The 71,284-nt window shown below is 47.3% G+C and overlaps 2 protein-coding genes across 2 annotated transcripts; both read left to right on the top strand.

Annotated features, from left to right (window-relative positions):
• The first annotated feature begins 32,159 nt into the window (after nt 1-32,159).
• On the top strand, nt 32,160-55,783 carry SCRT2 (scratch family transcriptional repressor 2). The gene is made up of 3 exons (XM_033153999.1): nt 32,160-32,328; nt 33,316-33,399; nt 55,080-55,783. The coding sequence occupies exons 1-3, from the start codon at nt 32,187-32,189 to the stop codon at nt 55,781-55,783; spliced, it is 930 nt and encodes a 309-aa protein (XP_033009890.1). The 5' UTR covers nt 32,160-32,186.
• Nucleotides 55,784-65,270: 9,487 nt separating this feature from the next.
• On the top strand, nt 65,271-69,804 carry SRXN1 (sulfiredoxin 1). The gene is made up of 2 exons (XM_033151042.1): nt 65,271-65,553; nt 69,570-69,804. Exons 1-2 carry the CDS (start codon nt 65,317-65,319, stop codon nt 69,771-69,773), a joined length of 441 nt encoding a protein of 146 aa, XP_033006933.1. The 5' UTR covers nt 65,271-65,316; the 3' UTR covers nt 69,774-69,804.
• The last annotated feature ends 1,480 nt before the right edge of the window (nt 69,805-71,284 follow it).

Below are 71,284 nucleotides of genomic sequence, written 5' to 3'. Positions count from 1 at the left end.
TATGGCAGACCAACACGGCTACCCACCTGTAAAAGGCTTGACATATCTCGCTTTGCATGTCATGAGTCCATCTCATATATTAAACTCCAGTAGCTAATGAAAACAATTGCTTACATAAATTGACTTTTCCACGATATTCTAATTTTTCGAGTTTCATCTGTATATTCCTGTTATCCCTCCCTTTTTCTGTCCACCAACAGCATCTCCCTCCCCACCCCCTTTGACAATGGGCCCGAGGGGGGTTCCCTCTATCTGTGCCCATTGCCCAGCTGCTTGCAATTTCCTCCTCCGCAAAAACTGTTCTTTAAGGAGACTCGCATGAGATACGCACATATGTGTACACACACACACACACACACACACACACTGCAATGCCTCGCCCCCCCCCAACATTTGCCTGCCCTGCACTTAATCACAATTAGGCAGAGGGTGTCAGCTCCATTGTCCAGATCATCAATCAGGACAGGCACAGCCGGCAGGGGCGGCCAGAGGAGAGTCTGGGTGACCCACTTGCCATCCGGCCAGCTTGTCAGGCCAGTGAGTGGATGGCATGCTTGATGCCCCAGGAAGGCTAAGGCAGCTCCTTCGCCTGTCAGAGAGAGAGAGGGGGGGGCCACTGGGCTCCCCCCTGCCCCGGCAGCAAGCGATCCTATTAAGAGCAGGATGGGAATCTTTGCATCTGAGCACAAGTTTGGAGTAAGGATAGGGGAGAGATGCATCTCAGTCTGCATTTAAAGATGATTTCACGCGTTGCAAAATGCAAGGTGAATTTTGCAATGCAGTTTCCCCAGCCGAGGAATGTGCACGGTAATTCCTATAAAGTCCTGTTCATAAAATTGCATATATTACCAAAGGTAACAAGTAAAAGAGAGAGAGAGAGAGAGAGAGAGAGAGAGAGAGAGAGAGAGAGAGAGAGAGAGAAAGAGAAGGTGCGTTAGATCAAGGAAAATTGGTTTGGAGAGCTATGTACTTTGGGTGAAATTGCCTACAAACGTGTATACTGTATTAGGAGAAATTTGCACTGGAATGCCGTTGAATTTTCATGAGGCCTTTAAAAAAAAGAGAGAGAGAACCCTGCATAGTGAGGTGGAAATGTGGAGAACTGAATTTAAGAAAAATTAGAAACGGAGAGAAATCGAAATTTATGGATTCACCCGCCCCATGTGAATGTTTAACATGTTTATACGTGAGTAAACAAACGCCTGAGATTGCTCAATTGGTAGAGCATGAGGTTCTTAATCTCAGGGTCGTGGGTTCAAGACCCACATTGGGCAGAAAGATTCCTACATTGCAGGGGGTTGGACTAGATGATCCTCGTGGTCCCTTCCGACTATGATTCTATGAAATATGTAAATCTCACTCTTTCTTTCTGTCAGGAATGCTTTGATGGTGTTTCCTGCTTGGCAGGGGGTTGGACTGGATGGCCCTTGTGGTCTCTTCCAACTCTATGATTCTATGATTCTATGCACTTATGAAAAGGCTTTCCGCTGCTAAAGTATTTCTCTATAATGCTCTGCCATTTCACTTGCAGGAGAGATCTTTTTAATAATAATAATAATAATAATAATAATAATAATGTGGGAATGTTTAGGAATGTGGATGAGTATATATTATTTATATATCTCAATCCCAGCTTGTGTGAGCAAGCTCCAAACTTAGCAGAGTTTACATTCCCTTTTAAAACACAGCAGAAAAACGTTTGCATAGGCTTGCTTAAGCCAGCTATATTCCTGGTATATTTCCCCTTGTTCCCTCTTAAAAGCAAAAAGACACAATACTGATTATAAGATATGAAAGGAGTTTACTTACAGACATCCATGAGTCACAGTACAGGCAAAAAGAGGCAGACGAACTTAGATAAATGTATTTACATGTGGTGAAGCTGATTCCATGAGGAAAGAAGCTTCACTTCTGCTTCTCTCAGCTGCAGGCTGAGAGAGCATCCTGCTTCTTCAAGAGATGAGGCAAAATGGACAGTGATCTTTGGGATGTTGTTCCCAGGTAAGACCACACCTACTTCTGGTTCCTGTAACTCAGTCCAGGTAAACAGGAAGTTAAGCCTGGAGGACTGAGTTACCTTCATGTCCTCTCTAGGAGTGTTGTGTTTGGCTGCTCTGTGTTTACATCCCACAAACCCCTTCTCAGACGAACACAACATACAAAAATATACAACTTTATTCAACCACCCAGAGTCCCAGCTTGACACGTAGATTCTGGAAACTCTCTCTTGGGAGGGGCTTCGTCAGGATGTCCGCAGCCATCTCATTGGTGCAGCAGTACGACAGTTCCACAAGTCCATCCTGGACTGCCTGACGTATATAATGGTACCTCACACCTATGTGTTTTGTCCTGGCAAGGAACTTTTCACTCTGTGTCAGTTTTATGCAACTCTGATTGTCCTCCAGCAAACTGACAGGTTCCTTTCTCACCAAACCAAAGTCCTTGATGAGTTCATCCAGCCAGGCAATCTCTCGGCACGATTCCGATGCAGAAATATATTCAGCTTCTGTGGAAGATAATGCTACACAGTTCTGTTTATAACTGCCCCACACAACAGGTCCATCCCCAAACATAAAAACATGACCACTTGTGGATTTATAGTCAGCATTATCCCCAGCCCAATCTGCATCAGTGTACCCCACCAACTTAGGGTCACTGACAGCTGGCAACCTTAATTTACAGTTCACTGTACCCTTCAGATAACGCACCACCCTCTTCACGCCAGCCCAATCATGCTCAGTGGGAGAACTCACTTTCCTGCTAAGAATCCCCACTGCATTGGCTATGTCAGGTCTACATGTGGTAACTAAATACAAAAGTTTACCAATTACCGACCTATATTCACTGTTATCTGGCAACAGCTTCGAATCCTGCTGATTCTTCAGGAAGTCTGTGGCCATGGGCGTTGCAACTGGGTTTGCGTCTTGCATCTGCATGCATTCAATCAGTTCATTTATTTTCTGTCGCTGGCTGAGAAGAAACGATCCGTCTTCTTCTCTTTCCACTTGGATTCCTAGGTAGTACTTGATATCTCCTAGTTCTTTGACTCCCACCTCTTTGCTGAGGTGTTTCACAATTTGCACATAGTCTCTGTTATTAGATGTTGCGATAATCAAGTCATCAACGAAAGCCAATATATAAGAAAATTGTCCATTACTTGACTTACTGTACAAGCACTTGTCAGCGTTTCCTTGCTTGTATCCAAGTTGCACCAGCATACTGTGCAATTTCTGATTCCAAGCTCTAGCAGCCTGCCTTAATCCATAAAGTCCTTTTTCTAATTTGCAGACTAGATGAGCCTCATTCGGTTTTATAAAACCCTTAGGCTGTTTCATATAAATCTGTTCTGTAATCTCGCCATGCAAAAACGCAGTCGAAATATCGATGTGACGCACGTCCATTTGCTTAGAGGCTGCTATGCTCAAAAGCATTCTTACGCTACTGTATCTTACAGTTGGTGCAAACGTTTCATCATAATCTTCACCATATTTCTGCGAAAAGCCTTGTGCTACTAGCCTTGCTTTGTAGCGTTGCACTTCCCCTTCTGACCCCTTCTTAACCTTGAAAACCCACTTGCAGCCAATGGCTTTCTTACCCGGAGGTAGTTCTGTGAGGGTCCAAGTCTTATTTTGATGCAGTGCATCCATCTCCTCCTGCGCGGCCTTCTTCCAGAGACTGGCTTCTGCAGTTGGCATCCGCTGAATCTCTTCCCATGTGGAAGGTTCCTGTGGTGACGCCGACCCTGCAAGGTAGGACAACCTTACCGGTGGAACACCTCTGTTGGTTCTGGATGAGCGTCTGACCTCTGGTTCTGGTTCCTGAACCGCATCAGCTTCTTCATCATCCTCCAACGCTGGCATGTCCCCTTCTGGATCCTCTTCGTCTCTGGAGCCGCCAGGATTCTGGTCCTCTGCGTCTTCTGGTGCATCACCTGTAGGGGGCGCTATGACACTAGAAGGCAGATTAGTACTTTGTGGGGTTACAGAAGGAAAGTGTATAAGTTCTTGAGTCCATTCTGACTCCTTGGAACAGTCAATGACAGTCTTCCTTGTGTCAACCTTTGCATGCTCATCAAAATAGATTGCATGTTGTGCGCTGACCTTACCAGTTCGTAAGTCCATCACTCTGTATCCTTTTCCTCCAGAGGCGTACCCAACCAGGATACCTGCCTGTGCTCTGGAGTCTAGCTTGTGTCTGTGTTCCTTGGGCACGTGATAGTAACACAGACTACCAAACACACGTATGTGTGACAAATTAGGCGTTCTTCCATGCCAAAGTTCAAATGGTGTGCGCTCTGCCCCCTTGGTGGGCAATCTATTCTGGAGATAAACGGCTGTATGGGCTGCATTTCCCCATAGTCTTTGGGGCAAGGATGCTTCCTTTAGCATGCATCTTGTCATTTCCATAATGGATCTGAATTTCCTTTCGGCTATCGAATTCTGTTGTGGGGTATATGCGACTGTGGTTACATGTATGATACCTTCCTTGGACATGAGATCTTGCATTTCACGTGAGCAGTACTCACCTCCATTGTCACTCATCAACACACCTGGAGCTCTCTGGAACTTGTTCTTGACCATGGCAATGTAGTCTCTGAACATTTCTACTGTCTCACATTTCTCTCTGATGAAATATGCAACACAATATCTCGAAAAATCATCAAGAAATATCAATATATATTTGTTGTTTCCAAGTGATGGAACATTGATTGGTCCACATAGATCTGAATGCACAATGTCCAAAACTTTAGTACTTCTTTGCTCTGCACAACGTGGAAAAGAAGGTTTTACAGCCTTTTCAGTTATACAACTTATGCATTTTGTTGGAGCCTGGTTGTTGCTCCCTTTTACCTGCAAACCTCTTACAAGATCCTTCTTTTGTAGATCCAGAATGACGTTTCTGTCTCTGTGTCCCAATCTTCGGTGCCACAGCGTTAAATCTGCTTCATCCTTCTGGCTGGAATGGGCGACTTTTGCAGACTGCTTTTCTGAAACATTAAGCTCATAAACCCCATTTGTTAGTCTGGCTTCAGCATACACTTCACCATCTTTGGTTACACTACATTGTCCATTCTCAAATGTGATCTTGAAGCCTTTCTTGTCCAAAGCGGACACACTGAGTAAATTGCAGTTCAATTCTGGCACATACTGAACATCAGACACTCTGGTTCTAAAAGACTCATTATCTACATTGAATTCCAAATGCACAGAACCTGCACCTTCCGACTTCAAAATGCGGCCATCAGCTATTTCGATCTCAGATTCTTGATCATTTAATTCATTAAAATATTCTTTTAAAAAACAGTAATGGGAGCTCGCTCCAGAATCTAAAATCCACGTATTATGCACATTTTCATAATTCTGGACAGCTAAACTCCTCTCTTGTAACAGCATGGAGCACTTAAATCTTTCCTTCCTTTCTGCCTTTTGCTGAAAGGTCTGGGAATTCTTTGCTTTAGAAGCATAATTACAGTCACTTCTCCTAGAGTTGCGTTCTTGAGAATCCAAGCTTTCTCTGCATTCCTCTCTTAAGTGGCTGATTAATTCATTAAAAGTCAGATCTTTTGTGTGATCCATTAGGCTTCTAAATGAAGAAAATGCTGGTCCTAGCGATGCTAGCAAGAAAGTCACCTTAGTCACTTCATTAAGAGCTTCAGGAGTGAGAGCAATTCTTTGCACAATCTCTGAAAAACTCTTAACATGCTCTGTGAACTGCTCTCTGGAGTTCATCTTTAACTTGAGCAATTTATCTAGCAAATGCCTGTAGGAGTTCTGTGTAGATGCTCCATAAATCCGCTCAATGTCTTTTAAAATCTGGGATGCATCATCCTCAATGTTTATTAAGGATAGATGCTCATCGCGAAGTGCACTTAAAATTATGTGCTTGGCTTCGCTATTCTTCCTTTCCCAGGCTTCAATTTTGGCTAAATCTTCTTCTTTATCTCCTGTAGGCTTTTCATCTTTTATAGCCTGCAGAACGTTCCTTGCACTCAGATATACCATTAAGCGTTGCTTCCAGTGCACAAAATTATGGTCGTTCAGCAGCATATAGTTTGGCCTTGCTTCACTAACAAAAGCTACACTAGCCATCTTAAAATTCAAAAAGTTGAAAAAATTTCAAAAATCCAAAAATTTGTCAAAAATTCCAAAAATCAAAACCTCAAAAATGCTCAAAAATACAAAAACCTCAAATAAATCTTCACTGCCTCTGAGTACTGTAAACTCTGAGGGAGGGGAGGGGGTTAATCCCTTTTCAGCACAAAGAACAAAGACAAAGAAACATGTGCTCACCAGGAAGTACTTTTAAAAAAAATCTAACTCAACTCAAAAACACAATCCAATGCAATCCTTCAAAAATACACAAAAATATGCAATACTGGGCCCAATAACCCTTTGTGGGAATGTTTAGGAATGTGGATGAGTATATATTATTTATATATCTCAATCCCAGCTTGTGTGAGCAAGCTCCAAACTTAGCAGAGTTTACATTCCCTTTTAAAACACAGCAGAAAAACGTTTGCATAGGCTTGCTTAAGCCAGCTATATTCCTGGTATATTTCCCCTTGTTCCCTCTTAAAAGCAAAAAGACACAATACTGATTATAAGATATGAAAGGAGTTTACTTACAGACATCCATGAGTCACAGTACAGGCAAAAAGAGGCAGACGAACTTAGATAAATGTATTTACATGTGGTGAAGCTGATTCCATGAGGAAAGAAGCTTCACTTCTGCTTCTCTCAGCTGCAGGCTGAGAGAGCATCCTGCTTCTTCAAGAGATGAGGCAAAATGGACAGTGATCTTTGGGATGTTGTTCCCAGGTAAGACCACACCTACTTCTGGTTCCTGTAACTCAGTCCAGGTAAACAGGAAGTTAAGCCTGGAGGACTGAGTTACCTTCATGTCCTCTCTAGGAGTGTTGTGTTTGGCTGCTCTGTGTTTACATCCCACAAATAATAATAATAATAATAGATGAACATTCTGAAGGACATCCGTCACCTGCACCCAGAATAGGTCCACTCCATTTCCCCAAGGCAGGAGTCCACATTCTGCTGCCCGTGTGGATGAGTCCCCAGCAAAATCCCTTGGCAAATGCATGTGACCAAACCCTCTTATTAGTTCATTTCATGGAAAGGCCAAACATATTGTCTTTTTCTGCTGATTCTAGGGATGCAATGAGCAGGAGGTTGGATTAGGTGGCCTCAAAGGTAGTTTTGAACTCTGTGATTCTACACAGAGGTTTGCAACAAAACACCACAGCTTCGAGAGCTCCTGGTTCAAGATTCCAGCCTCTCCACCGGCAATCACACACAGAAATTGGAAGAGAAGTGGCTGAATTGCAACTAATCACCAAACTTAAAACCATGGCCGTTAAGAGTCGTTAACAGGTTTTCCACACCTATCAGCCGATCCCCCATTCCCACCACCCTTCTGAGTAATACCCCTCCCCACTCCCTCACTATATTTAAGGATCTGGTGACTTCTGTTTCAGTGTATCTGAAGAAGTGTGCATGCACACGAAAGCTCATACCAAGAACAAACTTAGTTGGTCTCTAAGGTGCTACTGGAAAGAATTTTTTATTTTATTTTGTTTTGACAGAAATTGGAAGTCAGTTTGGGGGAGTAAAGTTTGCTTCTACGAACCTCAGTCCATCCTCACACGTGCTGATGCTTCCCCTGCACATGTGCAAAGTGCTATTCTGACACTCTATAAACAGAGGGGATGTACAGTGGTACCTTGGTTCCCAAACTTAATCCATTCTGGAAGTCTGTTCTTAACCCAAAGTGTTCTAAAACCAAGGTGCGCTTTCCCATAGAAAGTAATGCAAAATGGATTACAGTGGTACCTCGGGTTACAGACGCTTCAGGTTACAGAGGCTTCAGGTTACAGACTCCGCTAACCCAGAAAATAGTACCTCGGGTTAAGAACTTTGCTTCAGGATGAGAACAGAAATCACGCGGCGGCAGCAGGAGGCCCCATTAGCTAAAGTGGTACCTCAAGTTAAGAACAGTTTCAGGTTAAAAATGGACCTCCGGAACGAATTAAGTTCTTAACCCGAGGTACCATTGTAATCCGTTCCAGACTTTTAAAAACAACCCCTAAAACAGAAATTAAACATGAATTTTATGTCCTCTATTATTTTTCTGTTAATGGTTCTCTTGGCTTTGCAGCTTTTATCCATTTCCGCAGTCACACAGAAATGGGAGTGCCTGATCACCTCATCCATCTCCTGAGAAATCTGTATGTGGGACAAGAAGCTACAGTTAGAACTGGATGTGGAATAACTGATTGGTTCAAAATTGGGAAAGGAGTACGACAAGGCTGTATATTGTCCCCCTGCTTATTTAACTTATATGCAGAATTCATCATGCGAAAGGCTGGGCTGGATGAATCCCAAACCGGAATTAAGATTGCCGGAAAAAATATCAACAACCTCAGATATGCTGATGATACAACCTTGATGGCAGAAAGTGAGGAGGAATTGAAGAACCTTTTAATGAGGGTGAAAGAGGAAAGCGCAAAATATGGTCTGAAGCTCAACATCAAAAAAACTAATATCATGGCCACTGGTCCCATCACCTCCTGGCAAATAGAAGGGGAAGAAATGGAGGCAGTGAGAGATTTCACTTTCTTGGGTTCCATGATCACTGCAGATGGTGACAGCAGTCACGAAATTAGAAGACGCCTGCTTCTTGGGAGAAAAGCAATGACAAACCTAGACAGCATCTTAAAAAGCAAAGACATCACCTTGCCGACAAAGGTCCGTATAGTTAAAGCTATGGTTTTTCCAGTAGTAATGTACGGAAGTGAGAGCTGGACCATCAAGAAGGCTGATCGCCGAAGAATTGATGCTTTTGAATTATGGTGCTGGAGGAGACTCTTGAGAGTCCCATGGACTGCAAGAAGATCAAACCTATCCATTCTCAAGGAAATCGGCCCTGAGTGCTCACTAGAAGGACAGATCCTGAAGTTGAGGCTCCAGTACTTTGGCCACCTCATGAGAAGAGAAGACTCCTTAGAAAAGACCCTGATGTTGGGAAAGATTGAGGGCACAAGGAGAAGGGGACGACAGAGGATGAGATGGTTGGACAGTATTCTCGAAGCTACTAACATGAGTTTGGCCAAACTGCGGGAGGCAGTGAAGGATAGGCGTGCCTGGCGTGCTCTGGTCCATGGGGTCACGAAGAGTCGGACACGACTGAACGACTGAACAACAACAAGCAGTCACACAATCAATCAATCAATCAGTAGCTGAACTGGCTTCTACACAGTCACAAAAACAAATTACTGGTAACCAAAATTGCCACACAAACAAAAATTGAATTTTTTAAAGCAAAAACAGAAGCGCTAAATATAAGCTCCAAATATCTAATTGGAAGCGGGGTACTCAAATCGCAGACGGAAAACTCAAACAGGAAGAGGAACACTCTAATCAGAAGCGGAGGGCTATAAACGGAGCCCGTTCAGCTTCCCCCCCCCAAAAAAAAATGTTCGCAAAGTGGAACAGTCACTTCCGGGTTTGAAGCGTTCGGGTTCTAAGTTGTTCGAGAACTAAGCTGTTCGAAAACCAAGGCACCACTGTGAAACGTACACCCTTCCCCAAAAATTGAACAGAGCCCCTGAGATACGGATGGGTGCTGTTTCGTACTAAAATGGCATGAAACCTGCAAGCAGGGAGGCAAATTCTGAACGCAGGGGTTGTCTGTGTGTCCCTGACGCCAAGTTCCATCTGTCTGGAATCCCCCATAAAGTTGGCAGAAGGTGAAGAATGATTCCAACCCCCCCTCTCCCTCCCCCCCCCCCGCTCCAGCCTTGGCCAATTTTCCAGGCATAAATTTGGTTGCAATTTTGCCTCCAGCCTGCAGGAGTCATCCTCAAGAGACCTCTCTCTCTCTCTCTCTCTCTCTGTGTGTGTGTGTGTGTGTATGTGTGTGTGTGTGTGTGTGTGTGTGTGTGTGTTGATGTGATGGGGAGGGGTATAATTAACTCCGAGCTAATAAAATGCCGATTTGGGGGTTCTTTTGTGCTGGCTGCAGAAGGCATCATTGAGATGCAAAGTACATCATGTCACCGCCTGGTTGCCGGCATCCTTCCTTGGCTGCAGCTGGCCAGGAATGGCCAGCTGTACATGCCAGATTTGTCTGAGGGTGCAGATCTGGAGGCAGGAGAGAAAGCCCCCCCCCTCACCCCATTTCTCCTGCAAGTGGCTGACTCCATCCACTCACAGGTGGGTAGCCGTGTTGGTCTGCCATAGTCGAAACAAAATAGAAAATTCTTTCCTGTAGCACCTTAGAGACCAACTGAGTTTGTTCTTGGTATGAGCTTTCGTGTGCATGCTGATCTGAAGAAGTGTGCATGCACACGAAAGCTCATACCAAGAACAAACTCAGTTGGTCTCTAAGTTGCTACTGGAAAGAATTTTCTATTTTGTTTCGTCCATCCACTCAGACCTCTTGCCTCTAAAGTCTCTCTCTTTGCACACAGGAGGTCAGTACAATTGGACACGGTTAGGTACAGTCAGGATAAAGAAAGGTAAAGGGTGTTGTGATATCAGTACAACCCTGACCATTAGGTCCAGTCGTGTCCGACTCTGGGGTTGCGGCGCTCATCTCGCATTAATGGTCGAGGGAGCCGGCATACAATTTCCGGGTCATGTGGCCATGTCAAAGCCGCTTCTGGCGAACCAGAGCAGTGCATGGAAATGCCGTTTACCTTCCCGCCGGAGCGGTACCTATTTATCTACTTGCACTTTGACGTGCTTTCAAACTGCTAGGTGGGCAGGAGCTGGAACTGAGCAATGGGAGCTCACCCCGTTGCGGGGATTTGAACCGCCAACCTTCTGATCAGCAAGCCAAGCAGTTTGTTGTTGTTGTTATTACCCAGCCCATCTGGGCGGCTTCCAACAGATTATTTAAAACACGGTAAAACATCAAACATTAAAAACCTCGCTAAACAGGGCTGCCTTCAGATGTCTTCTAAAAATCAGATAGTTGTTCATTTCCTTGACATCTGACGGGAGGGTGTTCCACAGGGCAGGTGCCACTACGGAGAAGGCCCTCTGCCTGGTTCCCTGTAACCTCGCTTCTCGCAGGGAGGGAACCGCCAGAAGGCCCACGGAGCTGGAGCTCAGTGTCCGGGCAGAATGATGGGGGTGGTGACGCTCCTTCGGGTATACTGAACTGAGGCTGTTTAGGGCTTTCAAGGTCAGCACCAACACTTTGAATTGTGCTCAGAAACATCCTGGGGGCCCAATGTAAGTCTTTCATGGAGAGCCAGTGTGGTGTAGTGGTTAAGAGCGGTAGTCTCGTAATCTGGGGAACCGGGTTCGCTTCCCCCCTCCTCCACATGCAGCTGCTGGGTGACCTTGGGCTAGTCACACTTCTCTGAAGTCTCTCAGCCCCACTCACCTCACAGAGTGTTTGTTGTGGGGGAGGAAGGGAAAGGAGAATGTTAGCCGCTTTGAGACTCCTTCGGGTAGTGATAAAGCGGGATATCAAATCCAAACTCTTCTTCTTCTTCTTCTTTCAGGACAGGTGTTATAGGGTCTCGGCGGCCACTCCCAGTCACTAGTCTAGCTGCCACATTCTGGATTAATTGGAGTTTCCAGGTAACCTTCGAAGGTAGAGTGCATTGCAGATAGATCTATATAGCATCAGCAGCTGTAGGAACTTCACCAGATCAGAAAAATCACCCTGAGATCATCAGAGGTCACTTCCTGGGTGCTGAGGATGGACAAAGGAGGCCAGAGATTAAAGGGAGACCTGGTTTATCTCACCTCAAGAATGGGTCTCCTTGTCTGCCAGCTTACCCCGGGGGCAGGGAAACATTTTTTGTCACAAGGGCCACATGCACTTCTGGGAAACTTTTAGGGGGCCACATGCCAATTGTGTGTGGGGCAAGAAGCAAAAGTGGACAGGGGAATCAAATGGTTGTTGACTTCATCCAGACATGCAGGAAGCAAAACGAAAACATCACGTTTCGAAAGTTTGAATCTTTTAGAGGGTTATTTCATTTCATAAAATGAACCCTTAAAGCAGTTTACAAAAAGATAAAGTAATAAAATTGAGGAAATTTTACAACTTTCTGGAAGTCTTAAATTATTGTCTTCAAAATCCACGTCACTTTTGGTAAAGGCTGTTCTCCAACTGGAGCGCTCACAGGCCAGTATTTCCCAGTTGTCGATGTTTATACTACATTTTTTAAAGATTTGCCTTGAGAGAGTCTTTAAACCTCTTTTGTTGACCACCAGCATTACGCCTTCCTTTTTAAAGTACAGAATAGAGTAGTTGCTTTGGAAGATGATAATCAGGCATCCGCACAACATGACCAGTACAACCAAGTTGATGTTGAAGAATCTTTGCTTCTTCCAGTACACTAAAAAAGTTGGAGTTCTTGATAGAAGCGATGCAGGAAATAGTAGAAAAACAAGAACTCAGGCCACAATGATGATTCAATTGATTCAAGTCTAAGCAACCAGTACATGTCGACCTTAAGACTCTATTAGCTGAAGAAGAATCACTGAAACAGGGCTTTGTCCTGGCCCACTAATTTCACCTGGTATATAAACTTTAAGAAATAAATCTATTCATAAGAGACTTGAAAAACTTGAATCAATTGAATCATCATTGTGGCCTGAGTTCTTGTTCTTCCAGTACACTGGCATTAGTTCACCTGTCTTCCCTAGTGATGTGTAGAAATTTTCAGAGACACCATTGATGGAATCTTTTGAGGAGTTGGAGATGGCGTTTATAAGGGGTCCATGTTTCAAAAGCATACAGATCATGGGTAGGAGTCAACGATAGCCATCTTCTCCACGAATTGGCCTCATCGTCTTTCAAAGCTAGCCAAGTTGGTGGCCATCACTGCTTCCTGGAGGAACGAGTCCCAAAGTACAGATCTGACCACCCCATAAGATCAATTTCTTGCAAGTGCAGAATGAATATTACTTGGCCCTTACAGCAGTGCCAGTTCGGTAGTTTTCTGGTGTGGCATAGAATGCACACGCAAACCCATAAGCAGTAAGGGGGCGGCTGTCACCTCCACTCAACCCACACCCATGTCTTGAGGGCAGATCTGGAGCTGCCAGAACCCCCCCCCCCCAAAAAAACAACAACTCAGTGTTGTTTGCAAGAGAACGGGGGTGGGGGTGGGGGACGACAATGGAGCTTCCCTTCCTTTCCAAGAGTCAGAAATGCAGATGCTCCAATTTGTTTGCTGTCTTGGGTTTCCCAACAAATGGAGCAAGCAGCACGGGGTGTCACAAACAGCTCGATCCAATCAAGGTGCTAAGCGAGGGCCCTCCAGTGTGTGGAGCACAGCTATAAGGAAAACCACATCAATTTCTGCAGAGAGAGAGAGAGAGAGAGGTTTCTGCAAGGAGTCTGATAATTGCATTCCACCTGCATCCTCAGTTTAGGATGCTGAACTATTGATCCGAGACCCCACTGAGAGATGGGCTGGGGGACTATGCAGAGAGGGGGGGGCAAGCAAAATGGATTTCAGAGAAAGCCTTATGGCAGACAGCTCCATCCACAACTATTAGGTATGATTGCCTCCATGCAGTGAATGCAAACAACAAAGACATCCTTGTTGCCTGTACAGTGGTGCCCCACTAGACGAATGCCTCACTAGATGAAAAACTCGCTAGATGAAGGCATTCGTCTAGCGGAAGGCTGCCCCGCAAGACGAAAAAGTCTATGGGGCTGCCTCGCAAGACAATTTTTTTTATTTTTTTTTGGCGCGAAAACCTCCGCGCTCCATTGCCGCTTCGCTAGACGAAAAATTCGCTCTACGAAAAAACTCGTAGAACGAATTATTTTCGTCTAGCGGGGCACCACTGTATTTTTATTTACTCATGTTTTATGATTATTAATTAAATTTGTATACCACCCTTCATCCACAGATCTCAGGGTAGTTTACAACATAAAAAATACAAAACGAAAACACAAAATACAAACACACACACACTGACCAGTAACCTCCTTGCCCCACCCCCTCCCACAAACACATTTAAAAGGGGCGTCAGGTGTCACTCAGCCCAAGGCCTGGTTGAGGAGGAACGTTTTCACCTGGCACCTAAAGATGCACAGTGAAGGCGCCAGGCGAGCCTCCCTGGGGAGAGCATTCCACAAATGGGGAGCCACTGCAGAAAAGGCCCTGCTCTCATGCTGCCGCCCTCTGGATTTCACGTGGAGGAGGCACATGGCAAAGGGCCTCCGATGGTGATCGCAGGGTCTGGGTTGGTTCATATGAAGAGAAGCAGTCCTTGAGGTATTGCAATCCTGAGCAGTTTAAAGCTTTGTAGGTCAAACCACAGAGCCTAGAGCTTGCTGATCAGAAGGTCGGTGGTTCAAATCCTCATGATGGGGTGAGCTCCCATTGCTCAGTCCCTACTCCTGCCCACCTAGCAGTTCGAAAGCACGTCAAAGTGCAAGTAGATAAATAGGTACCACTCCAGCGGGAAGGTAAACGGCGTTTCCGTGCGCCGCTCTGGTTCACCAGAAACGGCTAAGTTGTGCTGGCCACATGATCTGGAAGCTGTACGCCGGCTCCCTCAGCCAGTAATGCAAGATGAGCACAGCAACCCCAGAGTTGGACACGACTGGACCTAATGGTCAGGGGTCCCTTTACCTTTACCTAGGTCAAAACCAGCACTTTGAACTGAGCGCAGAAACGATTTGGCATCCAGTGCAGTTGGGCCAGGATCAGTATAATATGCTCAAACTTTCTTGCCCCAGTGAGCAACCTGGCCACTGAATTCTGCACATCTTACAATAATCTAGCCCCACCTTTCTTCCATCATGAAACCCAACGGGGCACACCTGTGATTCCTGCATTGAAAGGGTTTGGACTAGGGGACCCCTCGTTTCCCTTCCGATTCTATGATTCTGTGTGGGTCCCAGGTGGTCTCCCATCCAGGCACTGACCACCCCGAGACCTGCTTAGCTTCAGCAAGGTGGCTGCCTCATGAATTTTCAGATCAGGCCCGGACTGCACGTTGTGGGAGTTTCCCTTTTGTAAAAACTGAGCTGCCTCATAGAGACCATTGGTCTATCTAGCTTTGCTCCCGTTGCTCTGTCCCAGCTCCTGCCAACCCAGCAGTTCAAAAGCATGCCAGTGCAAGTAGATAAATAGGTACTGTTGTGGCAGGAAGGTAAGCAGCATTTCCATTCGCTCTGGCACTTGTTACAGTGTCCTGTTGAGCCGGAAGCGGTTTAGTCCTGCTGGCCACATGACCCGGAAAGCTGTCTGTGGACAAACGGTGGCTTCCTTGGCCTGAAAGCAAGATGAGCGCTGCAACCCCATAGTCGCATTTGACTGGACTTAACTGCCCGGGGGTCCTTTACCTTTTTTTTACCTTTATGCACACAATGGCTCCTTGATACAATCCCTTGCATCTTCAGATTGGGTTTGCAGAAACCCGGAGCTGAATCTCTGGAGAGCTACTGCCAGTCAGTGTAGACGACAACTAGATGAAGCGACTCAGTATAATTTTCTTCCAAAAGTGGAGAGACGTGCATGGCAGGGGGTTGGACTAGATGATATGGATGTCATCCAAAATGGACGTGTTATTCAATGTGAAAATTAAGCACCACACTTTCTACATGTTTCCAAAAAAACCACCAATGCAAGTGTTGCAGATGGCAAGGAAAACCACAACGAGAGGCATTGAGAGGGGTTGTTTTTCGTGGCTCCGCTGTGAAGTCCTGGCTCGCTTTTCCCTCCCGGAGAGACCAGGTTCCATCCTCGGCCCGCCATCCCTTCATCCCCCCCAGCAGAACCCCACTTGCCCCCAAAAGGAGACCCTTTTTTATCGCTGGCCCTTTTGACGAGCGGCACGTCCAAGATCAAATTAACTTTTGCGCACTTCATTATTCCTCCTTCTCCTCTCCTAGCCCCACAATGAGAGACACACACGCACAAGGCAGCCAGATCTCACACTCCAGTCCTTTGGGCAATTAATCTTCGCACCTCAACCAGCCAACTGGCTATTGTGCGGCCATGAATGGGATGGGGGTGCAGGCAGGAGCCATGGGGCTCAGGGCCTGTTCGTGGTGATAAGGAAGGAGATGTGCTGCCAAGGCCGCTTCCCCCTTTGTGAGGGGCTCAGGGAGAAATGTATGTGCCCCCCCCACTGGCACACTCCTCCTTGGCTGTCTCGCTCCCCTCCTCCTTCCCCCTTTGCCTTCCATCCATCTGTTTGCACAGGACTATTCCCCCAGGGTGCTGGGAAAGGGGGGGGGGAGAGAGAGAGAGGGAGGGAGAGAGAGAGAGCGCTGATCTATGGCTTTTGTGTGTCCTCGTTACTGCATGAAAGTATAATTATTTGGGGAAGGGATGGGGTGGGGGTGGGAGGTTGCAAAATAATTATTCTGGAGCTGAACTTGGCATCCTTATCATGAAGTCACCAGGGGCCATCAGGAAGAGGACCTTGGTCTCTAAGGTGCTACTGGAAAGAATTTCCTATTTTGTTTTGACTATGGCAGACCAACACGGCTACCCACCTGTAACAGGAAGAGGACCGTTATTTCCTCCCCATGCCCCCCTCAGCGATGGAGATCAGGAAGTTCAAATCCAGGTGTACTCCTGCAAAGAGAAAAAAGACCACCTTCAACTAGGTTAGCTCCTGCCCCAGTTCAAATAAACAGGAGCTGTGCAACATGATGTTGGAATCCTGGCTCCCTCCCATTTTGGGGCAAATGCAGGCAATAATATAAATTCAGCAACGGCATCCAGTTTATTATGCAGGACAAAGGATTCCATTTTCCCAGGAACAGAATTTGGGCTGCCTGGGGGCCTCGTTATGTTTCAGCTTTATATCATCGGCATACAAGGAGACACAACTCTGTCTGCGTGGGCCTCTTGCTGCTGGGTCCTGTCACACATGAAAATAGGCAAGAGCAATCTAACAAATGGGTTGGTGGTAGCAGGCAGGCAGGTTTCCCAGCACCACAAAAAAAAGCATTTGTTTGCTGGTTTGCTTCCATGCAAAGCGCTCTGAGGAGAGCAAACCTGAGTAGGGGGAAGCCACAGCCAAGAACTTGATTGATCACAATAATAATCCAGTTAATTAAAATTGGAATCTGGGAAGGAGGCATCGTCCAAGGCTCTGGGGAAGGCTTCGATACATTCTGTTATAAGCTCTTTTTTTGTGGGAGGGGGGGACTGCAATCATTGGCACTCTGCTAGATGGGCCTCTCTGGTGTCCACGCCACTCCTGGTTCAATTTCCCCTTGCTATGTTAGAATCAGAGAATTGTAGAGTTGGAAGGGATCCCCAAGGGTCATCTAGTCCAACCCGCCCCACAATGCAGGAATTTGTTTATGCCCAAACTCACGTCAGAGCCAAGGGCGAACTTGTGCAAATTGCAAAACAACTCGGCCACTGCTGGGGGCAGGAATAGATGACCCTCAGGGGTCCCTTCCAAATCTACCGTTCTATTGGTTCTGCGATTCCCTGCGCAAACACTGCACTCTCTCCCCTACGGAGAGGCCCTTCGCACGTATCATGTTTGAAGTGGCTCGGACCTCTGGTGCTCCAGCTGCTTAATTGATACGCAGATCGATCCTTTTGATTGGCCGCTGCCGGAAACCTTCTCCTGCGACCTTTCGGCATGGAGGGTCAAGCTGGGTGGGCTCCATTTGCCCACCCTGTGGTTAGGAACAGAGATCACCGAGCGGCGGTGGGTCTAATTGATACGTGGTTGAGAGGGCCTGAGTGGAGCCAGTTGCAAAAGCGAAATCCACAGGGCCCTTTCCTCAAGCAGTGGGCAGCCAGAGGATTAAAGGTTTACGAGAGAAAGAGACCAGAAAAAAAACCCTTCTCATTGTTGGCCGCCGTGTAACTCATCCTGCCGAGCGATGAGAAGCCCTACGGCAGATCAACTGCTCTTTCGAAGATTGAGGTTCTTGAAATAAATATGTATTTACATAGTATAGCAAAGATTTGGAAGAAGCCATGCCCGGTTATCGTATCTGATTTAGACGGTCAAATTCTGAATCTTTAGAATGGGAAGTTCTATTGAAATGCTTGTGCCCATAATTCACTTACTTGCCTTCACTCACCAAACTGAAAAACATAGAATTGTAGAGTTGGAAGGGACCCCCAAGGGTCATCTAGTCCAACCCCCTGCAATGCAGGAATCTCAACTCAAGCATCCAGGACAGATGGCCATCCAACTTCTGCTTTAAAACCTCCAAGGCAGAAGAGTCCACAACCTCCCAAGAAAGACCGTTCCAATGTTGAACACTTCTTACTGTCGGAAAATTATTCCTGATGTTTAGTTGGAATCTCCTTTCTTGTAACTTGAAGCCATTGGTTCGAGTCCTACAGAGCAGGAGAAAACAAATTTGCTACCTCTTCCATTTGACAGCTCTTTAGATATTTGAAGATGGCTCTCATATCTCCTCTCAGTCTCCTCTCTTCCAGGCTAAAGATACCCAGCTCCTTCAAGCACTCCTCGTAAGGCTTGGCCTCTAGACTCTTGATCATCTTGGTTGTTCTCCACTGCACACATTCCACCTTGTCAACATCCTTCTTAAATTGTGGTGCCCAGAACTGGACACAGTATTCCAGGTGTGGCCTGACCAAGGCAGAATAGAGTGATCCTATGACTTCCCTTGATCTGGACACTACTATTGATGCAGCCTAGAATAGCTGGACCATAAAGAAGGCTGATCGCCGAAGAATTGATGCTTTTGAATTATGGTGCTGGAGGAGACTCTTGAGAGTCCCATGGACTGCAAAAAGTTCAAACTTATCCATCCTTAAAGAAATCAGCCCTGAGTGCTCATTGGAAGGGCAGATCCTGAATAATAATAATAATAATAATTTATTATTTATACCCCGCCCATCTGGCCGGGTCTCCCCAGCCACTCTGGGCGGCCTCCAACAAATATCAAAATACAATACAGAGTCACAAATTAAAAACTTCCCTAAACAGGGCTGCCTTTAGGTGTTTTCTGAATGTCAGGTAGTTGTTTATTCCCTTGACTTCTGACGGGAGGGCGTTCCACAGGGCGGGCGCCACTACCGAGAAGGCCCTCTGCCTGGTTCCCTGTAGTTTTGCTTCTCGCAGTGAGGGAACCGCCAGAAGGCCCTCGGCGCTGGATCTCAGTGTCCGGGCAGAATGATGGGGGTGGAGACGCTCCTTCAGGTATACGGGACCGAGGTATACGGGATTGAGGCTCCAATACTTTGGCCACCTCATGAGAAGAGAAGACTCCCTGGAAAAGACCATGATGTTGGGAAAGAAGGAGGGCACAAGGAGAAGGGGACGACAGAGGATGAGATGGTTGGACAGTATTCTCGAAGCGACTAGCATGAGTTTGGCCAAACTGCAGGAGGCAGTGAAAGATAGGCATGCCTGGCGTGCTCTGGTCCATGGGGTCACAAAGAGTTGGACACGACTGAACGACTGAACAACAACAAGAATAGCATTAGGGTTTTTTGCTGCTACATCACACTGTTGACTCATGTTCAGCTTGTGGTCCACCAAGACCCCTAGATACTTTCCACATGTACTAATAGTAAGCCAGTTGTCCCCAGTCTTATATTTGTGCAGCTGGTCCTAGAATCATAGAATCATAGAGTTGGAAGAGACCACAAGGGCCATCCAGTCCAACCCCCTGCCTTCCTTCCTAAGGGCAGAACATTACATTTGTCCCTATTGAAATTCATGTTATTAATTTGGGTCCAGTTCTCCAATCTGTTAAGGTCGTTTTGAATCACTTACCTGCTCTTATGCTCTATATGTTTCCTATGCTCACTTTGCATGCTTCCCACAGGCATCTGGTTGGCTACTGTGAGAATAGGACGATGGATCCAGAATGGGGCAGCTAGACTGGTGACTGGGAGTGGCCACCAGGACTACATAAAACCGGTCCTGAGATATCTGCATTGGCTCCCAGTACGTTTCCGAGCACAGTTCAAAGTGTTGGTGCTGACCTTTAAAGCCCTAAACGGCCTCGGTCCAGTATACCTGAAGGAGCGTCTCCACCTCCATTGTTCAGCCCGGACACTGAGGTCCAGCGCTGAGGGCCTTCTGGGGGTTCCCTCACTGCAAGAAGCAAAGCTACAGGGAACCAGGCAGAGGGCCTTCTTGGTGGTGGCACCCGCCCTGTGGAACGCCCTCCCACCAGATGTCAAAGAGAACAACAACTACCAGACTTTTAGAAGACATCTGAAGGCAGCCTTGTGTAGGGAAGTTTTTAATCTGTGATATTTTAATGTATTTTAATATTTGTTGGAAGCTGCCCAGAGTGGCTGGGGAGACCCAGCCAAATGGGTGGGGTACAAATAAATATTATTATTATTATTATTATTATTATTATTATTATGGCCCTGGCCTGATCCTGCATGGCTCTTTTTGTATTCTTATATTCTCATCATCAGGCAAAGACGGTCCTGTTCTTCCAGGCATTTGATATCTGGTTCCTGTTCCTTTATTTGTTGCCGATGTATCGAGCGGCTGACAATATTGTTTACGGTTCCTTGGCTGGCGTTGGCTCAGTAATGTTACATTGCTAACTATTTGTGGTTCTTGTTCTAAATGGTTGTGTGTTTTTAAATCATGTTGGAAGTTGCCTACAGACCATTTGGAATTACACAACTAGAGCATGAAAATATAAACGACAACAGCAGCAACAACAACAACAGCCTACTCATGAAGACATTTGATCTACAAAGTAGCTGGCTGACGAGATGATGAGTGATCCATTGCACATTTTAACCACACAAAGCATGCTGCACTCTTAATTTTAGCAAGGAGGGGTGCCGTTTCCAACCTGTACATCCTGCAGGGCTGAGCCTCATGAATGACACAAGGTGAGACAAGGTGAGTTCAAGAAGGATACTGACAAGCTGGAACGTGTCCAGAAGAGGGCAACCAAAATGGTCAAAGGCCTGGAAACGATGCCTTATGAGGAACGGCTTAGAGAGCTGGGTATGTTTAGCCTGGAGAAGAGAAGGTTAAGGGGTGATATGATAGCCATGTTCAAATATATAAAAGGATGTCATATAGAGGAGGGAGAAAGGTTGTTTTCTGCTGCTCCAGAGAAGCAGACACGGAGCAGTGGATTCAAACTACAAGAAAGAAGATTCCACCTAAACATTAGGAAGAACTTCCTGACAGTAAGAGCTGTTCGACAGTAAAATTTGCTACCAAGGAGTTTGGTGGAGTCTCCTTCTTTGGAGGTCTTTAAGCAGAGGCTTGACAGCCATCTGTCAGGAATGCTTTGATGGTGTTTCCTGCTTGGCAGAGGGTTGGACTGGATGGCCCTTGGGGTCTCTTCCAACTCTAGGATTCTATGATTCTATGAGACCTTCCGCAAATGATTTTACACAAGCAGATTCCTGCGCAATGAACACTGATGTTTGCAGTCGCAGCTATTGTCTGTTTAGCCCACAGGCCGTTGGTGGTGGTTTCACTAGCAAAAAAGGACATTCCACTTCCCTCACAGAAGTTGCGTTATTGTCTGTCAAGAACTTCTTACTGGAAAATTTAACTTCAGCCATTTGAATATACACACAGAGGTGGTTTTAGGGGAGCGCGATCTGTTTGGTTGCACTGGGCGCCACGCCTCAGGGGCGCTCCAGGGGATGCCGCAACTATGATTTAGAAAAGGGAGGGGGGATTTTGGAACTGCACAAGGCACTGCTGGAATCTGAGACCCCAAGGTCCACCACCACTAATACCCAGACCCTCTAGGAGATCACAGCAGTGGTAGCTATAAGTGAGACCCAGGGGGCTCCTCTGCATTGCTGACCCAAATCAGCTTGAATCTGGAGAGCAAAGAAAGTCAAGGCATTAACCTCGTCTCTAGTTATTTGAGGTTTGCAAAACTGCAAGGGTGGCAAGAGATCCAGGATGAGAGGGGCAACCCTAACACAGCAGGTTCAGTCAGAAGTTAGTCCCACTGAACTCCATGGGATTTACTCCTTTGTTAAGTGTTTTCGAGATTATGTTAATCTTTCATTCGCCATGTTGGCCAGTTGGTGCAAATTTAAATGAAATTTACATGTGCTACTTTTTGTGGCGCCATGGTCTAAACCACAGAACCTAGGGCTTGCTGATCAGAAGGTCGGCGGTTCGAATCCCCGCGACGGGGTGAGCTCCCGTTGCTCGGTCCCTGCTCCTGCCAACCTAGCAGTTCAAAAGCACATCAAAGTGCAAGTAGATAAATAGGTAACACTCCGGAAGGAAGGTAAATGGTGTTTCCATGCACTGGTCTGGTTCGCCAGAAGTGGCTTAGTCATGCTGGCCACATGACCCGGAAGCTGTACGCCGGCTCCCTCGAACAATAAAGCGAGGTGAGCGCCACAACCCCAGAGTCGTCCGCAACTGGACCTAACAGTCAGGGATCCCTTTACCTTTACCTTTACTTTATGTGTACAGGTATAAATTGCAACTGATTTTCAGAGGGGAAGTTACCTAAGGGTTTTTTGAAGAAGAAGAAGAAGAAGAAGAAGAAGAAGAAGAAGAAGAAGAAGAAGAAGAAGAAGAAGAAGAAGAAGAAGAAGAAGAAGAAAGACCCAGGAGAGAAAAATACTCAGCTACAGGCTCAGTGTTGAATAGACAAAAGGGAGCCAGAAACTCTGGAGGTGTGATCAAACTCTCCAACCATCACAAGTTATGCAGCCTTAAGGAAATGCAAAAGCAAAATTCCTTCAGAAGAGAGGCTGTGCCACCCATTTGAGCAGCTGGCACTGTCAGCATGCAAAACACTCTGACCCCACTCTGAAAACTCCCAACAATTCCCTTCTGAAACTGGGGCACAATTCCCAGGCCACCATCCTCAGCTGCCCTCCTCATCCCAGCAAGGAAGAACAGCCAAAACACCCCGTTTCCTCCCTCCCCTTTAAAAGGGTCTAAGATGCCCCTTTCTCCCCCCCTTTCTTTTCTTTGGGGTGCTTCTATCTCTCTCTGTGCCACTCCACTCCAGCTGGGGGTTTTATGGGACTGCTGAGATGCTAACCTGTCTTAAATCAAGGCAGCCGGGCCGGCAGGATGAAAGATGCCACAGGGAGCCAGGTGTGCCCAGCAAAAAAGATGGAGGTCTGAGGTTGTGAATGTGCCACCTGTGAGCTCTCTGCCCCCTCCCCTCCCCCCCCCCCGCCGCCTGCCCCCCAGCTCACCAGGCTACCAAGGAGGGGGCCAGTTTCATGATTCATGAGTGAGCAGGCCAGAGCATGTCAGGCAGGTGGTGTCAGGGAAATACCCAGAGCCCAGTCATTCACAATTCCAACTCTTAGGTTTAACACAGAAGCACTCAGATTATGATTCCCAGAACCGACGCTTAATCCAACATTTAAAAAACACACATCCCTATTTATACTTAGACTTGTGGAGTTGTAAGGGAAGAAGAAGAAGAAGAAGAAGAAGAAGAAGAAGAAGAAGAAGAAGAAGAAGAAGAAGAAGAAGAAGAAGAAGAAGTTTGGATTTGATATCCCGCTTTATCACTACCCTAAGGAGTCTCAAAGCGGCTAACATTCTCTTTTCCCTGCCTCCCCTGCGGGAATGTTTAAGGATGCAGGAGAGGATATAACTTGTGTTAACAAGTCCCAGAACTTAGCAGAGTTTTCATTCCCCTTTTTAAACACACACAGCAGATAGCTTGCTCAGGTTCGCTAGAATATAATACTACTGTCCTGGGATTTCCCCCTTCTAATTCCCTCCTAAAATAAGATACGACACAGTCTTCTATAAAAGTATAAAGAGTTTACTTACAAGTATCATGTGTTCACAATCGGATCCCAGAAGGCAGACTTTTAGCTTAGAAAATATAATGTACATTTGGAGACTATTCCTTAAGGGCGATAGCTCCTTCTCCTCTCTTGGCTGGAGGCCAAGAGAGCATCTTGCCTAAGCACATGTTGCTCCGTTGAAAGCGAGTTGAAAAGAGAGAGAAATGGCAGCTAGCCTGTGCTTTTGTTTTACCTGCACAGGTGATGCCACACCCACCTCCTGTCACATGCAGAGGAAGTCTTTCCCAGCTCAGGAGAAACAGACATCCCCTTTCTATGTCCACTCTAGGGATGTTGTACTTGACTGCTCCTGTGTTTCACATCCCACATCCCCCACAACTAACACTCTGTGAGGTGAGTGGGGCTGAGAGACTTCAGAGAAGTGTGACTAGCACAAGGTCACCCAGCAGCTGCATGTGGAGGAGCGGGGACGCGAACTCAGTTCACCAGATTCAGGAGGGCTGCCTGCTGAGGGCCTGAAGGGCCCTGCCCTTGCCTCTCTCCACCTGGCTTGGGGCGGGGCCTGACAGGCTTCACAAGGACTGCGGCTGCTGCTCAACAAAGAGGGCTCCTTTTTCAAAATTGTTTTTAATTTCGATCTGTGTTGTTTTAAATGAGACCATCTTGGCTGCAGGTAGGTAGCCAGGTCTGGTAAACTTAAAACCATGGAGAGACCTGGTCTGAATAGAGACATTGGATTCTTATCTCATTATACATGATAGCCATCTCACCCCTTGCTTTTTCCTGTAAGACCAATTGCAGTCGTTAACAGTCATCAACAGGTTTTCCACACCCATCAGCCAATCCCCCATTCCCACCACCCTTCTGAGTAATACCCCTCCCCACCCTCTCACTATATATAAGGGTCTGGTGACTTCTATTTCATTGTATCTGAAAAAGTGTGCATGCACACGAAAGCTCATACCAAGAACAAACTTAGTTGGTCTCTAAAATGCTACTGGAAGGGTTTTTTGTTTGTTTGTTTGTTTCGACCATCTTGGCTGTGAGCCCTGGAAGACCAGCTGGCCCTTTCCCATCTGGCCTGGGAGAGTGGTGTGCGGACTGACTCCAGCTACAAAAACTGAGGCTGTTGAACAGATTCTTGGGCTGGAGTATTGTTTACGGGAGATTGAGAGAGCTGTCACTGTTATTGATAATTATTGTTGCATGTTTAGTTTTATATCTTATGATTTACGTGGAAATTGTTTCCATTTGGTTGTGTACTTTTTGATATGTTTTATTTATCGTTTACGACTTCCGCTGTGTTTGTACTGTAATTGTGTAAATCTTGTAATTTTGTAAGCTGCCTTAAGCATAGTTTCAACTATGGAAAGGCGGAGTACAAATAAAATGATGAAGGTGATGGTAACCGAAGGTGGCTCTCAAATCGAAGCCCAGTCTTCTCTCCTCCAACTTGTTTGCTCAAACCACATCTCATATTTGCTCTCATGGCATAGCCTCCAACATTTCTCTGATAAAAATAGGGACTTCATAAGGAAAAGCGGGACATTCCCGGATCAAATTTTAAAAACTGGGATGGCGGCTGTAAATCTAGGATTGTCCCTGGAAAATCGGGACACTTGGAAGGTCTGCATTCATGCTTTCCGCCTCCAAATCATACACCCTCCTGAAACAACACATGGCCCACGAGAACAATCTGGGGTTCTTTATGACATCATAGCCCATCTGTCTCCCCGGCAAGGAGCCGTGACATCACACGCCTCGCAAGTTCAAGGTTAGCGGTCCCGCTGGAGCAAACAGAGGCCACCTCTCCAGACAACTTGCCTTCCAGGTCTGCAAAGGGCAGCTCTTATTTAAATGCCGCTGCTTAGCAATGCTTCATCCTGAGCCCATTGCTCCTTTACTGCATGCTTCGGAGATTCCCTTTTCCAAGGCCTTGGGCGGTGGTGGGGGGGGGAGAGAGAAGAGCCCAGTTTTCCCTGCACCTTATCTATTAATATGGGAAACTCTTCCCCCTTTCCTTCCTCGAAGGCACAGCAAGCGAATTGGCGATTACTCATGCCCTATTTGTGCCAAGCACACTTGCCCGCCTGCCCTGTGATATTTCTGCACCCCTCCCCACCCCGTTGTAGTGTAATAAGTGAGGTAATTAAGTGTAAAAGACAAGGTAGGGGTGCGGATTGGGGAGGGGGGAGCGAGGGGGAGGGCTGAGGAGGGGAGAAAGAGAACAGCCCCCCCTCTCTCTTTTCAGGAGCAAGGGACTGAGATAATATATGCTAATAACCGGCAATCAGAGCTGCCGAGTGGCATTAATACTGCTGGCTGCAATAAGCCTCTGTGTGCAGCCCCCCTCCCCAAATGCACACAAAGAACCCCCCTTCTCATTGCACAAAAAAGGACAGAGGGGAGACACACAAGGAAGAATGGAAACCTTTTCTTCCACGCCAGGAAGAAAGAACCCCCCACCCTCCAGCAACCCACAATGATCTTAAAATTCGTAGCTTTCTGGGCAGCTGTATGGAAATAATTTTCCTCAGCTGAATGTGATAGCCCCCCATGTGAGGTTGGTGAGGGTTTTTTTTTTAAGTGGGGGTGGTGAAGGAGTTGGTAAGAGTACGGGGCTGAATTGAGGAAGGGGGAACAGATACAGAAAGCCAGTGGGATGCAATGGTTAAGAGTGTCGGACTTGGGCAGGCGAGGGCAGGGTTCGAATCCTCCCTTGGCCATGAAGCTCTCTGGCTGACCTCGTGCCAGTCGCTCCTTCTCAGCCTAACCGACCTCACAGGGTTGTTTTGGGGATTAAATGAGAAGCAGGGAGAACTACGTACGCCTCCTTGAGCTCCGGGGTGGGGAGAAGGGAGGATATGAATACAATAATATCAATAGACATAGAGGCCAAGCCATCTGAAAAAGAAGGAGAAGTTGCGATTGCAAGCTTCTTTTGGATGGAGTGGTCAAAAACTCTGGTTGTGTTTCCAGATGTGGTGGCCACATTGGCTTTGTCTGGTCTCCTCTCCACCTTCCTGTTTTCTAGGGTGTGACACCTGCACTGACATCAAAAGCAACAACATACAGGGCCATCGGCTTGCTTCAGGGGTCTTTTTCAGCCTGTGGGGCCACATCCAGGGGCCCTATGCTCCTGGTGAGTGGGGTCAAATACTAAAGTCTTCTTCTTCTTTGGCAACCACTCGTAGCCAAGTAAGATTGTCTTCCATAAACACGGTTCTAACATTGAGTCCATAAGTGACGGTCGAGGCCAATTCTGGATCTACACATCCTTCCACAGTGGGGACATAGGTTTCCGAGTGGGAGTCAATCACAGGGAGGGTTTGCCAAACATGCCTTCCTCTTAGCACGTTTCTCCCTTGCGTCCTGAGTTCGAGTGTCTTCAAAGCACATGACACCTTTGGCAAAGGCTGTTCTCCAACTGGGGCACTCGCAGGCCAGTGTTTCATAGTTGTCGGTGTTTATACTACATTTTTTTAGATTTGCCTTGAGAGAGTATTTCAACCTTTTTTGTTGACCACCAGCATTACGCTTCCCATTTGTTAGTTTGGAATAGAGTAGTTGCTTTGGAAGACAATAATTAGGCATCCAAACAACATGACCAGTCCAACGAAGCCGATGTTGAAAAATCATCCCTGCAGGAGCAACACACAAAATGAATCAGACAGGAAGCAGTGATGCAATCACTTACCTGGCTTGTGGTCCAGGGTGGAGGGGTGTGGGCTATTGTTTACTTCTTATTTATTGTTATATTTAATTTCCATTCTGAGTTTATATACAATATGTACCGGTATATCATTGAAAGACCAATTTCAAAATAAATTTCATTTCAAATTTTTTAAAAACCATTTAAAAAGAAAAACTGCACAGGGAAGGTTGTTGGACTCCAAATCCCATCAGCCCCCAGTAGGGATGAGGGGAGAAATTTGGCACAATTCACATTTTAATGCGAGCCTACATGATGCACAGTTCCTGAAACACTGGAGGGATGAAACAAGGCTCATTTGCACCCGGGTCACAGAAATGTTGCTGTGTACAAACACAGGCTGGGAGCCTCAATGGTGCCCCTCTGGAGGCTTCACCCAGAGCAAAAAAAAAATGTGGCTAGCCCCCACTCCCACCCCAATAGCTACAGCTCTGAACAATGCATGAAATAAAACACAGGTATCCAAAAGTCACACTTCTCCAAATTTTGCAGCTAAGCTTTCCAACCAAATAATGTGTAGAAAAATGCATATGCCGCAAAAAGCGGGCATTAAAATGCAAATAAAAGTAATAGCGTACTACTACTACTACTACTACTACTAGTATTAGTTTGCAAAATGTGTATAGCTGGTAAACATGCATATACTGTATTAGGAGAAATTTGCACAAAAATGCTGACAGATTTTCATAGGGACTCTTTGCAGTTACATAAATGTGGAGAACTGAACTATTTCCAAAAGGAGAAACTTTTGTTTTTGTTTGTTCAGTTGTTCCATCGTGTCGACTCTTCGTGACCCCATGGACCAGAGCACGTCAGGCACGCATATCTTTCTTTCTTTTTTAAAATATGAACTTTATTTAGATTTAACAATTTCACAACAAATTTAAAAACCTTTCGTAGGTACAAATACAAAGGAATAACAACAACCACAAAAGATAAAAAACAAACAAACAAACAAACAAAAAACAAAACAACAAAAATAGAAACCACAAAAAGTTGAAAAGGAGAAAGGAAAAAAAATAAAGAAAAAAGAGAAGGAAAAAAAGGGTAAGACTAAGTGTATAGAAGTAGCTTCTACCAATGCAAGAGAGACACAAGCAGAGGAAACAAAAAACAATAGTTAATTCCGCAGTTCGGCCAAACTCATTCCAGTCCGCTTTGAGAACACTGTCCAACCATCTCATCCTCTATCGTCCCCTTCTCCTTGTGCCCTCCATCTTTCCCAACATCAGGGTCTTTTCCAGGGAGTCTTCTCCTCTCATGAGGTGGCCAAAGTACTGGAGCCTCAACTTCAGAATCTGCCCTTCCAGTGAGCACTCAGGCTGATTTCTTTAAGAATGGATAGGTTTGATCTTCTTGCAGTCCATGGGACTCTCAAGAGTCTCCTCCAGCACCATAATTCAAAAGCATCAATTCTTCGGCGATCAGCCTTCCTGATGGTCCATCTCTCACTTCTGTACATTACTACTGGGAAAACCATAGCTTTAACTATATGTACCTTTGTCGGCAAGGTGATGTCTCTGCTTTTTAAGATGCTGTCTAGGTTTGTCATTGCTTTCCTCCCAAGAAGCAGGCGTCTTTTAATTTCGTGACTGCTGTCACCATCTGCAGTGATCATGGAGCCCAAGAAAGTAAAATCTCTCACTGCCTCCACTTCTTCCCCTTCTATTTGCCAGGACGTGATGGGACCAGTGGCCATGATCTTAGTTTTATTGATGTTGAGCTTCAGACCATATTTTGCGCTCTTCCTCTTTCACTCTCATTAAAAGGTTTTTAATTCCTCCTCACTTTCTGCCATCAAGGTGTGTCATCAGCATATCTGAGGTTGTTGATATTTCTTCCGGCAATCTTAATTCCGGTTTGGGATTCATCCAGTCCAGCCTTTCGCATGATGAATTCTGCATATAAGTTAAATAAGCAGGGAGACAATATACAGCCTTGTCATACTCCTTTCCCAATTTTGAACCAATCAGTTGTTCCATATCCGTTCTAACTGTAGTTTCTTGTCCCACATAGAGATTTCTCAGGAGACAAATGAGGTGATCCGGCACTCCCCTTTCTTTAAGAACTTGCCATAGTTTGCTGTGATCAACACAGTCAAATGATTTTGCGTAGTCAATGAAGCAGAAGTAGATGTTTTTCTGGAACTCTCTAGCTTTCTCCATAATCCAGCGCAATGTTTGCAATCTTGGTCTCTGTTCCTCTGCCTCTTCGAAATCCAGCTTGCACTTCTGGGAGTTCTCGGTCCACATGCTGTGGAGGAACTTAAGAACACAAATTGGAAAGATTTGTCCATCCCTGAGCCCCAGTCAGAATGGGCAATAGTCTGGGATAATGTGAACATCTGGGATATGGCAACATCTGTAATGTCACAGGTCCGCCACAGCTGCTTCCTAGATTAAGGACGGCTCCTTCGTTTTCTGCTCTGAAAGCTGCAGGGAACTTTGCAATCTGTAGCCTTCCTGGTACAGTAGTTAGGCCACAGGCTAAACAAACAATGGTTGCGGATAAAATGAATTATCCAAGGAACGGAGGACAGGATTCATTTCATCCCCAGGCTGGCAAAGCTTTGTGGATTTGAGAGGGAGCCATTTCAACAGGCTGCTTGGCCCAAGCTGACAGGCATTGGCAACAGGCAAAGAAACACCATCCATCAAACGCCTGGTGGACTTTATAGTGGCTGTCCTGGCCTGATGGCACAGTGTAAGGAACAGGCCCTGATTTATACCCCGAAGGAACTGGAAATGGTTCAAAGTCAAGAAGAGTCTGTGGAGAGCACACACACACAGAGGTTTGCAATGCACCTTGAACAAGCTGGGGTCTGTGCCGTCCTCCCATTACCAATGCCCTTTTCTGGGGTCAAATGAAGACACAGGCAGCCTTCACCACCAGGCAAGGGGCCGCTGGATGATTAGGGGTGTGATCAAGGGCTATGGAACAGAAGACCAAGTTGGAGGTCTGGACCCTCGGGGGTCTCAGATTTCAGCGGCGCCCTGTGTGATGCCAGAATTCGGCCTACACACACCCTGCTTGCCGTGCGACCGAACCCAGTTGCACTGCCCTAAATCCGGCTCTGTCCGGGGTTGCAATCCGCTGCAAATGTCTCCCCTTGAAAAGGAAGCGGGAGCTGTGCACTGGGCTTGTGGAGGAGGGAGAATTGGGTTGTGTGCCTCGCGTTATTTTGGAGGGTGGTGGTGCTTGGCACCATTGGGGGGTCTTGTTTTCTCCTTCTCGTCTCAAGCAGCGAAATAACTTCAGCTGGCTCTAGATAAAAAGGAATAAACTGACTCTTCTCCTTCCTCGTTCTCGCTTTCCAAAGGTCAAAGTACTCCACCTTTTGTTGAACTGGGAAAATCAGAGGCAGAGGGTCTCTCTCCCCGCCCTTGAATCCAGGCTCAATAACTATAATAATTTGCTGGGTCTTAAACCACCCTGGGTTTGTATCAAGACAAAGAAACCGGGGATGGTGGTGAAGAGAGGGGGGGAGAGGAGGGGAGGAAGAGAGAGAAATCTTCCCCCCCTCCCCTCCTCTTCTTCCTCAGACACGTGTCCCTATTGTTCTGCCTTTGGCTGGACACGAGGAAGGGGAGGGGAGGCAAGAGTTAATCAACCCTCCGGGTGGAGAGAAACGACTGTCGAAGAAGCAGTTTTGCTCGAGGGGAGGGGGTCGATTTGGAGGAGGAAGGGGAGGGGAAACGTCATGGGGGGCGGAGGATTCCCTGCATGGCGAGGAATTTGGGTAGCTGTATTAGGAAACGTTGCCGGGGGGGGGAAGGGTTTCCAAAAGGAGCTGAAAATGCCAGCCTGTTCTGAGATTTGTCAGTGGGGAGAGAAAGGGACGGATGCAGCTTGCTGGGTGGAACTGAAGGAGAGATAGGGATCGATAGGTACCTAGTTTTTGCCTTCATCCCTCTGGTAACCAGCATTCCATTTTATTTTCTAGGGTGCAGAAGGGGGAGGAAAGTTATCTTGCACTGATTTTAGAACAGATTTCAGAGCTCCGGCCTCTCTCCTCATCCTGGGTACAGACTTTGCCTGCGTATTCTCCCGGAGCTGAAATTGGCCCGTCGCCGCGTGGTTAGACAATGCTGGCGCGGGAGTGGGAGAGCCGAATAATGTGGAAAAGGTGTTTACAGGCTCAAACCTTGGCCTCTAGACGTGTGTGTGTGTGTGTCCCAGTGTTAACCAGATGGGCAATGGAATATGTGCTCCCTCCCTCCTTCTCTCCTCTCTCTCTTTCTTTCTCTCTCCCCCCACCGCACTGCCAACCCGGTCCCCTTGTCTGCTTCACCCTCCTCTCACTTTCTCCCTCCCCCCCTCCCCTCCTCCCACCCTCTCCCTCTCTTGGCCTCTCGCAATATTCCCCCAACCCCCCCCCCAACACACAACGCCCCATCCTTTAGCCCTGCCTGTTCTTTGCTCACGTGCTGACGGTCCTGGGGGACCGTTGATGGATTAATCCACCTGATCATCCCCCCTCCAACCCCACTCCCCGCAGCCTGCGTCCCATATAAAGACAGGAGGAAGGGGGGGGGGGAGGCTGGAGCTTGCTGCTGACCTCAGCTATTCCTCGGCAGTTCCCGCCTCCCCCCCCCTTGTCTCCTCCTCCACTTTCCTCCCCCCCCCCTTCCCATCTCCGCCCCTCCCTCCTCTCGCTCCCAGCGGAGAGCGGGCGGGGAGCTGTCCAAAGTGCTGATCGCGGCTCAGGAGGCAGCAGCAGCAGCAGTAGCAGCCAGAGGCGGCGGGCGGAGGCGTCTCGGGTCCTGCACGATGCCTCGCTCTTTCCTGGTCAAGAAGATCAAGGCGGACGCTTTCCAGCCCAGCCCGGCGACCCCCACTTACCACCCCTTGGAAACTTCGTACAATGAGTTGGCGGGACCCCTGGGGGCCGGCGACCCCGGGGTGGAGGATGGTAAGGAGGCGAGAAGCGCTCTGAGAAGGGTCGGGGGGGGGGGGGGGATGGCGTGCGATGCTAGGAAGGGGGCGTCGTGCGCGAGAGAGAAAGTGTGGGGATGAGGGAGAGGGTACGAGGGGGCAGGAAGAGCGTGTAAAGGGGAAACCCTTGGTTATGTTTGTGCGGGGTGAGCCAAGAGCGGGCGCAACCTATTTGGCAAGGTCTGGGGCGTTTTGCATAGAGGGACCTCGATTATAAGAACTGTGGGTGTTAATGGAGTTCTCTTTCCCGCTACCTCGGTCTCTCTGTTCCCTGGACACAGTGACACCCCCCCCCTTCCATGGCTCCTCTAGGTAACGGATACAGGCACCAAAAGTGGTGTCAATCTTTTTTTAAAAAAACTGCCTGCAGGGTGAGGGGGGGGTCCTCTTGTACTGCTCCCACCCACCGTCCCACAGCATATTGTACCAGAGGGATGGTCCTGCCCCCCCCCCAGGGTACGTCGCCAGTGAGCAGGGAGAAATAACGTTTGTGAGAGAACGTTGGATACTTCATGACACATCGGCACCCAAGGTCTGGCTGGGTAAAGTTTGGACCCGGCAGTGGTACTCACCCCCTCTACAACTGAAAGGGTGGGGGGAAGACAGTACACAAAACGGGGGTGGGCAGAGATGATACTGTACTTAGATTGGGATGCTTTTTCCGTTATGCAATGTGGGATCTTAGAGTTTTCTGTGTGGGGAGAAATGTTGCGAGTCCAAGAGATTTGTTATAAATACATTTTTAAACGGGGCGGGGGGGGTGGAGTTGGATAGGGTTTGCTCGCCCCAAGGCAGCAAAAGGGGTTCTGAGCTCAAGGGAGGCTAAGCAAAGCCCTGTTCACGGCCCGGACTCGGGATTCTTCCTTGCTTTCTTTCATCCACGTCCTACAAAGAGGAAGGATGCGCTCCCTTCCCCCTCCTCCCAGCAGCTTTCATCCTCGGCTGCCTTCTTCCATCTCTCAAGTTTATGACCCAAAGCAGCAGCAGTATCTCCTATTCTCCCCCACCACCATCACCACCAACCAGAAACCCATGTTGGACAACTCAGGTGGATGACTTTAGCGGAGCCGTTGCAAAAAAAAATGGGGCATGGAAAAGTTTGTTCTCTCTCGCGTTCTTGTGCGTGGCTAGAAAGGGAATTCTAGAAAGGGAATGTGTGCTGGAAAGGGCATTCCGCGCGTGTTTCTCGAACCTCGGGCATTGGCCCAATGTATGTGAAAGCGAAGGACGTTTGCAAAGAGCGGATCCGTATTTGTGTGTGTGTGTGTGTGTGTGTGTGTTGTCGTGCTAGTTTATTGTAGATGAATTCCCATAGGTGCACCCTGCGTAAACTGCTGCGTCTGCAGAAATATGACATTCCTTCCTGAGTGGATGCGGTGGCCTTTGCAAAGAGTTTTGGTTCTTTGAGTGGCATAACTCCAGTCCTTCCGTCCTGACAGGACTGCTGTGCTAAGCTTCAATAGGTCAAGGGTGTGGATGTGTTTCTAAATATTTAAGAGTTGCGTTGCTGGCTCAGATCAAAAGGTCACACACTCTGTTAACAGCGGCCAGTCCCTTAAAACGCTTGTAGCAAGAAAACAGTGGAACTCCTGTTGTTTCAGTCCAGTATTTGGGGTGAAGAGATATACTGTCCCTGCAGAAGGAGGTTTGGTTAAACCACCATGACTAAGAGCTGCTGGTAGTCTGAGTGATCCTCCATAAATTTTAATTAAATTCTGATGGATACATATCATTAATTCATTCATTCAAAAGTGGAATCCCCATCTTTCCTCTGTGAACAATAATACCTGGGAGCAGGTCAGTCCCATTGAGATCAGTGGATCTTACTTCCAAGTAGACCTACACGGGATCGATGAGGCTATATATTCTGTGATTGTTGGGTTGTTGTTGTTTAAATCAAATTACTGTAGTAAGGAAATCTGACTCCTGTGATCAGAATAATCTGTAGAATGACCCTCTGTCGCATTATTTTGAGAGGTCTGCTTCTTGCATGCAATGTAGGCTTCTGAGAGGATCTGAAACTTTTTTTTTTTTGCGAGCGTTGGGAATGGGAAGCAAAGTGATTTGAAAACTTGAGGATGTGGGATTTAGGGACGGGAGCCAGGAGATAGTGGGAGGAGGAGGAGAACCACATTGGAGGGGGGGCTTGGATTCATGTCTTCACCTCCACCCCCAGTTAGTGGAAATCCTGCTCAATCACCCTCTGACATATGTATATCCATTTACAAGGATATACTATGCAGTCATGGAAGAAAAGGAGAGAGAAAGGGAGATTGTAATCCAATTTTTTGTGACTCTTGGGCAGCGGACCTCCTTAAACAAGGAATTTGGAGGAGGTGGGAAGAGAACATTCCTGTGTCCAAATGATTTTTGCAAGCATGTGAGAGGTATTGCCCGGAGTGCTGGACTAGCACTAGGGAAACCCACACAAGCTATGAGATTCCTGGGATGACTTTGGGTCAAATCCCCACTCAAGATATGAGGTTCTCTAGATGACCTTGAGCAAACCTCTCTCTAACTTGCCTCACAGGGTCCTTGTGGGTTTCAAAGTATAGAATCATAGAATCATAGAGTTGGAAGAGACCACAAGGGCCATCCAGTCCAACCCCCTGCCAAGCAGGAAACACCATCAAAGCATTCCTGACAGATGGCTGTCAAGCCTCTGCTTAAAGACCTCCAAAGAAGAGACTCCACCACACTCCTTGGTAGCAAATTCCACTGCCGAACAGCTCTCACTGTTAGGAAGTTCTTCCTAATGTTTAGGTGGAAGTAGAGGAGAACTGGCATTTCTTTGCTACCCTACTTGTGCCAAAGCTAAAATGGGTAAATCAGATTCACCTTATACTCAGATAGCTCAGTTGGTAGAGCATGAGACTCTTAAGTCTCAGGGCCATGGGTTTGAGCCCATGCTGGGCAAAAAGATTCATGCATTTGCAGGAGGTTGGACTAGATGACCCTTGGGGTCCCTTCCAACTCTACAATTCTACGATTCCAGCTGCCTGCATTGCAACTAAAGGACTGTGTTGCTGCCCTCCTTATCCATCCTCCCCAAGAACACCTCCCCTATTTCTTGGCCTTCTAAGTTTACCACCCAGGTCATACATTGATGATGGTGCATGAAAATATTCAGTCCATGATCAAGGACGATGGGAGTTGTCATCCCATGTTGGCTGGCTCTGATGCCTTCCTTCGTCCTGCCTCCTGAGACCTCCTCTGCGACAGGGGTTGTAGCTCAGTGATCCCTAACCCTCTCCAGATGGTGAGGACTACAACTCCCACCATCCTCACTCAGCATGGCCAACGGTCAAGGATGATGTGAGTTGTAGTCTATCACTGACGCCTTCCTCATCCTGCCTCTTGAAACCACCTCTGTGAGAGGAGATGGAGCTCAGAGATCCTTAACTGGGCCCTCTCTGGAGGAAGGCATCAGAAATAGCCGACATGGGATGACAACTCCCCTAATCTTTGACCATTGGCTGTGGGCTGGATATTCTAATCTTAATGCACACCATCAAGTTGTGACCTGGGTCCTTTATTTACAGTGCAGGCAGCTGGAAGCTGTGGTCCAAAACACCCTGGAGAAGGCAGCTGTTGCAGCTCATTAGCAGAGCGCTGACTTTGCATCCCACAGTCAAGCCCCAGTATCTCCAGGTGTTGTTGGTTTGTGTTTTTTGTTTTTGTGTACCTGCCTGAGAAAGGCCTCTTTCTTCCTGGGTCCCAGAAACCCTGGCATCTCCCATCCCAGAGCTCTGAGCATCTGGCAGAGCCTAGCTGCCATTTTGATTCCCCAACAGAGCGCGTTCTGGGGCATTGTGGGAAATGTAAATGTTGGCTCTGGTCCCCAGTGCTGGCTGGTGAACTCACTAAGAGAGGAGGGGGTTGCCCAGGCCCTCCCCAAACCTGCAGCTGACCTTGACCTGGGATGCAGCCCATGCACACATTCCCCCATGTTGTTCCCTTTTAGCCATGGCAACTTCCTTGCTGTGGCCCTGTGGATAGGCAGCTCTGCTCTGCTGTTGTGTCCACAGTCCCACAGGTGTGCTGAGTGCACAAAATGCTGCTTACCTGCAAGCTGGGGGCACCTGAAATTATTTCTCTCTGTGGTGTTGCAACATTTTGTTGTGGCGCTGCATGGCTTGTGTGAAATGTTTTCCAAGGTTTTGCAGCAAGAGTCACCTATCTTTGCAGTGGCACAACAACAACAACAACAACAACAACAACAATGTTGTCATGCCGCCCATCTGCTCCAGCCACTCTGGGCAGCTTCCAACAAATTAAAACACAATACAACATCAAACATTAAAAACTTCCCTAAACAGGGCATGATTCTAGATGGGCACATTAGAGCTTGAGCCCAGTGGTATGGCATCTGCTTTGCCTGCAGGGGGTCCCAGGTTCAATCCCCAGCATCTCCAGGTGAGACAGACAGAGAATATCCCTGTCTGTTGTCCTAGAAAGCTACTGCCGGTTAGTGCCTGGCAATATGGAGATAGGTGGACCAAGCATCTGATTCACTGCTAAGACAGCTTTCTGTGTTCCACTGGGACTCTCTGTTGCGCAGGCTCCATCACTTCCCCTTCATTTCCACGGGGGACCCTGCAGGACAACATCTGAGGGGGGTTGTTAACCATCGTAAGGAACTGGAGAGTCGATTCTCCCCTGGTGGAACCGAGGCAAAACAAAGGCAAATTGACTGGCAAGAGCTCTCTCTCTTGTCTCAGGCAGCAGGGGCTAGCAGATCAATGGCGAGAGGAAAGCAGCAAGACCATATGGATTGCTTTCCCCAGGGGGGAAGATTCCGGAGTGTGGGGGAGAGAATGAACAACCCTGCAAGAGAGAGGGGGAGAGGGAGAGGGAGAAGGCAGCAGAGCATGTTGCTATTGGCCTACCAGGCTGTCAGCTACAAGCATCCATGCATGTAGCTGCATTGTGTTGGATCTGCACTTTAGCCTCCCTGCCCCACCTCCAGTCCCTTGAGGGTATGAGGACTTCCATGTGCACACAGAAAGAGAGAGAGAGAGAGAGCTGTCCTGTATGCAGGCACTTCCCCATTCCCTTCAAAGAGCTCAATCCATTCAACGGTAGATTAATCAACTAAAAGTTTCTGTTGATTAATTTACCGGGGAGGGTCCATTTTTACTGGTGGCCAAATCATAATTAGTGGGCCTACAATTAAAGGCATGTACCCTTTCTGAGACTCTTTTAGATTTAGTTACAGGTGGGTAGCCGTGTTGGTCTGCCATAGTCAAAACAAAATAGAAAATTCTTTCCAGTAGCACCTTAGAGACCAACTGAGTTTGTTCTTGGTATGAACACACGAAAGCTCATACCAAGAACAAACTCAGTTGGTCTCTAAGGTGCTACTGGAAAGAATTTTCTTTTAGATTTATTTGCTTTTGCATTTCCTCCAAGAATTTCAAGGTGGTTACCTAGATCTTCCCCCATCTCCATGGGCCGTAGCTCAGTGGTAGAACTTCTATTCCGCACCCAGAAGGTTGCAGGTTCAATCCCGGCATTTCCAGGTAGGGCTAGGACTATCTCCTGCCTGGAACTCTGGAAAGCTGCTGCCAGCCAGAGTCCATATTACAGTGTCTCCCTCCCTCCCCCCCATTTATTTTTATTTCATGCATTAAATTGCATACATAACCCCACCTTTCCTCCAAGGAGCTCTCCTCCTCCCCATTGTACCTACACAACAATCCTGTGAGGTAGGTTAGGCTCAGAGAGAGAGAGTGGACATCCCAAGGTCACCCAGTGAGCTTCATGGCTGAGTGAAGATTTGAACTCGGGCCTTAGCCCAACACTTTAACCACTAGTCTACACTGTCTCCCTCTCTTTCTGCCTCCACTTCTTTCTCTCTCTCCCCCCTCTTTTCTCCCCACGCAGCAGGCTCTGAATGCTTGTGCCAGAGGTCTGAACTGGCTGCGTGGAGAGACCCTTTGAAAGTAGGCTGAGGAGGAACAGAGGGTCGCAGGTTGCCCACCCCTTTTTTGAATTGTGGGCTGCCTGCTCCATACAGCTCAGCACATTGGGGGGGGGGAATGCAATATCTTTGATCACAAGTCACAGCTGCTTCTGAGAAGGTCTCCCTTCCTTCCTTCCCTCCCTGTAAAGAAAAACAGACATTCAGGAAGGAAAGCAAGAATCAGGGGAGGGATTAAGCTGTCTGGGCTGAGTGAGAAGATGAGCTGTCAAAAGCTTTTCCCGCTTCAAAGTCCTGACAGGCCTGTTCTGCCCAGGGAGGCTGCAAGAAACCTGGGAACTTGAAAGGAGGTGTTTGTGTGCAATGCCTTTTTCCTACCAACTTTCTCAAGATCCTTGAACTCCTGCTTTAGGAGTTTAAATGCACTGCAGAAGTGGTAGAGCTGGCTAGCTTGGCCCCACATCAGCTAGAAAAGTGTCAGCCCTTGCAAATGCAGCATTTGGCCCAGGAGGGGAGTCACTGCTGGTCCCTAATCATGGTGGACACACCACCAGCTCCTGGGGATCTTGCCCAGAAAAGGGCAGCCACAAAGTTTTAGCTATGTATCCTGCATTGCAGGGTGTGGATGACCCTTTGGGTCCTGCCAACACTGCAATTCTGTGTGGGAATGTTGAGGAAAGTAGGAGAGGATATATTGATTAAATATTATCCCTCCTCACTCACGCTAGTGAGCAAGCAGCAGAGCACATTCCCTTGCAGATTGCTGGAAGCAAGTTGGTGATTCGTTAGATCCTTTAAGTTAAGCAATCCAGTCTGGCTTGTTCCTGGTAAGTTTCCCCTTTTATTTCCCTCTTAAAATAATAATAACACAACAGTCTTGATTAAAAGCAAGAGTAAAGTTTACTTGGTGGGACGCGGGTGGCGCTGTGGGTTAAACCACAGAGTCTAGGGCTTGCCGATCAGAAGGCCAGTGGTTCGAATCCCCGCAATGGGGTGAGCTCCCGTTGCTCGGTCCCTGCTCCTGCCCACCTAGCAGTTTGAAAGCACATCAAAGTGCAAGTAGATAAATAGGTACCACTCCGGCGGAAGGTAAACGGTGTTTCCATGCTCTGTTCTGGTTCACCAGAAGCGGCTTTGTCATGCTGCCCACATGACCCGGAAGCTGTACGCCAGCTCCCTTGGCCAGTAACGTGAGATGAGCGCTGCAACCCCAGAGTCGTCGCGACTGAACCTAATGGTCAGGGGTCCCTTTACCTTTTAAAGTTTACTTACATTCAGTCCAAAGTAGTATTCTGGAGACAGGCTTTATCTTGTGGTTACAGTTACATTTGTAGAGAAAGAAGTCTGAGCTAAAGGGATGAGGCTCCAGAGCAGGTATGACAGGAAGTCTTCCCTGTCTGGAGCAAAAGCCCCCTGTGTGTCCACTCTAAGCAACAGGAAATTCTGTATTTGACTGCTTCAGTGATGATACACCCCAAATTCTGTGAGTCTATGCGCCTGTTCTGCTTGCGGGTTTCCCATAGACATCTGGTTGACCTCTGCACTGAACCAGAGGGGTTTTTGGTCTGATCCTGCTGGACCTTTAGGACATTGGCTGCTTTTCTACTCGGGCAAATAGCAACTTGGGGTGAGGAGTTTGGGACGGCTCTTAAAAGGGAGAATTCTAATTCATGGAGATGGATGATTATCCACGACAGTTCAATCAGTGGCGTACCGTGGGTTGCCTGAGTCCAGGGTGCACAAGCCGTCGCTGTCGGGGTGCCTCCCTCCCCACCACTGTGCTGCACCACCTGCCTGCCCACATAGGGGTGGGGGTCCTGGTCGGCCAACACAGCCCTTGGCAGGCAAATCCCCCCCCCAATGCCTGTGGAGAGGAGCGCCAGGCCTGGGCTGCTCTGCTGCCTTCGTCAGGACAGGATGGGGACCCTGTGCAGAATCCTGCATGGGAGCAACTGGTTGTGCCCCATCAGAATTTTGTGCCCGGGCACAGCCCCCTGCTTCCCATGCTACGCCACTGAGTTCAATGGAACCTGCTTCAGGAAGTGTGCTTTTGAATGTCAGGAGCTATGGTCAAGGAACAGGGTATGTACAGTAAAATCAGGATCCCTGATTGGTTATGATCTTGATCTTTTCTTAAATCCACTATATTTTGAACAGTTAGAATGTGATTCAACCCTAACCAAGCTGCACGGCTTTTATGATTTAATTATTTAACTCCAGCTGGCAATACAGTTGGTCTCTGTTTTGGCGATGGCCTCTCCATTTCCCGAGTGTCATTGTTGCCCCTGCACCATGTGGGATGGGGTTTGCGCTTTGCAACTGTTTTAAATTGCTCAACTGTTCATTACCCAGAGAACTTTGGATATAGGGCAACTAACAGTTCGCTAATTGATCAGAGGATTAATAGCCACTCTTGGAAACAGGATGCCAGCCCAGATGAAGGAGACCTCTTTTTTTTTCCTCCCATGGAGCCCTTCTCAGTGCATAAGCATGCAATGAAAAGGTGGGAGGGGAGAGGGAGAGAATCCAGGAATCCGAAAGAGAGAGAAGGTGCTTTTAGTGCATTAAGGAGCAATCAGTGTCAAGTGTTCTTGAGCAGGGACTCTGGGAATAGCAGGAGAGGCAAGAGAGTGAATGGGCTGCTGCTGTAGGTCTCCCTCCCCCTCTCCTCCTTAATTCACAAATACCTGCCTGGGGCTTTGAGGCCTGTTTCTCTCCCCCCCCCCTTTCCATAATCAGAAAAGCTGAGCGAGGCAGAAAAATCCAGTGCTTGGCATGTTCTTTGTTGAAGGGAACAGGTGCCCTTGAGAAGCTGATGCTTCTGAGCGAGGGACACCAATAAAGAGAGGTTTGCCGCGGGTGGGAAGAGATGGTCATTGACCGGGAGGCAAGGTGGGTATGGTTCGATCTGCACGCCAGGAACAAGGGCAGATGGGCAGCTTGAGATCTGAACTGCGATAGGGAACGGATTTTCATGAAAGCTTCGTGACAGAGCCACCCACTCCAAAAGCCCCACCCGCTTTCTGCAATGATGAGAGGGGTTGAAGAGGGTGCAAAAAAATAATGATGATGTTTGCCTATTGTGCAGGTGGAGGGTACAAATCCTGGCGCTCCCTACAGTTTTGTGCCCTCGTGCAATGATGCTGCCATCGGGCAACCTGGCAAAACCAGAAGTGTCATCCTCCGAAGACACATGCCTCCTCTTCCTCACCCCTCCTGATTCATCGTCATCATCAATCATCATCATCATCATGTTTACTTGTATGCCACTTTTCCACAGTTGTGCTCAAAGCGGCTCACAAAATACCACACAGGCAATAATAAAAATAATTTTGTTGTTGTTCAGTCGTTTGAGTCGTGTCCGACTCTTTGTGACCCCATGGACCAGAGCACACCAGGCATGCCTATCTTTCACTGCCTCTCGCAGTTTGGCCAAACTCATGCCAGTCGCTTCGAGAACACTGTCCAACCATCTCATCCTCTGTCGTCCCCTTCTCTTTGTGCCCTCCATCTTTCCCAACATCAGGGTCTTTTCCAGGGAGTCTTCTCTTCTCATGAGGTGGCCAAAGTACTGGAGCCTCAGCTTCAGGATCTGCCCTTCCAGTGAGCACTCAGGGCTGATTTCTTTAAGGATGGATAAGTTTAATCTTCTTGCAGTCCGTGGGACTCTCAAGAGTCTCCTCCAGCAGCAGAATTCAAAAGCATGAATTCTTTGGCGATCAGCCTTCTTTATGGTCCAGCTCTCACTTCCATACATTACTACTGGGAAAACCATAGCTTTAACTATACGCACCTTTGTCGGCAAGGTGATGTCTCTGCTTTTTAAGATGCTGTCTAGGTTGTCATTGCTTTCCTCCCAAGAAGCAGGCGTCTTTAATTTCGTGACTGCTGTCACCATCTGCAGTGATCATGTAGCCCAAGAAAGTGAAATCTCTCACTGCCTCCATTTCTTCCCCTTCTATTTGCCAGGAGGTGATCGGACCTGTGGCCGTGATCTTAGTTTTTTTGATGTTGAGCTTCAGACCATATAATTTTTAAAAAGTATTAATTAGAAATAATCACAATGCAGAATATTAATTCTTATAAAAGCATACAAACAAGGCAACAGAGCCTCATTTGTCTGTCAGTGGGTGCCACGATATCGTCGTATTCACTATGTGATCCCTGATTGGCCATGATCACATAAAGAATGGGGTGGGGGGAACCCATAAGGAATCAGTAAATGTGTGAGGACACAGGACTCTTAATCCAATGTTCGTGGGTTCAAGCCCCACGTTGGGCAAAAGATTCCTGAGTTGGGCCAGATGACCTTCAGGGTACCTTCCAACTCTATGGGAGGAGGTGGAGTTCTTTTTAATAGCCATGCCCCCCAGCAACACCAGCAACACATTTGGCAACAGTGAGGAAGTGGACGAATAGAGCTGAATTCGCACAGGATGCCTTTCTCACTAATGGGGAACATATCCAGTGAGTGCACTCCTGTTCAAACCGCCCCCCCCCCCATTATTATTCTCTGACTCCCTCTAAGTTCTCTCCATATGTTTTTTTTAAATACAAGCACCATGGGAGTTGTAGTCTTCACCATATGGAGGCCACCAAGCTGGCAAAGACTACTGTGTGCTAAGTGTCACAAAGAACAGGGAAACTTGAAAGACTCGTTATCACCTCATTTGGAGCAAGAGTGCCCATCAGTTACTCTGGAAAAGGATGATTGCTCCTGCTCTGAGGGGTTGGGAGAGTCTTGGAGGGCATCCCCTCCCTGTCAAAAAAAATGAAAATCATAATTCTGATATGCCATATACCACTCTGGAGAGGATAACGGAAACCGCTGCTTGACAATTTGAGGAGGTCAGGAAAAAACACGGAACGCATCCTAAAGATTCCCAACACAGACATTGTTTCCTTTTCATCCTTGTTGCTGGAAGCAGCTCCTAGCATGAAATAGTTTGCTCCTCTTGGCAATAACCTTGCTGTGTGTTCCAGCGAAAGTGTGAAAAATTGCTGAGGAGTGCATTTTTCCGCCAAGAGTGTGTGACTGCACTTGGTAAACAAGGAGGAGGAGGAGGAGGCGAACCAGGAGGGGGGGGGAATCGTAGAGATTGCCAGCATTGGTGGAGGGGGGGGGTCTCTTAAACCTTCTGAATTGCACATCTGCCAAAATAATAAAAATCAAAGGTGGATTCTATTTTTAAAAACCCTTCCCAGGCAGAGAGAAGCATCTCCCAGTGATCTTCAACAGAAAGAAAGGATAGCTCTACCCGTTCAGGGATTTCTCTTTCTCTTTCTAAATAAAAAAAATCTGTATTCAAGCACAGAGATTGGGGGAGGCAGGAGAGGCGTCTGTCATCCTGCAGTGATCTCTGGTGCTGAGTGTTCAAAACGCAGCGTTGAGGGGGATGTGTGTTTTCCTATCCTTAGAAAACTCACCCTCTGTTTTGGAGGTTGCCAGTGCCCTCCTTCCTCTGCAAAGGAATGAGGGTTGAGAGCGGCAAAGCCCCAATTTACAGATACACAGACACACCCTGGTGTTGACGGCACCCACCTGCGTTCTCCCAGGTGGAAATTTCACTCCTGTGTTGCCTTCGCGAAGGCGCATTTCAACCTTCAGCTACCCCTCCCCTAAAAGAAATTTGTAATATGGGACAATAATACTCACCACCGACAGTTAAGATATTTTGGGCAAAATAACAGAGGGAAAAATTACTCCTTATGTGCAGTGCCCCCGACGTCCAAGTTTTTGGACAGCTTTTAAAAAGCTTCATTTTGGAATGAAAAAAGGCAGGCAGATGAGGCTGCCACTTTCCTTCCCAGAATTGCCCACCTTCTGGCTCCAGCTGCTTGTTTCCCTGCTGCAAAGGAAAAGCTAAGGGGATCAGTATCCTTCTCACTGTGGGGGGGGGGGAGCTGTTGTGTGTGTGTCAGTTTGGGTGACAAATGGCCAGCACCAAAACGGTTAACGACCCTTTCCTGCTCAGCCTGTACTGAAAATGTTTGTGGGGTGTTTTGAACCCAACTCCTCCCTTGCCCTCCTATCCATCTGGAGAACCTCAGAACCCAGGGACCAAACTCAGGCCTCTGGGTTTCTCTGTCTGCCCCTACCCAGGTTCTCCCCAAGCCACACCTCCTCGGCAGACCACCCCCCTCAGTGGCCCTGCTCCATCCCCTCCCAGTGTCCTGATTTTCCTGGGACAGTCCCGGAATTACGAAAGCTGTCCCGTCTTCTAATTTGATCCCGGAATGTCCCTATTTCCTTCACCAGCACCTCTCCCAAGCTTGCCGCAGCTGCAAGGGATAATAATCCCATTGCTTTCCATGGCCTCTCCATGGCCACCGCTGCCAGCCTCCTCCCTTGGGCAGCTCACAGCTGGAAAGCAGGTGGACTGCTGCCACCAAGACCCAGCCCCATGTGACGTGCCAGCTCTGAGGGGCAGAAAGGGGCAGGACACCCTGGGAGGGAAGAAAGGGGGAGCAGAGAGGAGTCCACCGAGTCTTGGGATTCCCCCCCCCCCATGCTTTATGCTTACATTAGTAATCATGCCCCTTTCTAAAATTTATTTATTGGGGGTGTGTTTTTTCTTTTTGTAAATCTACCAAAGAATCAAATCAAATCAAATCAGGATTAAGGGGTATTCTTAGGATGCTGGAGGGCATCTGTGGCACGTCCCGTTGGCATAATGGTGGTGGAGATCCTCTGCAAGGAGGGGGACAAGAAATTGTGGAATGTTCATGGTGGCAGGAGAGGATATATTGTTTAATATCCTTCCTAACTTGTGTTAGCAAGTTCCTTTACTGAGCAGAGTTTACATTCCCCTTTTACATGCACAGCAGATAGCTGGTTGCAGGCTCATGTGAGCCTCTGACTATTATACAGTTTGGTCTGTCTCAGATTGAATTGTACGTTCCTGGTAAGTTCCCTGGAATCCCTCTTAAAATAATAAAGACACCACAATCTTATTCAAAGTCAGTAAAAGAAGTTTACTTACATCAGGCAGAGCACAGTGTGATCCCTGAAGGCAGACTTAGTTACAATATGTACATGTGGATCTACCCCTATAGGAGTGGGAATGTTTAGGGATCCCTAACTAGATGTTGCTCTATCAAGCAGCCGACCCAAAAGAGGAAGATGGAGTCTGGCCCCTGTGATTTTGTGTTAATCTGCACAGGTGAGGCCACACCCATCTCCAGTTACACAGAGGGAGTTTTATCTCAGCCCAGGAGAACAGGAAGTTCTGGCTGGAGGACTGAGACCACCTTCATGTCCACTCTAGCCATGTTGTATTTGACTGCTCCTGTGTTTCACATCCCACAGTAGGGAGGAATGATCCCAGATCCAGCTAGCTGGAAGCTAGCAGCGCAGTCCTAGCTAGAAGCCGGTCAAGCGAAGAAGGAAGTGAAAAAGAGAGAGGGTGTCAGCATGCCTTGTCCTTTTGTTACCTGGACAGGTTAGGTCACGCCGACCTTCTTGTCACATGCAAGGAAGGATGCTCCAGCCCAGGAGGAAACAGGAAGTTTCGACTGGCTGGACCAAACAGCCCCTTGCTTTGCATGTCCACTCTAGGAAAACAAGGAATGTTGTATTTGACTGCTCCCAGTGGATTATATCCCACAAAAAATGGGGGTTCGAGGAGTGTCAGTCGGGGTGTGGAAAATGTCACTATTTGAGCCAGCTTAGCCCAGCGGTTCCATTGACCAAAGCATTGCTGCCTTAGATCCCCTAATCGCTTCCAAGTAGTTTGACACCCGCGGGCGCTGCCTGGCCTTAAATAAATAAATAAATAAATAAATAAATAAATAAATGTCACTATTTTTATATTGGAGCCTATGTTGCTCCACCCCCTCCTTGAGGGGGGTGGGTCTTGTCTTCTGGGCAGCCCAGGACCTCCATGCACACAGCCCAGGCTTGTACCCCAGAGAGGTCATTTTGGGGCAGCTAATGCATAGGTTTGACTTCACCCCCAGAGGTGCACTCCATTGCCTCTCGAGGCAGACGGATGCCAGCAACAACTAACTGACTCTGATTGTGAAGGCAGAACATAGCCATCCTGGCTGTTGTTGTTCAGTCGTTCAGTCGTGTCCGACTCTTCGTGACCCCATGGACCAGAGCACGCCAGGCACCCCTATCCTCCACTGCCTCTCGCAGTTTGGCCAAACTCATGTTAGTAGCTTTGAGAATACTGTCCAACCATCTCATCCTCTGTCGTCCCCTTCTCCTTGTGCCCTCCATCTTTCCCAACATCAGGGTCTTTTCCAGGGAGTCTTGTCTTCTCATGAGGTGGCCAAAGTACTGGAGCCTCAACTTCAGGATCTGCCCTCTCTCTTTCATGAATTTGTCAAATCGTCCTTTAAATCCATCTAGCTTGGCGGCCATCACTGGCTCCTGTGGGAGAGAGTTCCACAGGTTAACAATGAGCTGCGTGAAGAAGGACTTTCTTTTCTCTGTCCTGGACCAGCTTGGAGAACAGTATTTCTGGAGGCATCGCGGAAGCTGCCTGTTGATATGTCGAGGGGGCCATCTGGCGCCATCTTGGCGGATGACCTTGGATCCATTTGGAGAGCCCATTCCAGTTAGGGAGTTCTTCTTGGGCGTAAGGAAGAAATCGTTCTCTTGTTTTCCGCCCTAGATCTCAAGAAGATCAGAACAGAAACTCAAATGAAGAGAAAATACCAGTTTGGCTATTTAATTATTTTTTAATTCAATTTATTTACTTTTATTTGTGGGGGGAGGGATTTTTGACTCTCCCATTTGCCAAATGAATGCCATCTGTAGCTGGAGTATACCAAATGGTTGAATCTCTCCTGGTTCTTTTCCATAAGGCACAGATGTTGGGACAAATGGTCGCTTCTGGAACGGACTCCCAAGTAGGCGTAATTTGATTTCCTAACATCATTTAGAGCTGAATACATAAAAGGGAGCCTGTTGCTTTTCTGTGGTGTGAGTTCCAACCTGCACAGGAAGAATCCAATTAGCTAGCAGGGAATTGTCATTGCTGTGTTTCTTTAAACCATCGTTTTAACCACAGCCAGCCCAAGCGCCAGAATTTTGGATGGCCCGGTCGAATTGATCGCAGCGGGTTTACGCTAAAAGAAAGGAATTATTTCTTCATGTGGTTACACTAAACCAACTTTCCTTTGTAAACTGCTTAAGAGGTTTTATGGACAATTAAGCGGCGCACAAATTCTGATCAATGCAAGGGTTTGGGTTAGGACCTGGGAAACCATGATTAATCCCCACTTAGCCACAAAACTCACTGGTTGAGCTTTAGCACATTATGGAAAGAAGTCCTATAGTGTTGAGATAGTTCTGATGGCTCTTAATCTCAGGGTTGTGGATTCGAGTCCCACTTGGGCAAAAGATTCCTGCATTGCAGGGGGTTGGACTAGATCAGAGCTTTCCAAACTGTGTGTGGCGACACGTTAGTGTGTCAGCTGCCGTGTGTAGTTGTGTCGCACAAACGCTCCCCGCGCTCCTCCCGGGGCTGGAAATTGGTTAGTTTAACTTCCGGTTTGCTAGTAAAACTGTGTCGCGAAATGAACCATATTTAAAAGGTGTGTCACCGGCATGAAAAGTTTGGAAAGTTCTGGACTAGGTGGTCCCTTCCAACTTTACAATTCTATGATTCTAAGTTAACTGGTGGGAGCCTGTTCTCCCAAAAGAAGCTTCTGCAACAGCTGATAGTTATAGTTACAGGTAGGTAGCCGTGTTGGTCTGCCATAGTCAAAACAAAATAAAATAAAAAATTCTTTCCAGTATCACCTTAGAGACCAACTAAGTTTGTTCTTGGTATGAGCTTTTGTGTGCATGCACACTCCTTCAGAACTAAGTTACAGGATAGACCTGTAACTTATCATTATTATTGCACTGCATATTTGCTATCTATCTATTTAAAATAAATAGATATCTTCAGGTATCTGAAGAAGTGTGCATGCACACGAAAGCTCATACCAAGAACAAACTTAGTTGGTCTCTAAGGTGCTACTGGAAAGAATTTTTTATTTTATTTTGAGCTGATAGTTATGACACTGTGGGTCCAGTTCCAATCCAGATCAATTGCTGTCAATTGCAGAACACCCTCCCTCCATCCCTGCATTAAATACCATATTTTTCCATGTATAAGACTAGGTTTTCCCCCCTTAAAAATAATGTCAAAAATTAGGGGGCGTCTTGTACATGGGGGCGTCATATAGATGGAAAAATAGGGTATTTGTGTCGCCTGCTAAGAGCTGGGATGGCATCTGGGACAGAGCAATGGGATCTCACTCCATCACAGGGATTCGAGCCGCCGACCTTCTGATCACCAAGCCCAAGAGGCTCAGTAGTTTAGACCACTGAGATATAGTGATGGCGGCCAACTTAGATGACTGAAAGGTGATTAAGCAAACTCATGAAAGCTAAGGCTGTCAGTGGTTACTAGTTACAATTGTTGTTGTTGTTCAGTCGTGTCCGACTCTTCATGACCCCATGGACCAAAGCACGCCAGGCACGCCTATCCTTCACTGCCTCCCACAGTTTGGCCAAACTCATGTTAGTAGCTTCGAGAACACTGTCCAACCATCTCATCCTCTGTCGTCCCCTTCTCCTTGTGCCCTCCATCTTTCCCAACATCAGGGTCTTTTCCAGGGAGTTTTCTCTTCTCATGAGGTGGCCAAAGTACTGGAGCCTCAACCTCAGGATCTGTCCTTCTAGTGAGCACTCAGGGCCAATTTCCTTGAGAATGGATAGGTTTGATCTTCTTGCAGTCCATGGGACTCTCAAGAGTCTCCTCCAGCACCATAATTCAAAAGCATCAATTCTTCGGCGATCAGCCTTCCAGCTCTCACTTCCGTACATTACTAGTAACAATGGCTATGTGCTATTTCCAGGATCAGAAGCAAGCTGGGCAGTTCACGGTGCAGAAATATTTGTGCATGTGTGCATTTATACGCATTGGCATTAGAAATTAGATTCACTTAGCGGCTAGCCCATCTCAGAGAAGTGACACAACCTTCTTTCTGCAAGCATGCCCTCTTCTTGGCAGCTTTCTCCTGCCCAAGGGGGCCACCTACTGGTGCAGAAGTTCAGTGAAGAACAGAGGATGATGACCCCCACATGCATACAGTCAGGGGCATAGCAAGGTAAATTGGTACCCGGGGGCAAAAAAAAATTGTCAACCCCCCCCCCGAGGCATGGGAAGGTCAGGTGGTACCCGCTGCAGAAATTTTCTTGTCAACCCCCCCCCATTGATTCCCCCCCACACAAAAAATGGTTTTATGTTATTTTATATTTTCTTACAAAGGAATAATAACAAGTAATAATAATAAAAAACTTTTATTTATATCCCCCCCTCCCCGGCCAAAGTCGGGCTCAGGGTGGCTAACATCAGATACATAACATTGGTACAAAATCAAACAATAATTAAATTACCTCCTAAAAAATCTCAAAATCAAATTAAAGTCTAATTAGATGGCTTTCCACAGGGTTAGGGTTGGGAACAGTAAATGTTCTCTGAACTGAAATTTCAGCCTTCATGACCTAGGAAAACAGCCAAGTGAACAGCTATTTTGGTGGAGGAGGGTCAAGATATTAACTGATATGCATGACATTTCATATATAGCTATATAATCCCTAGTATAGTAAGATAAGACCTTCGGAGCAGGCATTTAAAAAAAAATATCCAAAAAAATTTGTTCCTTGATAATTTGTCACCCCCTCCATTATGGAACAGGGGGCGGACCGCCCACCCTTGCTATGCCCCTGCACACAGTCTCTCAGATTGTGAACACAGATAGATGTTACTCCGGCCAAAGCTATTACTCCAGGGTTGTGGTTGTCTAAAATATCAAGTTCTGTTTGCACAAGCCTGGAATTCCAAAGTAGTTCTCCCTAATCGCTTCCACTTTTGGAAACAAAGTCACAGGGCTTCCCAGTGGGTCACTGCCACCCACACTTCAGGGATAACTACCCTCTTATCATTTACAACAGGGGTGGGGATCCCGCACCCTTGGACATTGGCCTTGCAGGATAAACTTATTTCCTCCTCTCCTGGCCCTGGTGTCATATGTGATATCCGGCATGGGAATATTCAAGGTGACAGGCCAAATATTGTATCTGAAGAAGTGTGCATGCACACGAAAGCTCATACCAAGAACAAACTTAGTTGGTCTCTAAGGTGCTACTGGAAGGAATTTTTTTTATTTTTTATTTTGTTTTGACTATGGCAGACCAACACGGCTACCTACCTGTAACTGGAACATTGTGTGAAGAAACTCTTTTGTCCGCCTTGAGTCCGCCTCCTCAGTGACAGACTTACTTATTAGCAAACTGAACACTAAGAGAGTCACCCAGCTTCCACCTCCACCAAAGCTTCTGGCAAGCTGTTGGCCTTTTTAATTTTCACTCTTTTTTAGTTGGAAAAAAAAAACCCTTGGGAAGGTGGGTTGGTGACGTCACAGGCCAGCGCCAATCAGCGCTGTGCACGCACCCAGTTCTCCTAGAGTTTGATCCTGTGGAGAAGATTGTACCCCGTGCACAAAGCTCCCTTCCGCTCAGCATGACTGTGACCCATTTCCCGTTTTACTAACTTCTAGGCTATTTGGCAGCTGACAAAATTTAATTCCTTTTTTTATTTTCGTGCGAGGCAGACGAGGGGAGGTAATGAGATGACCCGGCTCGCCTCTGCCTTTCCGTCCGTCAATCAAGAGGAAATTGGACGAGACAGAAGGAACGGCCTGAGAAAGAGGTCGGCTCCTTTCCACTTCAGCTCCTCTTATTTCCCCAGGGAAGGGGGGCAAACACAAGCGTGTTCCTAGTAGCCTCTCGCTGTGGAACCGTGCGCCCGATGCTCCTTTGTTTGCTGAGCTCCTTCCGAGTTGCATCCCTTGTTTACTGACAGCACTGGATGCCATCAAAGGCTTCCCTGGAAAAGGGAGTCGAGAGGAAGACTTGGTTTTCCCTTAATCCAGTGTGGGAAGGGAACACACCGGCCTCTCTTTCTCCAGTTACAGGTGGGTAGCCGTGTTGGTCTGCCATAGTCAAAACAAAATCGAAAATTCTTTCTAGTAGCACCTTAGAGACCAACTGAGTTTGTTCCTGGTATGAGCTTTCGTGTGCATGCACACTTCTTCAGATACACTGAAACAGAAGTCACCAGATCCTTAAATATAGTGGGGGAGTGGGGAGGGGTATTACTCAGAAGGGTGGTGGGAATGGGTGATAGGCTGATAAGTGTGGAAAACTTGTTGACGACTCTTCAGCTCTCTATATTGGACAAACAGGCCAAACCCTACGCCAAAGGATAAATGGACATAAATCTGATATCAGGAATCACAAGACAGAGAAACCAGTAGGAGAACACTTCAATCTCCCAGGACATTCTATAAAAGATCTCAAAGTAGCTGTCTTAATACAAAGAAATTTCAGAAATAGACTGGAAAGAGAAGTGGCTGAATTGCAACTAATCACCAAACTTAAAACCATGGAGAAACCTGGTTTGAACAAAGACATTGGATTCTTATCTCATTATACATAACAAAGCCATCTTTAGCCATCTCACCCCTTGCCTTTCCCTGCAAGACTAATTGCAGCCGTTTAGAGTCGTCAACAAGTTTTCCACACTTATCAGCCTATCACCCATTCCCACCACCCTTCTGAGTAATACCCCTCCCCCACTATATTTAAGGATCTGGTGACTTCTGTTTCAGTGTATCTGAAGAAGTGTGCATGCACACGAAAGCTCATACCAGGAACAAACTCAGTTGGTCTCTAAGGTGCTACTAGAAAGAATTTTCGACTCTTTCTCCAGGAGTTGACATTCTGCAAACATGACTATGCAAATGTCTGTCCTCTCTCAGCTGCTTGTCTCCTGTATCTCCCATGCCCTGTTTCCTAGTTGCAACACCAAAGCATAACTTAGTGGCAAAAACACATGTTTTGTGTGCAAAGGTTCTCAGGTTCAGTGCTGAGACAAACTAGGTTAATAAGGATCGTCAGATGGAAGGCGATAGGAAAGACTCTCTGATGCAGTCAGATGGGCAACATATATTGTTATTGTTATTGTTAGCCCTGATCAAAATAGATGGAGCTTTGTGCAGAGACATCCAAAGACTCGTGAATGAATTATGTGGCACTTTGTTCGGCGAGACCATATTTCTCAGATTTTGTTCCTTAATTCCTTTGCAATTATTTGTTTTCATACTGTATAGCTATTGGATTTTTGTTGTGTTGATATTTGGGGTACAGCACCCTAGAATCCATGTTTCAGATAGATTTAGAAATCTTAGCAATTTTCAAAATTAATAATAATACTAAATTAATTGGTACTAAATACTAATTAATTAATTAATACTAAATACAAAAATAATACTAAATAAACCCTCCTTTTTAAAAAACAGTGGTTTGTCATGCAAACCACCACAGAAAAAGCTCACCTACAAACTTACACAGGTCTTTGGTTGTACCTTTAAATCATTCCTGTTCGTTCGCTGTATTATATCTGCTTTCCAGAGAGCAAGAGACATTGCGGAGGGGTGAAGCACCTCTTGTGCATGCAGGGGGCCCCAAGCTCAATGCCCAGGATCAATCCAGGCAGGGCTAGGGAACACCCCCACCTGAGCCCCTAAAGAGCTGCTTCCAATCAGTGTTGACAATATTAAGCAAGACAGACCAATTGTCTGATTCGGTATAAGGCAGCTTCCTATCTGAACGCCCTGCTAGCTGTCAGGAGCCTGTGGAATGGGGCAGTGTAGAAATATTATTAAACGAATCCGTTGATTCATTATTCCTGCATTGCTGGGGGTTGGGCCAGATGACATCATCATCATCATCATCATCATCATACTTACACGAAAGCTCACATCATACTCACACGAAAGCTCATGCCGAGAACAAACTTGGTTGGTCTCTGGGGTGCTACTGGAGGGAATTTTTTATTTTATTTTGTTTTGACTATGGCAGACCAACATGGCTACCTTAGTTAAAACCAGCTACCCTTAGTTAAAACAAAATGAAAAATAGAAGGGTCCTTCCAGCGGCACCTTGGAGACCGACTGGGTTGGTTCTTGGTGTGAGCTTTCGTGTGCATGCACACTTGTAGAATACAGTTCTGCTTAGGTAAGCCTGAGTTGAAAATGGATCCAAAAAATGGTATCGGATGAAGTGTGCATGCACAGGAAAGCTCATACCAAGAACAAACTTAGTTGGTCTCTAAGGTGCTACTGGAAGGAATTTTTTTATTTTATTTTGTTTTCACTATGGCAGACCAACACGGCTACCTACCTGTAAATCATACTTATGATTTCCAATTTTATACATTTCAATATTTTTACAATCATTTTATCATTTCAAAACTTGACTTCCTTCCCCCTCTTTCTGCAGTTCCTTAAATTTTAATATTTTCTGCTCCACTTGCTCCTTTATTCATCTACTTTAAATATATACTCTTATAAAACTTGTTACAATAATCTTGTCAGTGTCCTTATCTGTTTACAATTTATTTGTAAATATTCAATAAACCATTTCCATTCTTTTATTATTATTATTTTTTAAAATGTTGTCTTGATTGCTTATTTTTCCGGTAAGTTTCAACATTTCTGCATATTCCCTAAGTTTTCGCATCCGTTCTTCTTTCGCCAGGATTTCTTCTTCTTTCCATTTTTGGACTAGATGGCTCTTGGGTTCCTTCTAACTCTTCAGTTCTATGATTCTGTGATTTAATCAGTGAGTTGACCGGACTCCCTTGGAAGGTGGGGGACTCTCCTTCCTTGAAGGTTTTTAAGCAGAGGTTGGATGGCCATCTGTCATGAGAGCCAGTGTGGTGTAGTGGTTAAGAGTGGGAGACTTGTAATCTGGGGAACTGGGTTTACTTCTGTGGGAATGCTTAGGAGTGTGGATATATTAACTTATATATCTCATCCCAGCTTGTGTTAACAAGCTCCAAACTTAGCAGAGTTTCATTCCCTTTTAAAACACACACAGCAGACGCGCTTGCACAGGCTTGCTAAAGCCTAAAACTATATATATATATATATATATATATATATATATATATATATATATATATATATATATATTTATTTATTCCTGGTATAATTCCCCTATATCCCTCTTAAAAGACTGCACACGACACAATGTATCTTAAATGAAGAAAAAGGAGTTTACTCACATTACTTCCTGCGTTACACAGCGTTTCTCAGAAGGCAGGCAGGCTTAGATAAATGTATTTACATGTGGTTGCTACTTCCATAGGGAAAAGTAGCTCCCTTTGTTCTCTTGGCTAAGAGCCAGGAGGACATGGTTGTTGCTCATTCAAGAGACGAGGAGAAAATGGTGACTGGTCTTGGGATCTTGTTCCCAGGTGAGACCACACCTACTTCTGGTCAGAGGAAGTTAACTCAGTCCAGGTAGCAGGAAGTTATGCCTGGAGGACTGAGTTACCTTCATGTCCACTCTAGCAATGTTGTGTTTTGACTGCTCTGTGTTTACATCCCACAACTTCCCCACTCCTCCACATGCAGCTTGGGCTAGTCACACTTCTCTGAAGTCTCTCAGCCCCACTCACCTCACAGAGTGTTTGTTGTGGGGGAGGAAGGGAAAGGAGAATGTGAGCCGCTTTAAGACTCCTTCGGATAGTGAAAAGCAGGATATCAAATCCAAACTCTTCTCCTTCTTCTTCTTCTTCTTCTTCTTCTTCTTCTTCTTCTTCTTCTTCTTCTTCTTGGATGATCGAGCTGAGATGCCTGCATTACAGGGGGTTGGCCTGCCCTAGACGATCCTTGGGATCCCTTCCAATTCAGGATTCCCTGATTAACTGAACCATTTCTGTCCTCCGTAGGGTATCTGCAGACCTGCCTCGCGTCGTCCGGCTACAAGAATGAAAAGAAGAAGCTCCACCTGGCCTCCTCAGACCCAATTTACACACCGGCTCACGAAGACTACAGCGACCCCGAGAGCCCTCAATCCAGCTTGTCGGCGCACTACTTCAATGGCGAAGCAGCAGTCACCGAGAGCTACTCAATGGACGCCTTCTTCATCACCGACGGGCGGTCGCGGCGCCGGAGAGAGGGCCAGCGGCGGGGGGCGCACCGCCACTCGTGCAGCGAGTGCGGCAAGAGCTACGCCACGTCTTCCAACCTCAGCCGGCACAAACAGACGCACCGCAGCCTGGACAGCAAGATGGCGAGGAAGTGCCCCACCTGTAGCAAGGCCTACGTCTCCATGCCCGCCCTGGCCATGCACCTCCTGACGCACAACCTCAAACACAAGTGCGACGTGTGCGGCAAGGCTTTCAGCCGGCCGTGGCTCCTGCAGGGACACATGCGCTCCCACACGGGCGAGAAGCCCTTCGGCTGCTCCCACTGCGGAAAGGCCTTCGCCGACCGCTCCAACCTGCGGGCTCACATGCAGACGCACTCGGCCTTCAAGCACTACAAGTGCAAGCAATGCGAGAAGACCTTCGCCCTCAAGTCGTACCTCAACAAGCACTACGAGTCGGCCTGCTTCAAGGGAGCTGAGCACGCCTGTGAAGCGGAGAACTGAGCCAGCCAGGGGATGGAGAGAAGGGGCAGGGGCAGGACCACAGCAGCCGTCTTCAGGGATCTGGGGTTTGGACAAGAAAGGAGAAGTGTTGCCTTGGGAAGCGAAAGGGACCGCCGCGACAAATCGGAAGTTGTTTTGTTACCGGGAGGAAGCACTTAAGAACCTGGCAACTGCAACCTGTCCTTCTCAGAAGGTGATGGGGACTTTGGAAAGATGGCAATCGTTGGTCCCGAGGCCCAGACACCTTCAAACCCAGGGGTGGTCCATGAGATGTTCTCCAGATATTGTTGGACCACCGCTCTCATCAACCACATGTTCAGCGGTGGTGGGAGTTGTGGTCTGGTGCCTTGAGGGCAGTAGAACGTTCTCCCCCCCCCCCCCCGGTCCTGCTGACCTGCCTTCTTCTCCTTCCTTCTCCAAATCGTCAACCGAAGCAATAACTCCAGTCAACGCCAGCAGAAGGCCGTCTTCTGGGAGACTCCTGGCTTGGTCTCGCACGAGCGAGACAAGCTTTTGACTTTTCTTCAGGATTACCGGGATAGAGAGGGGGGTGAGGGAGAGACAGTCGTCTCTCTTTCCGTCTCTCTCTCTCTCTCTCTTTCAGATAACTTGGGAAATGCCGGGTGTATTTATATTATTTATTACATTATTTATTTAGTGTGCTGTTCCTCCTCTTCCCCCCTTGATGGGGAGGGAGAAAAGCTACTAGTGTTGCTCTTTGAGATCTTTTGGACACAGAACAAGCGCAGAAGCTGTGAAACCCGACTCAGGGGGCCATTGCGAGGAAGGGTACTCATGAAGCTGACAAGGCTGGGTTTCAGATGCTTGGAGGGAGGGACTCCTCAAATCAAGCTTTGAAAGCGAGGAAGAGATTGATTTGTTACGTTTGGCATAGGAAACAGGAACTTTTTTATGGGCGAAGGGCCCAGGAAGGCACAATGCGTGGGTGGGTGGGGGCAAAACCAGTCATTTCTTTCTTTCCATATGGTTGTCAGAATTAGGATCTCCCCCAGACAGCCTGTTTGTTGAGCCTCCATCCCGGTTTGTTTGCACAGAGGTTATAGGTCTTCTCATTCCAGGTTACTTCACATCACCATCTAGTGGTTGCTGGCAGGGATGCTTTTGAGAGGGGACTTCGCCAAAGCTGGCCCTCATTCACCCATCTCAACGTTGTGGGATGCCCTCAAGAGCTTCCGGGGAACAATGCCATGTTCCCGGGAAGAACCCAGCTCAGAAACCCCAACCATAAACCTCTCCATCCTCCTGTCATCGCAAGAGAAGCATTCTTCGCCGAAGGCTGGAAAGGGAAAGGGCAAGAAACAGATTTACTGCATAGCTAAATCCAAACACGGTTTCCATGGTGTGAACGTAGCCAGGCAGTAGCGTAGGAAGGGGGGTGCAGTGGGTACGGGTCGCCCTGGGTGCCATCACTGGGGGGGGGGGTTGACAAAATGGCAAAAATATGTGTTTCTGAAAAAATAACTCCCGCACCCACCACATGCCCCTTCCTACGCCACTTCAGGAGCGCTCTCCCCTCGAGTGATTTCCAGAAACCAGGAGCAATTTTGCCTCCAGCTTTGCAGGCAGAGCACAGCTTTTATGGCTAGTAGCCTTCGTCAGCCCTCTCCTCCATGAATCTGCCTAGTCCAGAGGTATAGCTAGGTGAGGTGGAGGGCACTGGGCGCCACACCGTGGGGCCTGCAGCGTGCCTGAGCCACACGTCTCTCCTGGGGTGGAGGCGGCGGGCGGACTACCTGCAAGCTCCGCCCTACAGCTGAGGGGGAGGCTGCAGAGAGGCTCCACGCAGTGCGCCCTGCCTTGGCTCGCCCCGCCCCCATTGGCAGCATGCCCCACCCCCATGGGCGGCTCCAGGGCCGTCTTAAAGGGATCGGCCGCCCTGGTGCGACGATCCCTCGGCGGCCCACCTCTCTCCCGTGCTGGCCGCCCCTCGGGGGGGTGGGCGAGCGGGAGACGAGGGGCGTGGCGCTGCAAGCCGGCCGCCCTCCGGAGCCCCAGCTGGAGCGCTGGGAAGGGTGCGCAAAGCCCCGCGCCGCTCCAGCGCCACGCCCCTCATGCCCCGAGGGGTGGCCAGGGCGGGAGGGAGGTGGGCGAGCGGGGGGTGAGGAGCGTGGCGCTGGGCTTTGCGCGCCCTTCCCAGCGCTCCAGCTGGGGCTCCGTAAGGCAGCCGGCTCGCAGCTCGCCCGCCAGCGCACGGGCGCGGGTTGGGGAGGGGGCGCCTGGTATGCCGGCGGGCTCGCAGGGGCGCCCCTGGGGGGCCTGGCGCCCTGGTGCACCGCGCCACCCAGACCCTATGACGAGACGGCCCTGGGCGGCTCACTCCACCCCTGGCTGCAGGGCACACACACCACTCCGGGCACCTGAGCAGCTACCTACGCCACTGTAGCCAGGAAGCCCTGTTTTTGTTGCCATTTCACATTTGTTAATGATGGGTGTGGAATCTCTTGCTGCTACAGAGGCGCCCGTATTAGATGCCCGCATATTCTTCCTTTGAGAAGTGTCACTGGATTGTGGCGCACCATTTGCCTTTCAGCCAGTCAGGAGGCCTCTCTGCTCAGCTCCCGCCTTCTTGCCTTTGCAAGCCCATCAGAGGCATGGGATGTAACGGGGGGGGGGGGCGCTTTATGCCACTCTCGTAGCAGAAATATAGTGCATCCATTTCCCTTTGATTGAGGAGTTTCTCCTTTCAAACGTGTGAGTTAGCAAGAATGGCAGTTGCTGCCATAAATTTAGGAGCTCTCTATTTTAAAGTTCTAATTTATCCTATTTATGCTATTTATTGTTTAAGAAGAATGGGTGGGTGAGACATTGGTGGTTTCTTTGCATGCATCCTAGCAAGCAGGACGTCGATGGCAGGAGCAGGTTGCAGGTACACCACTGTCACAGAAGCTGAAGGCGTATTGCAGCTCTGTGGCGGCTGTTTTCAAAGAGCTGGGATCCATTCGTAAGGAGGAATCGCCGATTTACTTTGACCTATGTTAGAGATGGTTGTTGGATGATGGGAACTGAACTTTGAATATTCACATGCAAAACATGCCCTATTTCGTTGCGCTGTGGCTCTTTCTCCTAAGGTTGGCCAGATGCTGCCCCTGGGATGGGGTAGGGGGAGACCGAGAGAGAACACAGGGTTCCTCAGATGACCTGTTTATTGAAAATGTGTCCTGACTTGCTTGCACAAAGCTTACGGGGAAAGGTAGACTGTACCCGGTCTCTACAGAGCAATCTGAATTGTTTGTGGTGAGGCTGTATGACAATGAGCATTCGTCCTGCATTCATCCTGATCTGCTTATGGGAATATTTACATCTCCACGTGTTAGCTCATACCACACTTTCGCCCTTCCTTCCCTAAGTGCAAACTGTTTGCTTTTAAAGCGCATTTGTCACGCTAAGGTGGAAAGAGAGCTTTAACACACCTTAACTGCGCAAACCGAAATTTCCGGTATGCGCTAGAACTCTTCCTGCAAAATAGTGGCAGTCTGGAGGCAGCCAAAAGTCGCCTAGGCCAGTGTTTTTCAACCTTTTTTGGGCAAAGGTACACTTGTTTCATGAAAAAAATCACGAGGCACACCACCATTAGAAAATGTTAAAAAAATTAACTCTGTGCCTATATTGACTATATATAAAGTATTTTTTCCCACGGCACACCAGGCAACATCTCGCGGCACACTAGTGTGCCGCGGAACAGTGGTTGAAAAACACTGGCCTAGGCAGCTCGCCACAGAGGCAATATTTCAGAGGGAGACTTCCTGATTGGCAGCTGTGTCTCATAGCCAATATCTGGCACCAGTTTTCTCAAACGAAAAGCAGGACAAACAACCATCAGTTCTCTTCCTAGCCATCATCTCCAGGAGTTACGAACCAGGAGAGGGCAACACCTCATTAAATGACATTTATATTTTGCTGATATAGTGATGGATTTTTTTAATTGAAAAAAGGTAGGGGGGCACAGAACTCTACACTCAGCTGAACGAGTAAAAGCCATGCGGGAAGTGGAATGTTTCAGAAGATAATTTTTCAGTGTCATTGCCCCCTTCGGAACAGACTGCGTTTTGGGCTGTGCAAGACCTGTTCAAAGGCCAAGCTATTCCGTCATGTCTTCCTCACTGGTGAGAAACGTCGGCTCCTCCGTGGGCTGCAATTCCAGGCGATGGGAAGCGGCAGCCCTTTCTATGCAAACTCTCCAGGTGAACGCATCTCCAGCCTCTGCCATTTTGCATGTGCTTAAAATTTTCCGGCACTGCAGACAACAGTACATAAACAACACAGTGTCTTCCAGATATTGACATATATGCCTCTGGGGAATGAAAAGGGCCCCAACAATGAATGTGACAAGAGATTCATCCGCTTTTTGTGACACCTCTGATTTTCTACCTCTGACCCAATGAGCCATCTCGCAGGACAACGGATACATCTCGGCAACAGTCCCCTCAGTTGCCCAAGAAAACTGTTCTATTTGTTGTTAGAAGAGATGTGCCAAATGCCACAACTCATCAACACATCCTCTCCACCTTTGGAATGCACACTTTTCCTACAAGCCACAAGTCCCATACATTCTCCTGGAGTTGTAACCTCCGCTGGGGAGCCAAAACACATTAATGCATCACAAGAGGGTTAAAGGGGGGGCAGGTTATCTAATAATCGAAGGCTCCTATGAGCTCAAAGAATCCGGGTTGCCTCTTTTCTCTGCATGAGTCTCTGCCCCAGGAGCACCAGAGCTGCACTCAGACCAGTGACTTTGTATGGGAAGGGGAGCATCGCCCCTCTGATGGAAAAAGTAACCCTGTCTGTTACATGCTCAAAAAAGCAAACCCTTTTGAGGGTGTGTGTAAAAAAACAAACAAACATGTGCTTCCAATTTTAATTCAGGGGGAAAGTGTGCCTCGGCTACCCAGAGTTTGGAAAGGACCGTTACGTAGGAGCAGGAATGTGTGAATGGTGGGAAAGCAGTTTTGCTACAATTCCAACTTGATGTGTTCATTCGAGACATGGTTTGTTCTCCTCTCTCTGCCCCACAGATCTGCCTCTCCCCGTCTTTGCCCCACGCTGCTAGGGCTTCTTGCGCCCTAGGCGAACCACCTTCTGGCGCCCCCCCGCCGCCAAAGCCTGCTTTAACAGGAGATGGGGGTGGTGGAGAGGCAAGCAGCAGTTTCTCCACTGTAGTGGAGAAGCTGCTGCTCGCCCGCCCCACCCCCCCGCCAAAGCCTGCTTTAGCGGGAGCCGGGGGTGGTGTAGGGAGCAAGCAGCACCTCTCCGCTACAGCGGAGAAGCTGCTGCTAGCCCGCCCCGCCCCCCTGCCCAAGCCTGGCCAGCGCCCTCTCCATTTTGACGCACTAGGCAATTGCCTAGTTCGCCTAAATGGACGCGCCGGCCCTGGCCCCACCACAGGTCTTGCTTCCCCCCAGGTTTCTTGCTCCCCCCTTCCAACAACAGCAGCACGCAAGGTTTTCGCTCCCCCAGCAGCTCACACACACACTGGCAGGGAATCTTGGTTGCAGGCTGGCTGTACAGTACAGTGGTACCTCGGGTTAAGAACTTAATACATTCTGGAGGTCTGCTCTTAACCTGAAACTGTTCTTAACCTGAGGTTCCAGTTACAGGTAGGTAGCCATGTTGGTCTGCCATAGTCAAAACAAAATAAAAAAATTCCTTCCAGTAGCACCTTAGAGACCAACTAAGTTTGTTATTAGTATGAGCTTTTGTATGCATGCACACTTCTTCAGATACACACTGGAATGGACTGGAATAGAAATGGAGATAGATTGGAAAGAGAAGTTGCTGAATTGCAACTTATTACCAAACTTAAAACCATGGAGAGACCTAGTCTGAATAGAGACACTGGATTCTTATCTCATTATACATGATATAGCGATTTTTAGCCATCTCACCCCTTGCTTTTTCCTGTAAGACCAATTGCAGTCGTTAACAGGTTTACCACACCTACCAGCCAATCCTCCATTCCCACCACCCTTCTGAGTAATACCCCTTCCCACACTCTCACTATATATAAGGGTCTGGTGACTTCTGTTTCAGTGTATCTGAAGAGGTGTGCATGCACACGAAAGCTCATACCAAGAACAAACTTAGTTGGTCTCTAAGGCGCTACTGGAAGGAATTTTTTTATTTTTTTATTTTCTTAACCTGGGGTACCACTTTAGCTAATGGGGCCTCCCGCTGCCGCTGCTGCGTGATTTCTGTTCTCATCCTGAAGCAAAGCTCTTAACCCGAGGTACTATTTCTGGGTTAGCGGAGTCTGTAACCTGAAGCGTCTGTAACCTGAAGCGTCTGTAACCCAAGGTACCACTGTATGGGTTACGATGACCGTGATATCCTACCTTTTCCCTCCTGTTAGGGCTTGGGCAAGTCTTAGCTGTTCCCACCAAGGAGTGGGAAAAGGCTTTATACAATAATCATTTGCAATTTCCCCAGCGGGGCACAAATAGCACAACTCAAAACATGCCGAGGCTCAAGGTATTGCTAACGTCTTCTTAGGTGCCATGGCGACACTTTTGGAATTCTGCACCATGCACACTCAAAGCAGCATCCATGTGATGGATACATTATTTCATCATAGATATCATTTCGTTACAAAAAAAAAAAACCGAACTCCCTCTGACATGAGCAACAAGCAGCAGAAAGCTTCTTTCTGTAAACGAAGGTTCCTGGTTTCTCCCCTGTTGCTTTTTGCACTGGGGACCATCAAGGTCAACCCAGATCCTTGTCAGTGTTTATACTGTAAATAAGATAAGACAGCAATAATTTTCTCTGCATGATAGAGTTTTTTTTTTTTTTCCTGCCAGATTTTGAACTGGACAGATCACGGGGAAGAGAAAACAAATCTCCCCCCCGGATGAAACTACCTGCAGTATTGTAAAACGCAATTCAGGGATAATAAAAAGGGCCTTCTTCTGCTACAGAATTGTGTTGTCCGTGTTTGAATTGGTAGAGGTGGGGGGGGAGAGAGAGAGCAGGGGCAAGCACAAAGCTCTGTACATATTTATTCTGATTATTGCTGTCCCACCGTTGGCACAACCAAGAGGGCAATTTACAACTGAATCGAGGAAGATAAAAAGCATCCATGAAATAACACAGGCCTTAAAATACAGCGAAACAAAAACTCAAATAATTCAGTTTATTAATAGTTGCAGCGACTAATCCAGGGGCCAGCAGACTTTTTCAGCAGGGGGCCGGTCCACTGTCCCTCAGACCTTGTGGGGGGGCTAGACTTATTTTTTTGGGGGGGGAATGAATGAATTCCTATGCCCCACTAACCCAGAGATGCATTTTAAATAAAAGGACACATTCTACTCATGTAGAAACACACTGATTCCCGAACCGTCCACGGGCCGGATTGAGAAAGTGATTGGGCCGGATCCGGCCCCCAGGCCTTAGTTTGCTTACCAATGAGCTAGACCTCTTGACTAATAGGGGAAATCTTTAGATGAACAAGCAACCACCGTGTCTGGCCCTCGTTCTTAGTGATAAAAAGGAAGCATAATGCAATAGTCTGGTGTCATGAAAGGGGCCAACCATCTTTGTGAAATCAGGAAGTACATAAAGCATGACATTTACCCACCTAATGCTTTTAAAATTAAGGAAGTCCCTAAAGACTGAAGCCTTAGGGAAAGATTAAGGAACTTCAAACAGTGCAGGTTTATGCTGCAGGCAAAAGGGGAAGACACAATAAATATCACAAGGTGCGCTTTGGAAAGGGGGGGGGGGTTAAGCACCAAGGAACCAGGTCAGGGAAGATTTCAACACTCTGCTCCAGATCAAGACCCAGACCTTCAGAGCCCACACCACACATATGTAATTCGAATTAAAAAATACTAAACCATAAAATAAAATTTTGTTTTTTTGAAATGCCACAAAGCTTACAGATATGCTGGAATGCACGTGCAAACATGTCCTTTGCAACACAGGACCGGATCTGATCTCCTCGCATTATTTCAATCTATGTTAGTAGGATGCCCCCCCTCACCCTGCTTGGGGGTGGGGGTGGGGATAAGCAGTAAAAAGAGAAAAGAAAAATGTGGGGAGGGGTGTAAGGAAGTCTAATAAACCCCTGATTTTTCCCAGGATGTCTAATTGCATGGGCATAGCCAAGGGGGGGCAGGGGGCCCCCTAGATTAATAGAAATACTTAACTGACCAATCACGTCGGTTCTGCCCCCCCAAAAAACAAAAGCCCTGCCCCCCCCCAACAAAATTCCTGGCTACACCCATGGCTAGTTGAGTATAAATATTTAATTCTCTGGTGTGCTCTGGTCCATGGGGTCACGAAGAGTTGGACACAACTGAACGACTGAACAAGAACAAGAATTTAATTCTCACCCCCCCCCCCAAAAAAAACCCACACCAGTACCGGATTCAAGCTATAGTGTAGGGCCCCACTCTCTTGGGGCCCCCCCCAAAAAATAAAGGGAAAAAACAACTGGATGTACATTTCCAAAATATAAGATAAATAACAAATAAAATAAAACCTACATACAGCAACAGTGTTTTGTGTTGTGTAGGCCAGTGTTTTTCAACCTTTTTTGGGTAAAGGCACACTTGTTTCATGAAAAAAATCACGAGGCACACCACCATTAGAAAATGTTAAAAAATTTAACTCTGTGCCTATATTGACTATATATAAAGTAATTTTTCAATTTTTCCCACGGCACACCAGGCAACATCTCGCGGCACACTAGTGTGCCGCGGAACAGTGGTTGAAAAACACTGGTGTAGGCTCCTATTTGTTATGTGCAAATGGCTTTAGATACCTATCAGGTCCATAAATTACCATATAGCACAAAACACACAAAAAAATCTGTGATCACCGCATTTATTTTTGGTGGCTCTGCTTTGTGAGACCTAACCACGTGTTTACTCTGCCCATTGGGCCATCCAGCCCCGATGCCACAGAGCTACGATTCTTGTCAGAGTGGTCTCTAACCATCAATTCCTCTTCCCGAAAGGATCAGAAGAGGAAACTTTCGGCAGCCGAAAGCGACCTGCCTGTCCCTCCTGGGGAACAAGTGCCGGGGCTCTCCCCGAGCCCCCGTACGAAGGAATCCCCCCTGGCCCTTCCTCCCACCCAGTTTCCTCAGGACGAGTGGAAACCGGTTCCGGAGCTGATCCCCGGTCCAGATCGAGCCGCGGCTGCTGCTGCAGCGCCCCGCTTCCTCCTTCGCCGACTTTTCTGCTGCCACATCGTGACTCAGCCAAAAAAATTTATGAACCAGCCCAGGAAAGGCGCTTGCCCACGTGCGCGTGTGATTCATCCGGAGAGGACGCTTCCATTAGGGACTGCAGGGGGGAACGGACGTCGGGATCCTGCGGGGATCCCTGCTCTCTTGCAAGCCCGGCATCGGGGATCGGGTTCACAAGGCTTCCTGAAGCCCAGGCAAGTGTGGGGGTTTCTGTGGCTCCTCCTCCTCCTCCTCTTTCTCTTCTTCTTCTTCTTCTCTCTCTCTCTCTCCCACCCCACGGTCCACCGGTGGTGCGATCCGGTGCAAGCCCTCCGGACGGCGTTATATGAGCCCCGGGATGCGGGGAGTGAGATCGCGAGCTTGGAGGGATCTGCTGGAGGTGGATCTGGGAAGGTCGGTGCGCCGCGGGGCGGAAAACGTCGCCAACATGGCAAGCGAAGGGCGCAGCATCCACTCGGACAACATCGCCGCGGTCCACGAGGTGCCCATGAAGGTGATCATCAGACCCATCCCTCCTGTCTTGGAGGAAGGAAAGGTGGAGAGCCTCATGAGGACCATCCAGGTACGGCTTCAGGGGGGAAGCAGAGAGAGAGAGAGAGAGAGAGAGAGACAGTGCCGGATTTACCTATAAACTAAGCAAGCTATAGCTTAGGGCAGGCACAGGCAAACTCGGCTCTCCAGATGTTTTACGAGGACTACAACTCCCATCATCCCTAGCTAACAGGACCAGTGGTCAGGGATGGTGGGAGTTGTAGTCCCAAAACATCTGGAGGGCCAAGTTTGCCTATGCCTGGCTTAGGGCCCCACTCTCTTGGGGGGGGGGGAAATTAAAGGAAAAAAAAACAACTGGATGTACATTTCCAAAATATAAGATAAGTTCAACAATTACTTGGATAAAATACTTATTTTGTTTGTTTGTTTAAAAAGATTGTTAAGTTTTTTACATTCAAAAAACAAAAACAAACAAACACACAACATAAAACTTGCACATATTTTTGTTATGTGCAAATGGCTTTAGATACCTATTAGGTCCATAAATTACCATATAGCACAAAACACAAAAAACTCTGACAATTTGTTGTTGACAGCTGGGCATATAAAGGGCCCCCTTACCTTCAGTAGCTTAGGGCCTCATCAAACCTACCGGTAAATCTGGCCCTGCATGTGTGGTCATAGAACTGTAGCGTTGGAAGGGTCCCCAGGGTCATCTAGTCCAACCCCCCCTGCAATGCAGGAATCAGCATTGGGTCACGCAGAAGGGCCATTCCTGGGAGCAGACAGCTCAGTCGGGAGAGCATGAGACTCTTAATCCCAGAGACTACTGCTGTGCGCTCTACGTGGGGCTACCTTTGAAGGTGACCCGGAAACTACAACTAATCCAGAATGCGGCAGCTAGACTGGTGACTGGGAGCGGCTGCTAGGACCACATAACACCGGTCCTGAAAGACTTACATTGGCTCCCAGTACGTCTCTGAGCACAATTCAAAGTCTCGGTGCTGACCTTTAAAGCCCTAAACGGCCTCAGCCCAGTATACCTGAAGGAGCGTCTCCACCCCCATTGTTCTGCCCACCACTGAGGTCCAGCTCCGGGGGCCTTCTGGCGGTTCCCTCCCTACAAGAAGTGAGGTTACAGGCAACCAGGCAGAGGGCCTTCTTGGTGGTGCTGTCCGCCCTTCAGATGTCAAGGAAATAAACAACTTTCTGACTTTTAGAAGACATCTGAAGGCAGTCCTGTTCAGGGAAGTTTTTAATGTTTGATCGTTTATCGTGTTTTAATGTTCTGTTGGCAGGTGCCCAGAGTGGCTGGGGAAACCCAGCCTGGTGGGCGGGGTACAAATAAATTACTATTATTATTATTATTATTATTATTATTATTATTATTATTATTATTACAGGTGAAATTCAAAAAATTAGAATATCGCGGAAAGGTTCATTTCTTTCAGTGATTCAACTTAAAAGGTGAAACTAATTTATGAGATAGACTCATGACATGCAAAGCGAGATGTGTCAAGCCTTTATTTGTTATAATTGTGATGATTATGGCATACAGCTGATGAGAACCCCAAATTAAAAATCTCAACTTTGGGGTTTTCATCAGCTGGACACCATAATCATCACCATTATAACAAATAAAGGCTTGGCATATCTCACTTTGCATGTCATGAGTCTATCTCATATATTAAACTCCAGTAGCTAATGAAGACAATTGCTTACATAAATGGATTTTTCCATGATATTCTAATTTTTTTGAGTTTCACCTGTAAAATAAAACCTACATACAGCAACAGTGTTGGTGTTGTGTAGGCTCCTATGATGTAAGTAATGGGCCCCGCCTGTACTTTAATAGATTTGTTTTATACATTGTTCTGATCCATTAATAATAATAATAATAATAATAATAATAATAATAATAATTTGTCCCCCTCCCATCTGACTGGGTTGCCCCAGCCACTCTGGGCGGCTCAGAGTTTACAGGTGAAACTCAAAAAATTAGAATATTGTGAAAAGGTTCATTTCTTTCAGTAATTCAACTTAGAAGGTGAAACTAATATAGGAGATAGACTCGTGACATGCAAAGCGAGATATGTCAAGCCTTTCTTTTTCATAATTGTGATGATTATGGTGTACAGCTGATGAGAACCCCAAATGAACAATCTCAACTTTGGGGTTTTCATCAGCTGTACGCCATAATCATCACAATTATAACAAACAAAGGCTTGACATATTTCGCTTTGCATGTCATGAGTCTATCTCATATATTAAACTCCAGAAGCTAATGAAGACAATTGCTTACATAAATGAAATTTTCCACGATATTCTAATTTTTTGAGTTTCATCTGTATATCTCAGGGTTGTGTGTTCAAGCCCCATTTTGTTTCCTGCGTTGCAGGGGGTTGGACTAGATGACCCTTGTGATCCCTCCCAACTCAATGAATCTGTGATTTGGTGACAGAGCATCTGCTTTGCAATGAGGAGGTTTCAGGTTCTCTCCCCAGCATCTCTAGGCAGGGCTGGGAGAGACCTCCTTCTGGAACCCTGACAGGAAGAAGAAGAAGAGAAGAAGAGTTTGGATTTGATATCCCGCTTTTCACTACCCGAAGGAGTCTCAAAGCGGCTCACATTCTCCTTTCCCTTCCTCCCCCACAACAAACACTCTGGGAGGTGAGTGGGGCTGAGAGACTTCAGAGAAGTGTGACTAGCCCAAGGTCACCCAGCAGCTGCATGTGGAGGAGCGGAGACGCGAACCCGGTTCCCCAGATTACGAGTCTACCACTCTTAACCACTACACCACACTGGCTCTCTGGAAGAGGATCTGGGCCATTCCATGAAAAATGAGCCTGATAAGAATGCTAGATGAGCGCTGGACTTTGGTGAGGAAGATTCCAAACGTGCAGTCTAACCATTTTTTTTAAAAGCTAAAGACAAAAGAAGTTTATTTTATGGACCTTCTTTTCAAAAGTCCACCCACCTAGTCTTCACAGAAGTGTTCAAGTTTAAAGTTTTCTGATGATTGTCCCACCCGTGACAGCATTTTTTCCTTAATTTTGTATCGTTAAATTTCTTAATCTTAATTCCTGATTGCATAGTTGTAACCAATAAACATTGATTTAAACAGATATGCTGAGCTTATCATTGATTCACCTCCCAGCTCACAGAGTTTTTCCATAAATCAAACTTATCTCAAGCTCCATGTCCTTTTTTTGTCCCATCCGTGACAACACTTTTAACATTTAATAAAATTGTCAAAAATATCCATAAAAATATTAAAAAATTAGTAAAATGTTCAGCATCTTATTAAGAACATAGTTTAAATTTTGGTTGTTAATTTTTATGTATATTTACATTGTTACACATGTGTGAATACCAAAAAACATGGTCAAAGTGTCCCACCCGTGACAATGGAATGGCCCATCTGCTGGATCAGGCCAATGGCTCATCTGGTCCAGCATTCTGCTCTCACGACAACTGACCTGATGGCTGCGGGAAACCTGCAAACAGGGTTTGAGCATGAGAGCATTTATCCCCTCCTGCAGTTCCCAGCAGCTGGTCCTCAGAAGCATCGCCGTCTCCAAATGTGGAGGCAGATCAAAGCCACCGTGGCCAGTAGTAGCTATGATAGCGATCTCCTCCATGAATTTGTGTGACCCTTTTTCAAAGCCATTTCTCTTGGTGGCAGTCCCTGCCTCTTGTGGGTGGGAGTTCCATAGTTTAACTCTGCACTGCATGGAAAAGTGCTTCCTTTTATCAGTCGCGAATCTTCTAACGTTCAGCTTCATTGGGTGCCCGTTGGGTCTGAGGTGATTTAAGGGCAGAACCATGCCATTTCCGAGCGCGTTTAAAGCACTGCTCCAAAATTCCCCGGGAATTGTAGTTTGGTGCTGGGAATTGTAGTTCTGGGAGGTGGAAACGAACAATGCCCGGGATTCTTTTTGGGGAGGAACCATATACTTATACTGGATGTGTTTTAAATGTATGGGGGGGGGGGTTGGATCTACCTTAAGACAGCTTCCTTTTAAAAAAATATTTGCCTTATTTATGAATCACCTTTTTCTCTATCTCTTACCGTCCGTTTCCTAGGAAGAAGCTGACCATGTGCCCCCGATAGATGTCCTCTGGATCAAAGGCCGAGAAGGGGGCGACTACTTCTACTCATTTGGAGGGTGTCACCGTTACGCAGCCTACAAGCGCCTGGGCAAAGAGACCATCCCAGCTAAAATAATCTGCTCCACCATCAGCGACTTGCGGACTTACCTGGGCTCCTCCCTGCCAGATTTGCGGTAGGGATGCTCTCGGTGGTCCTCGCAAGGCTGCCTGGGGCTGGCAGGATGCTGTGAGCTTCCTTCTGAATACCAGTTGCTGGAAACTGCAGGAGGGGAGAGTTGGCCTTGTGTTCGAATCCTGCTTGCGGGTTTCCCACAGGCATCTGGTTGGCCCCTGCGAGAACTACAGGATGCTAGATTAGGCAGGCCATTGGCCTCATCCTGCCACGCTCTTCTTATGTTCCTCAAGGAGATGAGCTTTGCTCTCAGGAAGGCAGGCTTCCGATATGGAGACTGTTGAGTCGCAACAGAAACAAACACTGTTTTTACGTCGGGTAATTTCTCCTCTTTCTACTCCTTTAGTTATCTGGCTTTTGTATCTTTAAAATAAAACACGTTTTTTATGCCACAAAACACTTTTTATGGACTTTTCACAATAGGCTTCGAAAAGATTGAAAAGATAGCATATAAATGAATAAAGGGAAATGTCTCAGAAGTGATTTTGGTTTTTTTAATTGCTTAATTCTGTTTAAAAAGTTGCCGCCTTGAGGGTCTCTTGACTGGGAGATGGGATCGAGATGCGTAACTTATGTGAAAAGATTTTGCCCATCCTGTCATGCCTTGTTGCTCCCATTTGGAGTTTAGCAGGGAAAGAAGGGGGTGGTATAACCGTGGAGGCTTTTCTCATTTATTTCTGTTAAATTCATATTTCACCCTTCCTCCGAGGAGCCAAAGCTTATCCGCATGGTTTTGCTACTCCTCTCCATTTTGTGCCTTTACAACACGCATCCCCAAACTTGGCTCTCCAGCTGTTTTGGGACTAAAATTCCCATCATCCCTGACCACTGGTCCTGCTGGCTAGGGATGATGGGAGTTGTAGTCCCAAAACATCTGGAGGGCCGGATTTGGGGATGCCTGCTTAAAACCCCAGTGAGGTAGGTTAGGCTGAGAGGCAGTGACTGGCCCAAGGTCACCCAGTAAGCTTTGAACCCTAGTTTGCCAGGATGCTCTAACCACTACACAACACTACTTCCCTGGCGATAGGCTTACCTGCTGGCAACCTGTGTTGGCTGCTCCATGGGATTGTGGGAAATTCAGAATGGAGGGCACCTTTCCAGTGCTGCTATTTCTGCTGCTATCAGAAATCCACATGGACTAGGGCAGGCAGAGGGGCAGAGGTCGGGCACCGGTGGACCCTCCCAGAATGTTTGGGTCCTGGCAACCTCCGGCAGCTTCCAGGTGTTGCTTCCACACCTGGCTTCATTTCTCTGCTCTGTCTTGGCTTACTGGCTAAATCAATTCCTGCTCCCGAGATTGGCCTGTTCTGCAGTCTTGCTAGCCCTGATTCAGAAACGGCAGGAAGCAAAATACCGTATTTTTCGCTCCATAGGGCGCACCAGACCATAGGGTGCACCTCGCTTTTAGAGGAGGAAACAAGAAAAAAAATATGTTTCTGGTTTTCCTCCTCTAAAAGCCCTGTTTTTTTTGAGGATCAGCTAAAAGTTTTACAGCTTTTTTGCAAAGGGAAAAGCC

The sequence above is a fragment of the Lacerta agilis genome, chromosome 6 (assembly GCF_009819535.1).
Source record: "Lacerta agilis isolate rLacAgi1 chromosome 6, rLacAgi1.pri, whole genome shotgun sequence".
In the NCBI taxonomy this organism is placed as follows: domain Eukaryota; kingdom Metazoa; phylum Chordata; class Lepidosauria; order Squamata; family Lacertidae; genus Lacerta; species Lacerta agilis.
This window is presented reverse-complemented; position numbering and strand designations above follow the sequence as displayed.

Bases quoted from the DNA above. Each gene is read 5' to 3' on its own strand.
- SCRT2 (XM_033153999.1), top strand. From the start codon at position 32,187: ATGCCTCGCTCTTTCCTGGTCAAGAAGATCAAGGCGGACGCTTTCCAG. The intron at 32,329-33,315 runs GTAAGGAGGCGA...CCATCTCTCAAG, and splicing joins CGACCCCGGGGTGGAGGATG to TTTATGACCCAAAGCAGCAG. The intron at 33,400-55,079 runs GTGGATGACTTT...TGTCCTCCGTAG, and splicing joins ACCCATGTTGGACAACTCAG to GGTATCTGCAGACCTGCCTC.
- SRXN1 (XM_033151042.1), top strand. From the start codon at position 65,317: ATGAGCCCCGGGATGCGGGGAGTGAGATCGCGAGCTTGGAGGGATCTG. The intron at 65,554-69,569 runs GTACGGCTTCAG...TCCGTTTCCTAG, and splicing joins GCCTCATGAGGACCATCCAG to GAAGAAGCTGACCATGTGCC.